Here is a 72,089-nt window from a genome sequence, read left to right as displayed (position 1 = left end):
TTTAGAAACAGCAGTCTGATCTGTTCCCATTTAGAAACAGCAGTCTGATCTGTTCCCATTTAGAAACAGCAGTGTGATCTGTTCCCATTTAGAAACAGCAGTCTGATCTGTTCCCATTTAGAAACAGCAGTCTGATCTGTTCCCATTTAGAAACAGCAGTGTGATCTGTTCCCATTTAGAAACAGCAGTGTGATCTGTTCCCATTTAGAAACAGCAGTCTGATCTGTTCCCATTTAGAAACAGCAGTCTGATCTGTTCCCATTTAGAAACAGCAGTCTGATCTGTTCCCATTTAGAAACAGCAGTCTGATCTGTTCCCATTTAGAAACAGTAGTGTGATCTGTTCCCATTTAGAAACAGTAGTGTGATCTGTTCCCATTTAGAAACAGCAGTCTGATCTGTTCCCATTTAGAAACAGCAGTCTGATCTGTTCCCATTTAGAAACAGCAGTGTGATCTGTTCCCATTTAGAAACAGCAGTCTGATCTGTTCCCATTTAGAAACAGCAGTCTGATCTGTTCCCATTTAGAAACAGTAGTGTGATCTGTTCCCATTTAGAAACAGTAGTGTGATCTGTTCCCATTTAGAAACAGTAGTGTGATCTGTTCCCATTTAGAAACAGCAGTCTGATCTGTTCCCATTTAGAAACAGCAGTCTGATCTGTTCCCATTTAGAAACAGCAGTCTGATCTGTTCCCATTTAGAAACAGCAGTCTGATCTGTTCCCATTTAGAAACAGTAGTGTGATCTGTTCCCATTTAGAAACAGTAGTGTGATCTGTTCCCATTTAGAAACAGTAGTGTGATCTGTTCCCATTTAGAAACAGCAGTCTGATCTGTTCCCATTTAGAAACAGCAGTGTGATCTGTTCCCATTTAGAAACAGCAGTCTGATCTGTTCCCATTTAGAAACAGTAGTGTGATCTGTTCCCATTTAGAAACAGTAGTGTGATCTGTTCCCATTTAGAAACAGCAGTCTGATCTGTTCCCATTTAGAAACAGCAGTCTGATCTGTTCCCATTTAGAAACAGTAGTGTGATCTGTTCCCATTTAGAAACAGCAGTCTGATCTGTTCCCATTTAGAAACAGCAGTCTGATCTGTTCCCATTTAGAAACAGTAGTGTGATCTGTTCCCATTTAGAAACAGCAGTCTGATCTGTTCCCATTTAGAAACAGCAGTCTGATCTGTTCCCATTTAGAAACAGTAGTGTGATCTGTTCCCATTTAGAAACAGCAGTCTGATCTGTTCCCATTTAGAAACAGCAGTCTGATCTGTTCCCATTTAGAAACAGCAGTCTGATCTGTTCCCATTTAGAAACAGTAGTGTGATCTGTTCCCATTTAGAAACAGCAGTCTGATCTGTTCCCATTTAGAAACAGTAGTGTGATCTGTTCCCATTTAGAAACAGCAGTGTGATCTGTTCCCATTTAGAAACAGCAGTGTGATCTGTTCCCATTTAGAAACAGTAGTGTGATCTGTTCCCATTTAGAAACAGCAGTCTGATCTGTTCCCATTTAGAAACAGCAGTCTGATCTGTTCCCATTTAGAAACAGTAGTGTGATCTGTTCCCATTTAGAAACAGCAGTCTGATCTGTTCCCATTTAGAAACAGCAGTCTGATCTGTTCCCATTTAGAAACAGTAGTGTGATCTGTTCCCATTTAGAAACAGCAGTCTGATCTGTTCCCATTTAGAAACAGCAGTCTGATCTGTTCCCATTTAGAAACAGCAGTCTGATCTGTTCCCATTTAGAAACAGCAGTCTGATCTGTTCCCATTTAGAAACAGCAGTCTGATCTGTTCCCATTTAGAAACAGCAGTCTGATCTGTTCCCATTTAGAAACAGCAGTCTGATCTGTTCCCATTTAGAAACAGTAGTGTGATCTGTTCCCATTTAGAAACAGCAGTCTGATCTGTTCCCATTTAGAAACAGCAGTGTGATCTGTTCCCATTTAGAAACAGCAGGCTGATCTGTTCCCATTTAGAAACAGCAGTCTGATCTGTTCCCATTTAGAAACAGCAGTCTGATCTGTTCCCATTTAGAAACAGCAGTGCTGATCTGTTCCCATTTAGAAACAGCAGTCTGATCTGTTCCCATTTAGAAACAGCAGTGCTGATCTGTTCCCATTTAGAAACAGCAGTCTGATCTGTTCCCATTTAGAAACAGCAGTCTGATCTGTTCCCATTTAGAAACAGTAGTGTGATCTGTTCCCATTTAGAAACAGCAGTCTGATCTGTTCCCATTTAGAAACAGCAGTCTGATCTGTTCCCATTTAGAAACAGTAGTCTGATCTGTTCCCATTTAGAAACAGTAGTGTGATCTGTTCCCATTTAGAAACAGCAGTCTGATCTGTTCCCATTTAGAAACAGTAGTGTGATCTGTTCCCATTTAGAAACAGCAGTGTGATCTGTTCCCATTTAGAAACAGCAGTGTGATCTGTTCCCATTTAGAAACAGTAGTGTGATCTGTTCCCATTTAGAAACAGCAGTCTGATCTGTTCCCATTTAGAAACAGCAGTCTGATCTGTTCCCATTTAGAAACAGCAGTGTGATCTGTTCCCATTTAGAAACAGCAGTCTGATCTGTTCCCATTTAGAAACAGCAGTCTGATCTGTTCCCATTTAGAAACAGTAGTGTGATCTGTTCCCATTTAGAAACAGCAGTCTGATCTGTTCCCATTTAGAAACAGCAGTCTGATCTGTTCCCATTTAGAAACAGCAGTCTGATCTGTTCCCATTTAGAAACAGCAGTCTGATCTGTTCCCATTTAGAAACAGCAGTCTGATCTGTTCCCATTTAGAAACAGCAGTCTGATCTGTTCCCATTTAGAAACAGCAGTCTGATCTGTTCCCATTTAGAAACAGCAGTCTGATCTGTTCCCATTTAGAAACAGCAGTGTGATCTGTTCCCATTTAGAAACAGCAGTGTGATCTGTTCCCATTTAGAAACAGCAGTGTGATCTGTTCCCATTTAGAAACAGCAGTGTGATCTGTTCCCATTTAGAAACAGCAGTCTGATCTGTTCCCATTTAGAAACAGCAGTCTGATCTGTTCCCATTTAGAAACAGCAGTCTGATCTGTTCCCATTTAGAAACAGCAGTCTGATCTGTTCCCATTTAGAAACAGCAGTGTGATCTGTTCCCATTTAGAAACAGCAGTGTGATCTGTTCCCATTTAGAAACAGCAGTGTGATCTGTTCCCATTTAGAAACAGCAGTGCTGATCTGTTCCCATTTAGAAACAGCAGTCTGATCTGTTCCCATTTAGAAACAGCAGTCTGATCTGTTCCCATTTAGAAACAGCAGTGTGATCTGTTCCCATTTAGAAACAGCAGTGTGATCTGTTCCCATTTAGAAACAGCAGTCTGATCTGTTCCCATTTAGAAACAGCAGTGTGATCTGTTCCCATTTAGAAACAGCAGTCTGATCTGTTCCCATTTAGAAACAGCAGTCTGATCTGTTCCCATTTAGAAACAGTAGTGTGATCTGTTCCCATTTAGAAACAGTAGTGTGATCTGTTCCCATTTAGAAACAGCAGTCTGATCTGTTCCCATTTAGAAACAGTAGTGTGATCTGTTCCCATTTAGAAACAGCAGTCTGATCTGTTCCCATTTAGAAACAGCAGTCTGATCTGTTCCCATTTAGAAACAGCAGTGTGATCTGTTCCCATTTAGAAACAGCAGTCTGATCTGTTCCCATTTAGAAACAGCAGTCTGATCTGTTCCCATTTAGAAACAGTAGTGTGATCTGTTCCCATTTAGAAACAGTAGTGTGATCTGTTCCCATTTAGAAACAGTAGTGTGATCTGTTCCCATTTAGAAACAGCAGTCTGATCTGTTCCCATTTAGAAACAGCAGTCTGATCTGTTCCCATTTAGAAACAGCAGTCTGATCTGTTCCCATTTAGAAACAGCAGTCTGATCTGTTCCCATTTAGAAACAGCAGTCTGATCTGTTCCCATTTAGAAACAGCAGTCTGATCTGTTCCCATTTAGAAACAGCAGTCTGATCTGTTCCCATTTAGAAACAGCAGTCTGATCTGTTCCCATTTAGAAACAGTAGTCTGATCTGTTCCCATTTAGAAACAGTAGTCTGATCTGTTCCCATTTAGAAACAGCAGTGTGATCTGTTCCCATTTAGAAACAGCAGTGTGATCTGTTCCCATTTAGAAACAGCAGTCTGATCTGTTCCCATTTAGAAACAGCAGTCTGATCTGTTCCCATTTAGAAACAGCAGTCTGATCTGTTCCCATTTAGAAACAGCAGTCTGATCTGTTCCCATTTAGAAACAGCAGTCTGATCTGTTCCCATTTAGAAACAGCAGTCTGATCTGTTCCCATTTAGAAACAGCAGTCTGATCTGTTCCCATTTAGAAACAGCAGTCTGATCTGTTCCCATTTAGAAACAGCAGTGTGATCTGTTCCCATTTAGAAACAGCAGTGTGATCTGTTCCCATTTAGAAACAGCAGTCTGATCTGTTCCCATTTAGAAACAGCAGTCTGATCTGTTCCCATTTAGAAACAGCAGTCTGATCTGTTCCCATTTAGAAACAGCAGTCTGATCTGTTCCCATTTAGAAACAGCAGTGTGATCTGTTCCCATTTAGAAACAGCAGTGTGATCTGTTCCCATTTAGAAACAGCAGTGTGATCTGTTCCCATTTAGAAACAGCAGTCTGATCTGTTCCCATTTAGAAACAGCAGTGTGATCTGTTCCCATTTAGAAACAGCAGTCTGATCTGTTCCCATTTAGAAACAGTAGTGTGATCTGTTCCCATTTAGAAACAGTAGTGTGATCTGTTCCCATTTAGAAACAGCAGTCTGATCTGTTCCCATTTAGAAACAGCAGTCTGATCTGTTCCCATTTAGAAACAGCAGTCTGATCTGTTCCCATTTAGAAACAGCAGTCTGATCTGTTCCCATTTAGAAACAGCAGTGTGATCTTTTCCCATTTAGAAACAGTAGTGTGATCTGTTCCCATTTAGAAACAGCAGTCTGATCTGTTCCCATTTAGAAACAGTAGTGTGATCTGTTCCCATTTAGAAACAGCAGTCTGATCTGTTCCCATTTAGAAACAGCAGTCTGATCTGTTCTCATTTAGAAACAGCAGTGTGATCTGTTCCCATTTAGAAACAGCAGTCTGATCTGTTCCCATTTAGAAACAGCAGTCTGATCTGTTCCCATTTAGAAACAGTAGTGTGATCTGTTCCCATTTAGAAACAGTAGTGTGATCTGTTCCCATTTAGAAACAGTAGTGTGATCTGTTCCCATTTAGAAACAGCAGTCTGATCTGTTCCCATTTAGAAACAGCAGTCTGATCTGTTCCCATTTAGAAACAGCAGTCTGATCTGTTCCCATTTAGAAACAGCAGTCTGATCTGTTCCCATTTAGAAACAGCAGTCTGATCTGTTCCCATTTAGAAACAGCAGTCTGATCTGTTCCCATTTAGAAACAGTAGTCTGATCTGTTCCCATTTAGAAACAGCAGTCTGATCTGTTCCCATTTAGAAACAGCAGTGTGATCTGTTCCCATTTAGAAACAGCAGTGTGATCTGTTCCCATTTAGAAACAGCAGTGTGATCTGTTCCCATTTAGAAACAGCAGTCTGATCTGTTCCCATTTAGAAACAGCAGTGTGATCTGTTCCCATTTAGAAACAGCAGTCTGATCTGTTCCCATTTAGAAACAGTAGTGTGATCTGTTCCCATTTAGAAACAGTAGTGTGATCTGTTCCCATTTAGAAACAGCAGTCTGATCTGTTCCCATTTAGAAACAGCAGTCTGATCTGTTCCCATTTAGAAACAGCAGTCTGATCTGTTCCCATTTAGAAACAGCAGTCTGATCTGTTCCCATTTAGAAACAGTAGTGTGATCTGTTCCCATTTAGAAACAGTAGTGTGATCTGTTCCCATTTAGAAACAGCAGTCTGATCTGTTCCCATTTAGAAACAGTAGTGTGATCTGTTCCCATTTAGAAACAGCAGTCTGATCTGTTCCCATTTAGAAACAGCAGTGTGATCTGTTCCCATTTAGAAACAGCAGTCTGATCTGTTCCCATTTAGAAACAGCAGTCTGATCTGTTCCCATTTAGAAACAGTAGTGTGATCTGTTCCCATTTAGAAACAGTAGTGTGATCTGTTCCCATTTAGAAACAGCAGTCTGATCTGTTCCCATTTAGAAACAGTAGTGTGATCTGTTCCCATTTAGAAACAGCAGTCTGATCTGTTCCCATTTAGAAACAGCAGTCTGATCTGTTCCCATTTAGAAACAGCAGTCTGATCTGTTCCCATTTAGAAACAGCAGTCTGATCTGTTCCCATTTAGAAACAGCAGTCTGATCTGTTCCCATTTAGAAACAGCAGTCTGATCTGTTCCCATTTAGAAACAGTAGTCTGATCTGTTCCCATTTAGAAACAGCAGTCTGATCTGTTCCCATTTAGAAACAGTAGTCTGATCTGTTCCCATTTAGAAACAGCAGTCTGATCTGTTCCCATTTAGAAACAGCAGTGTGATCTGTTCCCATTTAGAAACAGCAGTGTGATCTGTTCCCATTTAGAAACAGCAGTCTGATCTGTTCCCATTTAGAAACAGCAGTCTGATCTGTTCCCATTTAGAAACAGCAGTCTGATCTGTTCCCATTTAGAAACAGCAGTCTGATCTGTTCCCATTTAGAAACAGCAGTGTGATCTGTTCCCATTTAGAAACAGCAGTCTGATCTGTTCCCATTTAGAAACAGCAGTGTGATCTGTTCCCATTTAGAAACAGCAGTCTGATCTGTTCCCATTTAGAAACAGCAGTCTGATCTGTTCCCATTTAGAAACAGCAGTGTGATCTGTTCCCATTTAGAAACAGCAGTCTGATCTGTTCCCATTTAGAAACAGCAGTCTGATCTGTTCCCATTTAGAAACAGCAGTGTGATCTGTTCCCATTTAGAAACAGTAGTGTGATCTGTTCCCATTTAGAAACAGCAGTCTGATCTGTTCCCATTTAGAAACAGCAGTGTGATCTGTTCCCATTTAGAAACAGCAGTCTGATCTGTTCCCATTTAGAAACAGCAGTCTGATCTGTTCCCATTTAGAAACAGCAGTCTGATCTGTTCCCATTTAGAAACAGCAGTCTGATCTGTTCCCATTTAGAAACAGCAGTCTGATCTGTTCCCATTTAGAAACAGCAGTCTGATCTGTTCCCATTTAGAAACAGCAGTCTGATCTGTTCCCATTTAGAAACAGCAGTGTGATCTGTTCCCATTTAGAAACAGCAGTGTGATCTGTTCCCATTTAGAAACAGCAGTCTGATCTGTTCCCATTTAGAAACAGCAGTCTGATCTGTTCCCATTTAGAAACAGCAGTGTGATCTGTTCCCATTTAGAAACAGCAGTCTGATCTGTTCCCATTTAGAAACAGCAGTCTGATCTGTTCCCATTTAGAAACAGTAGTGTGATCTGTTCCCATTTAGAAACAGTAGTGTGATCTGTTCCCATTTAGAAACAGCAGTGTGATCTGTTCCCATTTAGAAACAGTAGTCTGATCTGTTCCCATTTAGAAACAGCAGTCTGATCTGTTCCCATTTAGAAACAGCAGTGTGATCTGTTCCCATTTAGAAACAGCAGTCTGATCTGTTCCCATTTAGAAACAGCAGTCTGATCTGTTCCCATTTAGAAACAGCAGTCTGATCTGTTCCCATTTAGAAACAGCAGTCTGATCTGTTCCCATTTAGAAACAGCAGTCTGATCTGTTCCCATTTAGAAACAGCAGTGTGATCTGTTCCCATTTAGAAACAGCAGTCTGATCTGTTCCCATTTAGAAACAGCAGTGTGATCTGTTCCCATTTAGAAACAGCAGTCTGATCTGTTCCCATTTAGAAACAGCAGTCTGATCTGTTCCCATTTAGAAACAGCAGTGTGATCTTTTCCCATTTAGAAACAGTAGTGTGATCTGTTCCCATTTAGAAACAGCAGTCTGATCTGTTCCCATTTAGAAACAGCAGTGTGATCTGTTCCCATTTAGAAACAGCAGTCTGATCTGTTCCCATTTAGAAAAAGTAGTCTGATCTGTTCCCATTTAGAAACAGCAGTCTGATCTGTTCCCATTTAGAAACAGCAGTCTGATCTGTTCCCATTTAGAAACAGCAGTCTGATCTGTTCCCATTTAGAAACAGCAGTCTGATCTGTTCCCATTTAGAAACAGCAGTGTGATCTGTTCCCATTTAGAAACAGCAGTCTGATCTGTTCCCATTTAGAAACAGTAGTGTGATCTGTTCCCATTTAGAAACAGTAGTGTGATCTGTTCCCATTTAGAAACAGCAGTCTGATCTGTTCCCATTTAGAAACAGCAGTCTGATCTGTTCCCATTTAGAAACAGCAGTCTGATCTGTTCCCATTTAGAAACAGCAGTGTGATCTGTTCCCATTTAGAAACAGCAGTCTGATCTGTTCCCATTTAGAAACAGTAGTCTGATCTGTTCCCATTTAGAAACAGTAGTCTGATCTGTTCCCATTTAGAAACAGCAGTGTGATCTGTTCCCATTTAGAAACAGCAGTGTGATCTGTTCCCATTTAGAAACAGCAGTCTGATCTGTTCCCATTTAGAAACAGCAGTCTGATCTGTTCCCATTTAGAAACAGTAGTCTGATCTGTTCCCATTTAGAAACAGCAGTCTGATCTGTTCCCATTTAGAAACAGCAGTCTGATCTGTTCCCATTTAGAAACAGCAGTCTGATCTGTTCCCATTTAGAAACAGCAGTCTGATCTGTTCCCATTTAGAAACAGCAGTGTGATCTTTTCCCATTTAGAAACAGCAGTCTGATCTGTTCCCATTTAGAAACAGCAGTCTGATCTGTTCCCATTTAGAAACAGCAGTGTGATCTGTTCCCATTTAGAAACAGCAGTCTGATCTGTTCCCATTTAGAAACAGCAGTCTGATCTGTTCCCATTTAGAAACAGCAGTGTGATCTGTTCCCATTTAGAAACAGCAGTCTGATCTGTTCCCATTTAGAAACAGCAGTCTGATCTGTTCCCATTTAGAAACAGTAGTGTGATCTGTTCCCATTTAGAAACAGTAGTGTGATCTGTTCCCATTTAGAAACAGCAGTGTGATCTGTTCCCATTTAGAAACAGCAGTCTGATCTGTTCCCATTTAGAAACAGCAGTCTGATCTGTTCCCATTTAGAAACAGCAGTGTGATCTGTTCCCATTTAGAAACAGCAGTCTGATCTGTTCCCATTTAGAAACAGTAGTGTGATCTGTTCCCATTTAGAAACAGTAGTGTGATCTGTTCCCATTTAGAAACAGCATTCTGATCTGTTCCCATTTAGAAACAGCAGTCTGATCTGTTCCCATTTAGAAACAGTAGTGTGATCTGTTCCCATTTAGAAACAGCAGTCTGATCTGTTCCCATTTAGAAACAGCAGTCTGATCTGTTCCCATTTAGAAACAGCAGTCTGATCTGTTCCCATTTAGAAACAGTAGTGTGATCTGTTCCCATTTAGAAACAGCAGTCTGATCTGTTCCCATTTAGAAACAGCAGTCTGATCTGTTCCCATTTAGAAACAGCAGTGTGATCTGTTCCCATTTAGAAACAGCAGTCTGATCTGTTCCCATTTAGAAACAGCAGTCTGATCTGTTCCCATTTAGAAACAGCAGTGTGATCTGTTCCCATTTAGAAACAGCAGTCTGATCTGTTCCCATTTAGAAACAGCAGTCTGATCTGTTCCCATTTAGAAACAGCAGTGTGATCTGTTCCCATTTAGAAACAGTAGTGTGATCTGTTCCCATTTAGAAACAGCAGTCTGATCTGTTCCCATTTAGAAACAGCAGTGTGATCTGTTCCCATTTAGAAACAGCAGTCTGATCTGTTCCCATTTAGAAACAGCAGTCTGATCTGTTCCCATTTAGAAACAGCAGTCTGATCTGTTCCCATTTAGAAACAGCAGTCTGATCTGTTCCCATTTAGAAACAGCAGTCTGATCTGTTCCCATTTAGAAACAGCAGTCTGATCTGTTCCCATTTAGAAACAGCAGTCTGATCTGTTCCCATTTAGAAACAGCAGTGTGATCTGTTCCCATTTAGAAACAGCAGTCTGATCTGTTCCCATTTAGAAACAGTAGTGTGATCTGTTCCCATTTAGAAACAGTAGTGTGATCTGTTCCCATTTAGAAACAGCAGTGTGATCTGTTCCCATTTAGAAACAGCAGTCTGATCTGTTCCCATTTAGAAACAGCAGTCTGATCTGTTCCCATTTAGAAACAGCAGTGTGATCTGTTCCCATTTAGAAACAGCAGTCTGATCTGTTCCCATTTAGAAACAGTAGTGTGATCTGTTCCCATTTAGAAACAGTAGTGTGATCTGTTCCCATTTAGAAACAGCAGTCTGATCTGTTCCCATTTAGAAACAGTAGTCTGATCTGTTCCCATTTAGAATCAGTAGTGTGATCTGTTCCCATTTAGAAACAGCAGTCTGATCTGTTCCCATTTAGAAACAGCAGTCTGATCTGTTCCCATTTAGAAACAGCAGTCTGATCTGTTCCCATTTAGAAACAGTAGTGTGATCTGTTCCCATTTAGAAACAGCAGTCTGATCTGTTCCCATTTAGAAACAGCAGTCTGATCTGTTCCCATTTAGAAACAGCAGTGTGATCTGTTCCCATTTAGAAACAGCAGTCTGATCTGTTCCCATTTAGAAACAGCAGTCTGATCTGTTCCCATTTAGAAACAGCAGTCTGATCTGTTCCCATTTAGAAACAGCAGTCTGATCTGTTCCCATTTAGAAACAGCAGTCTGATCTGTTCCCATTTAGAAACAGCAGTCTGATCTGTTCCCATTTAGAAACAGCAGTGTGATCTGTTCCCATTTAGAAACAGCAGTCTGATCTGTTCCCATTTAGAAACAGTAGTGTGATCTGTTCCCATTTAGAAACAGTAGTGTGATCTGTTCCCATTTAGAAACAGCAGTGTGATCTGTTCCCATTTAGAAACAGCAGTCTGATCTGTTCCCATTTAGAAACAGCAGTCTGATCTGTTCTCATTTAGAAACAGCAGTGTGATCTGTTCCCATTTAGAAACAGCAGTCTGATCTGTTCCCATTTAGAAACAGTAGTCTGATCTGTTCCCATTTAGAAACAGCAGTCTGATCTGTTCCCATTTAGAAACAGCAGTGTGATCTGTTCCCATTTAGAAACAGCAGTGTGATCTGTTCCCATTTAGAAACAGCAGTCTGATCTGTTCCCATTTAGAAACAGCAGTCTGATCTGTTCCCATTTAGAAACAGTAGTGTGATCTGTTCCCATTTAGAAACAGCAGTCTGATCTGTTCCCATTTAGAAACAGCAGTCTGATCTGTTCCCATTTAGAAACAGCAGTCTGATCTGTTCCCATTTAGAAACAGCAGTCTGATCTGTTCCCATTTAGAAACAGCAGTGTGATCTGTTCCCATTTAGAAACAGCAGTCTGATCTGTTCCCATTTAGAAACAGCAGTCTGATCTGTTCCCATTTAGAAACAGCAGTGTGATCTGTTCCCATTTAGAAACAGCAGTCTGATCTGTTCCCATTTAGAAACAGCAGTCTGATCTGTTCCCATTTAGAAACAGCAGTGTGATCTGTTCCCATTTAGAAACAGCAGTCTGATCTGTTCCCATTTAGAAACAGCAGTCTGATCTGTTCCCATTTAGAAACAGTAGTGTGATCTGTTCCCATTTAGAAACAGTAGTGTGATCTGTTCCCATTTAGAAACAGCAGTGTGATCTGTTCCCATTTAGAAACAGTAGTCTGATCTGTTCCCATTTAGAAACAGTAGTCTGATCTGTTCCCATTTAGAAACAGCAGTGTGATCTGTTCCCATTTAGAAACAGCAGTCTGATCTGTTCCCATTTAGAAACAGTAGTGTGATCTGTTCCCATTTAGAAACAGCAGTGTGATCTGTTCCCATTTAGAAACAGCAGTCTGATCTGTTCTCATTTAGAAAAAGTAGTCTGATCTGTTCCCATTTAGAAACAGCAGTCTGATCTGTTCCCATTTAGAAACAGCAGTCTGATCTGTTCCCATTTAGAAACAGCAGTCTGATCTGTTCCCATTTAGAAACAGCAGTCTGATCTGTTCCCATTTAGAAACAGTAGTGTGATCTGTTCCCATTTAGAAACAGCAGTCTGATCTGTTCCCATTTAGAAACAGCAGTCTGATCTGTTCCCATTTAGAAACAGCAGTGTGATCTGTTCCCATTTAGAAACAGCAGTCTGATCTGTTCCCATTTAGAAACAGCAGTGTGATCTGTTCCCATTTAGAAACAGCAGTCTGATCTGTTCCCATTTAGAAACAGCAGTCTGATCTGTTCCCATTTAGAAACAGCAGTCTGATCTGTTCCCATTTAGAAACAGCAGTGTGATCTGTTCCCATTTAGAAACAGCAGTGTGATCTGTTCCCATTTAGAAACAGCAGTCTGATCTGTTCCCATTTAGAAACAGCAGTGTGATCTGTTCCCATTTAGAAACAGCAGTCTGATCTGTTCCCATTTAGAAACAGCAGTCTGATCTGTTCCCATTTAGAAACAGCAGTCTGATCTGTTCCCATTTAGAAACAGCAGTCTGATCTGTTCCCATTTAGAAACAGCAGTCTGATCTGTTCCCATTTAGAAACAGCAGTCTGATCTGTTCCCATTTAGAAACAGCAGTCTGATCTGTTCCCATTTAGAAACAGCAGTGTGATCTGTTCCCATTTAGAAACAGCAGTCTGATCTGTTCCCATTTAGAAACAGTAGTGTGATCTGTTCCCATTTAGAAACAGTAGTGTGATCTGTTCCCATTTAGAAACAGCAGTGTGATCTGTTCCCATTTAGAAACAGCAGTCTGATCTGTTCCCATTTAGAAACAGTAGTCTGATCTGTTCCCATTTAGAAACAGCAGTGTGATCTGTTCCCATTTAGAAACAGCAGTCTGATCTGTTCCCATTTAGAAACAGTAGTGTGATCTGTTCCCATTTAGAAACAGCAGTCTGATCTGTTCCCATTTAGAAACAGCAGTCTGATCTGTTCTCATTTAGAAACAGTAGTCTGATCTGTTCCCATTTAGAAACAGTAGTGTGATCTGTTCCCATTTAGAAACAGCAGTCTGATCTGTTCCCATTTAGAAACAGCAGTCTGATCTGTTCCCATTTAGAAACAGCAGTCTGATCTGTTCCCATTTAGAAACAGTAGTGTGATCTGTTCCCATTTAGAAACAGCAGTCTGATCTGTTCCCATTTAGAAACAGCAGTCTGATCTGTTCCCATTTAGAAACAGCAGTCTGATCTGTTCCCATTTAGAAACAGCAGTCTGATCTGTTCCCATTTAGAAACAGCAGTCTGATCTGTTCCCATTTAGAAACAGCAGTCTGATCTGTTCCCATTTAGAAACAGCAGTCTGATCTGTTCCCATTTAGAAACAGCAGTCTGATCTGTTCCCATTTAGAAACAGCAGTCTGATCTGTTCCCATTTAGAAACAGCAGTCTGATCTGTTCCCATTTAGAAACAGCAGTGTGATCTGTTCCCATTTAGAAACAGCAGTGTGATCTGTTCCCATTTAGAAACAGCAGTCTGATCTGTTCCCATTTAGAAACAGCAGTCTGATCTGTTCCCATTTAGAAACAGTAGTCTGATCTGTTCCCATTTAGAAACAGCAGTCTGATCTGTTCCCATTTAGAAACAGCAGTCTGATCTGTTCCCATTTAGAAACAGCAGTCTGATCTGTTCCCATTTAGAAACAGCAGTCTGATCTGTTCCCATTTAGAAACAGCAGTGTGATCTGTTCCCATTTAGAAACAGCAGTCTGATCTGTTCCCATTTAGAAACAGCAGTCTGATCTGTTCCCATTTAGAAACAGCAGTCTGATCTGTTCCCATTTAGAAACAGCAGTGTGATCTGTTCCCATTTAGAAACAGCAGTCTGATCTGTTCCCATTTAGAAACAGCAGTCTGATCTGTTCCCATTTAGAAACAGCAGTCTGATCTGTTCCCATTTAGAAACAGCAGTGTGATCTGTTCCCATTTAGAAACAGCAGTCTGATCTGTTCCCATTTAGAAACAGCAGTGTGATCTGTTCCCATTTAGAAACAGCAGTCTGATCTGTTCCCATTTAGAAACAGCAGTCTGATCTGTTCCCATTTAGAAACAGCAGTCTGATCTGTTCCCATTTAGAAACAGCAGTCTGATCTGTTCCCATTTAGAAACAGCAGTCTGATCTGTTCCCATTTAGAAACAGCAGTGTGATCTGTTCCCATTTAGAAACAGCAGTCTGATCTGTTCCCATTTAGAAACAGTAGTGTGATCTGTTCCCATTTAGAAACAGTAGTGTGATCTGTTCCCATTTAGAAACAGCAGTCTGATCTGTTCCCATTTAGAAACAGTAGTCTGATCTGTTCCCATTTAGAAACAGTAGTCTGATCTGTTCCCATTTAGAAACAGCAGTGTGATCTGTTCCCATTTAGAAACAGCAGTCTGATCTGTTCCCATTTAGAAACAGTAGTGTGATCTGTTCCCATTTAGAAACAGTAGTGTGATCTGTTCCCATTTAGAAACAGCAGTCTGATCTGTTCCCATTTAGAAACAGTAGTCTGATCTGTTCCCATTTAGAAACAGTAGTGTGATCTGTTCCCATTTAGAAACAGCAGTCTGATCTGTTCCCATTTAGAAACAGCAGTCTGATCTGTTCCCATTTAGAAACAGCAGTCTGATCTGTTCCCATTTAGAAACAGTAGTGTGATCTGTTCCCATTTAGAAACAGCAGTCTGATCTGTTCCCATTTAGAAACAGCAGTCTGATCTGTTCCCATTTAGAAACAGCAGTGTGATCTGTTCCCATTTAGAAACAGCAGTCTGATCTGTTCCCATTTAGAAACAGCAGTCTGATCTGTTCCCATTTAGAAACAGCAGTGTGATCTGTTCCCATTTAGAAACAGCAGTCTGATCTGTTCCCATTTAGAAACAGCAGTCTGATCTGTTCCCATTTAGAAACAGCAGTGTGATCTGTTCCCATTTAGAAACAGTAGTGTGATCTGTTCCCATTTAGAAACAGCAGTCTGATCTGTTCCCATTTAGAAACAGCAGTGTGATCTGTTCCCATTTAGAAACAGCAGTCTGATCTGTTCCCATTTAGAAACAGCAGTCTGATCTGTTCCCATTTAGAAACAGCAGTCTGATCTGTTCCCATTTAGAAACAGCAGTCTGATCTGTTCCCATTTAGAAACAGCAGTCTGATCTGTTCCCATTTAGAAACAGCAGTCTGATCTGTTCCCATTTAGAAACAGCAGTCTGATCTGTTCCCATTTAGAAACAGCAGTGTGATCTGTTCCCATTTAGAAACAGCAGTCTGATCTGTTCCCATTTAGAAACAGCAGTGTGATCTGTTCCCATTTAGAAACAGTAGTGTGATCTGTTCCCATTTAGAAACAGCAGTCTGATCTGTTCCCATTTAGAAACAGCAGTCTGATCTGTTCCCATTTAGAAACAGTAGTGTGATCTGTTCCCATTTAGAAACAGCAGTCTGATCTGTTCCCATTTAGAAACAGCAGTCTGATCTGTTCCCATTTAGAAACAGCAGTCTGATCTGTTCCCATTTAGAAACAGCAGTCTGATCTGTTCCCATTTAGAAACAGTAGTGTGATCTGTTCCCATTTAGAAACAGCAGTGTGATCTGTTCCCATTTAGAAACAGCAGTCTGATCTGTTCCCATTTAGAAACAGCAGTCTGATCTGTTCCCATTTAGAAACAGCAGTGTGATCTGTTCCCATTTAGAAACAGCAGTCTGATCTGTTCCCATTTAGAAACAGTAGTGTGATCTGTTCCCATTTAGAAACAGTAGTGTGATCTGTTCCCATTTAGAAACAGCAGTCTGATCTGTTCCCATTTAGAAACAGCAGTCTGATCTGTTCCCATTTAGAAACAGTAGTGTGATCTGTTCCCATTTAGAAACAGCAGTCTGATCTGTTCCCATTTAGAAACAGCAGTCTGATCTGTTCCCATTTAGAAACAGCAGTCTGATCTGTTCCCATTTAGAAACAGTAGTGTGATCTGTTCCCATTTAGAAACAGCAGTCTGATCTGTTCCCATTTAGAAACAGCAGTCTGATCTGTTCCCATTTAGAAACAGCAGTGTGATCTGTTCCCATTTAGAAACAGCAGTCTGATCTGTTCCCATTTAGAAACAGCAGTCTGATCTGTTCCCATTTAGAAACAGCAGTGTGATCTGTTCCCATTTAGAAACAGCAGTCTGATCTGTTCCCATTTAGAAACAGCAGTCTGATCTGTTCCCATTTAGAAACAGCAGTGTGATCTGTTCCCATTTAGAAACAGTAGTGTGATCTGTTCCCATTTAGAAACAGCAGTCTGATCTGTTCCCATTTAGAAACAGCAGTGTGATCTGTTCCCATTTAGAAACAGCAGTCTGATCTGTTCCCATTTAGAAACAGCAGTCTGATCTGTTCCCATTTAGAAACAGCAGTCTGATCTGTTCCCATTTAGAAACAGCAGTCTGATCTGTTCCCATTTAGAAACAGCAGTCTGATCTGTTCCCATTTAGAAACAGCAGTCTGATCTGTTCCCATTTAGAAACAGCAGTCTGATCTGTTCCCATTTAGAAACAGCAGTGTGATCTGTTCCCATTTAGAAACAGCAGTCTGATCTGTTCCCATTTAGAAACAGTAGTGTGATCTGTTCCCATTTAGAAACAGTAGTGTGATCTGTTCCCATTTAGAAACAGCAGTCTGATCTGTTCCCATTTAGAAACAGTAGTCTGATCTGTTCCCATTTAGAAACAGTAGTCTGATCTGTTCCCATTTAGAAACAGCAGTGTGATCTGTTCCCATTTAGAAACAGCAGTCTGATCTGTTCCCATTTAGAAACAGTAGTGTGATCTGTTCCCATTTAGAAACAGTAGTGTGATCTGTTCCCATTTAGAAACAGCAGTCTGATCTGTTCCCATTTAGAAACAGCAGTCTGATCTGTTCCCATTTAGAAACAGCAGTCTGATCTGTTCCCATTTAGAAACAGCAGTCTGATCTGTTCCCATTTAGAAACAGTAGTGTGATCTGTTCCCATTTAGAAACAGCAGTCTGATCTGTTCCCATTTAGAAACAGCAGTCTGATCTGTTCCCATTTAGAAACAGCAGTCTGATCTGTTCCCATTTAGAAACAGCAGTCTGATCTGTTCCCATTTAGAAACAGCAGTCTGATCTGTTCCCATTTAGAAACAGCAGTCTGATCTGTTCCCATTTAGAAACAGTAGTCTGATCTGTTCCCATTTAGAAACAGCAGTCTGATCTGTTCCCATTTAGAAACAGTAGTCTGATCTGTTCCCATTTAGAAACAGCAGTCTGATCTGTTCCCATTTAGAAACAGCAGTGTGATCTGTTCCCATTTAGAAACAGCAGTGTGATCTGTTCCCATTTAGAAACAGCAGTCTGATCTGTTCCCATTTAGAAACAGCAGTCTGATCTGTTCCCATTTAGAAACAGTAGTCTGATCTGTTCCCATTTAGAAACAGCAGTCTGATCTGTTCCCATTTAGAAACAGCAGTCTGATCTGTTCCCATTTAGAAACAGCAGTCTGATCTGTTCCCATTTAGAAACAGCAGTCTGATCTGTTCCCATTTAGAAACAGCAGTGTGATCTGTTCCCATTTAGAAACAGCAGTCTGATCTGTTCCCATTTAGAAACAGCAGTCTGATCTGTTCCCATTTAGAAACAGCAGTCTGATCTGTTCCCATTTAGAAACAGCAGTGTGATCTGTTCCCATTTAGAAACAGCAGTCTGATCTGTTCCCATTTAGAAACAGCAGTCTGATCTGTTCCCATTTAGAAACAGCAGTCTGATCTGTTCCCATTTAGAAACAGCAGTGTGATCTGTTCCCATTTAGAAACAGCAGTCTGATCTGTTCCCATTTAGAAACAGCAGTGTGATCTGTTCCCATTTAGAAACAGCAGTCTGATCTGTTCCCATTTAGAAACAGCAGTCTGATCTGTTCCCATTTAGAAACAGCAGTCTGATCTGTTCCCATTTAGAAACAGCAGTCTGATCTGTTCCCATTTAGAAACAGCAGTGTGATCTGTTCCCATTTAGAAACAGCAGTCTGATCTGTTCCCATTTAGAAACAGCAGTGTGATCTGTTCCCATTTAGAAACAGTAGTGTGATCTGTTCCCATTTAGAAACAGCAGTGTGATCTGTTCCCATTTAGAAACAGCAGTCTGATCTGTTCCCATTTAGAAACAGCAGTCTGATCTGTTCCCATTTAGAAACAGCAGTCTGATCTGTTCCCATTTAGAAACAGCAGTCTGATCTGTTCCCATTTAGAAACAGCAGTCTGATCTGTTCCCATTTAGAAACAGCAGTCTGATCTGTTCCCATTTAGAAACAGCAGTCTGATCTGTTCCCATTTAGAAACAGCAGTCTGATCTGTTCCCATTTAGAAACAGCAGTCTGATCTGTTCCCATTTAGAAACAGCAGTGTGATCTGTTCCCATTTAGAAACAGCAGTCTGATCTGTTCCCATTTAGAAACAGCAGTCTGATCTGTTCCCATTTAGAAACAGCAGTCTGATCTGTTCCCATTTAGAAACAGCAGTGTGATCTGTTCCCATTTAGAAACAGCAGTCTGATCTGTTCCCATTTAGAAACAGCAGTCTGATCTGTTCCCATTTAGAAACAGCAGTGTGATCTGTTCCCATTTAGAAACAGCAGTCTGATCTGTTCCCATTTAGAAACAGCAGTCTGATCTGTTCCCATTTAGAAACAGCAGTGTGATCTGTTCCCATTTAGAAACAGCAGTCTGATCTGTTCCCATTTAGAAACAGCAGTCTGATCTGTTCCCATTTAGAAACAGCAGTGTGATCTGTTCCCATTTAGAAACAGCAGTCTGATCTGTTCCCATTTAGAAACAGTAGTGTGATCTGTTCCCATTTAGAAACAGTAGTGTGATCTGTTCCCATTTAGAAACAGCAGTCTGATCTGTTCTCATTTAGAAACAGTAGTCTGATCTGTTCCCATTTAGAAACAGTAGTGTGATCTGTTCCCATTTAGAAACAGCAGTCTGATCTGTTCCCATTTAGAAACAGCAGTCTGATCTGTTCCCATTTAGAAACAGCAGTCTGATCTGTTCCCATTTAGAAACAGTAGTGTGATCTGTTCCCATTTAGAAACAGCAGTCTGATCTGTTCCCATTTAGAAACAGCAGTCTGATCTGTTCCCATTTAGAAACAGCAGTGTGATCTGTTCCCATTTAGAAACAGTAGTGTGATCTGTTCCCATTTAGAAACAGCAGTCTGATCTGTTCCCATTTAGAAACAGCAGTCTGATCTGTTCCCATTTAGAAACAGTAGTGTGATCTGTTCCCATTTAGAAACAGTAGTGTGATCTGTTCCCATTTAGAAACAGCAGTCTGATCTGTTCCCATTTAGAAACAGTAGTGTGATCTGTTCCCATTTAGAAACAGCAGTCTGATCTGTTCCCATTTAGAAACAGCAGTCTGATCTGTTCCCATTTAGAAACAGCAGTCTGATCTGTTCCCATTTAGAAACAGCAGTCTGATCTGTTCCCATTTAGAAACAGCAGTCTGATCTGTTCCCATTTAGAAACAGTAGTGTGATCTGTTCCCATTTAGAAACAGTAGTGTGATCTGTTCCCATTTAGAAACAGTAGTGTGATCTGTTCCCATTTAGAAACAGCAGTCTGATCTGTTCCCATTTAGAAACAGCAGTCTGATCTGTTCCCATTTAGAAACAGCAGTCTGATCTGTTCCCATTTAGAAACAGCAGTCTGATCTGTTCCCATTTAGAAACAGCAGTCTGATCTGTTCCCATTTAGAAACAGCAGTCTGATCTGTTCCCATTTAGAAACAGCAGTCTGATCTGTTCCCATTTAGAAACAGTAGTCTGATCTGTTCCCATTTAGAAACAGCAGTCTGATCTGTTCCCATTTAGAAACAGCAGTGTGATCTGTTCCCATTTAGAAACAGCAGTGTGATCTGTTCCCATTTAGAAACAGCAGTCTGATCTGTTCCCATTTAGAAACAGCAGTCTGATCTGTTCCCATTTAGAAACAGCAGTCTGATCTGTTCCCATTTAGAAACAGTAGTCTGATCTGTTCCCATTTAGAAACAGCAGTCTGATCTGTTCCCATTTAGAAACAGCAGTCTGATCTGTTCCCATTTAGAAACAGCAGTCTGATCTGTTCCCATTTAGAAACAGCAGTCTGATCTGTTCCCATTTAGAAACAGCAGTGTGATCTGTTCCCATTTAGAAACAGCAGTGTGATCTGTTCCCATTTAGAAACAGCAGTCTGATCTGTTCCCATTTAGAAACAGCAGTCTGATCTGTTCCCATTTAGAAACAGTAGTGTGATCTGTTCCCATTTAGAAACAGTAGTGTGATCTGTTCCCATTTAGAAACAGCAGTCTGATCTGTTCCCATTTAGAAACAGCAGTCTGATCTGTTCCCATTTAGAAACAGCAGTCTGATCTGTTCCCATTTAGAAACAGCAGTCTGATCTGTTCCCATTTAGAAACAGCAGTCTGATCTGTTCCCATTTAGAAACAGTAGTCTGATCTGTTCCCATTTAGAAACAGCAGTCTGATCTGTTCCCATTTAGAAACAGCAGTCTGATCTGTTCCCATTTAGAAACAGCAGTCTGATCTGTTCCCATTTAGAAACAGCAGTCTGATCTGTTCCCATTTAGAAACAGCAGTGTGATCTGTTCCCATTTAGAAACAGCAGTCTGATCTGTTCCCATTTAGAAACAGCAGTCTGATCTGTTCCCATTTAGAAACAGCAGTCTGATCTGTTCCCATTTAGAAACAGTAGTGTGATCTGTTCCCATTTAGAAACAGCAGTCTGATCTGTTCCCATTTAGAAACAGCAGTCTGATCTGTTCCCATTTAGAAACAGTAGTCTGATCTGTTCCCATTTAGAAACAGTAGTGTGATCTGTTCCCATTTAGAAACAGCAGTCTGATCTGTTCCCATTTAGAAACAGCAGTCTGATCTGTTCCCATTTAGAAACAGTAGTGTGATCTGTTCCCATTTAGAAACAGCAGTCTGATCTGTTCCCATTTAGAAACAGTAGTGTGATCTGTTCCCATTTAGAAACAGCAGTCTGATCTGTTCCCATTTAGAAACAGCAGTCTGATCTGTTCCCATTTAGAAACAGCAGTCTGATCTGTTCCCATTTAGAAACAGTAGTGTGATCTGTTCCCATTTAGAAACAGCAGTCTGATCTGTTCCCATTTAGAAACAGCAGTCTGATCTGTTCCCATTTAGAAACAGCAGTCTGATCTGTTCCCATTTAGAAACAGTAGTGTGATCTGTTCCCATTTAGAAACAGTAGTGTGATCTGTTCCCATTTAGAAACAGCAGTCTGATCTGTTCCCATTTAGAAACAGCAGTCTGATCTGTTCCCATTTAGAAACAGCAGTCTGATCTGTTCCCATTTAGAAACAGTAGTGTGATCTGTTCCCATTTAGAAACAGCAGTCTGATCTGTTCCCATTTAGAAACAGCAGTCTGATCTGTTCCCATTTAGAAACAGCAGTCTGATCTGTTCCCATTTAGAAACAGCAGTCTGATCTGTTCCCATTTAGAAACAGCAGTCTGATCTGTTCCCATTTAGAAACAGCAGTGTGATCTGTTCCCATTTAGAAACAGCAGTCTGATCTGTTCCCATTTAGAAACAGTAGTGTGATCTGTTCCCATTTAGAAACAGTAGTGTGATCTGTTCCCATTTAGAAACAGCAGTCTGATCTGTTCCCATTTAGAAACAGTAGTCTGATCTGTTCCCATTTAGAAACAGTAGTCTGATCTGTTCCCATTTAGAAACAGCAGTGTGATCTGTTCCCATTTAGAAACAGCAGTCTGATCTGTTCCCATTTAGAAACAGTAGTGTGATCTGTTCCCATTTAGAAACAGTAGTGTGATCTGTTCCCATTTAGAAACAGCAGTCTGATCTGTTCTCATTTAGAAACAGTAGTCTGATCTGTTCCCATTTAGAAACAGTAGTGTGATCTGTTCCCATTTAGAAACAGCAGTCTGATCTGTTCCCATTTAGAAACAGCAGTCTGATCTGTTCCCATTTAGAAACAGCAGTCTGATCTGTTCCCATTTAGAAACAGTAGTGTGATCTGTTCCCATTTAGAAACAGCAGTCTGATCTGTTCCCATTTAGAAACAGCAGTCTGATCTGTTCCCATTTAGAAACAGCAGTCTGATCTGTTCCCATTTAGAAACAGCAGTCTGATCTGTTCCCATTTAGAAACAGTAGTCTGATCTGTTCCCATTTAGAAACAGCAGTCTGATCTGTTCCCATTTAGAAACAGTAGTCTGATCTGTTCCCATTTAGAAACAGCAGTCTGATCTGTTCCCATTTAGAAACAGCAGTGTGATCTGTTCCCATTTAGAAACAGCAGTCTGATCTGTTCCCATTTAGAAACAGCAGTCTGATCTGTTCCCATTTAGAAACAGCAGTCTGATCTGTTCCCATTTAGAAACAGTAGTCTGATCTGTTCCCATTTAGAAACAGCAGTCTGATCTGTTCCCATTTAGAAACAGCAGTCTGATCTGTTCCCATTTAGAAACAGCAGTCTGATCTGTTCCCATTTAGAAACAGCAGTCTGATCTGTTCCCATTTAGAAACAGCAGTGTGATCTGTTCCCATTTAGAAACAGCAGTCTGATCTGTTCCCATTTAGAAACAGCAGTCTGATCTGTTCCCATTTAGAAACAGCAGTCTGATCTGTTCCCATTTAGAAACAGCAGTGTGATCTGTTCCCATTTAGAAACAGCAGTCTGATCTGTTCCCATTTAGAAACAGCAGTCTGATCTGTTCCCATTTAGAAACAGCAGTGTGATCTGTTCCCATTTAGAAACAGTAGTGTGATCTGTTCCCATTTAGAAACAGCAGTCTGATCTGTTCCCATTTAGAAACAGCAGTGTGATCTGTTCCCATTTAGAAACAGCAGTCTGATCTGTTCCCATTTAGAAACAGCAGTCTGATCTGTTCCCATTTAGAAACAGCAGTCTGATCTGTTCCCATTTAGAAACAGCAGTCTGATCTGTTCCCATTTAGAAACAGCAGTCTGATCTGTTCCCATTTAGAAACAGCAGTCTGATCTGTTCCCATTTAGAAACAGCAGTCTGATCTGTTCCCATTTAGAAACAGCAGTATGATCTGTTCCCATTTAGAAACAGCAGTCTGATCTGTTCCCATTTAGAAACAGTAGTGTGATCTGTTCCCATTTAGAAACAGTAGTGTGATCTGTTCCCATTTAGAAACAGCAGTCTGATCTGTTCCCATTTAGAAACAGTAGTCTGATCTGTTCCCATTTAGAAACAGTAGTCTGATCTGTTCCCATTTAGAAACAGCAGTCTGATCTGTTCCCATTTAGAAACAGCAGTCTGATCTGTTCCCATTTAGAAACAGTAGTGTGATCTGTTCCCATTTAGAAACAGTAGTGTGATCTGTTCCCATTTAGAAACAGCAGTCTGATCTGTTCCCATTTAGAAACAGTAGTGTGATCTGTTCCCATTTAGAAACAGCAGTCTGATCTGTTCCCATTTAGAAACAGTAGTGTGATCTGTTCCCATTTAGAAACAGCAGTCTGATCTGTTCCCATTTAGAAACAGCAGTCTGATCTGTTCCCATTTAGAAACAGCAGTCTGATCTGTTCCCATTTAGAAACAGTAGTGTGATCTGTTCCCATTTAGAAACAGCAGTGTGATCTGTTCCCATTTAGAAACAGCAGTCTGATCTGTTCCCATTTAGAAACAGTAGTCTGATCTGTTCCCATTTAGAAACAGTAGTGTGATCTGTTCCCATTTAGAAACAGCAGTCTGATCTGTTCCCATTTAGAAACAGCAGTGTGATCTGTTCCCATTTAGAAACAGCAGTCTGATCTGTTCCCATTTAGAAACAGTAGTGTGATCTGTTCCCATTTAGAAACAGCAGTCTGATCTGTTCCCATTTAGAAACAGCAGTCTGATCAGTTCCCATTTAGAAACAGCAGTCTGATCTGTTCCCATTTAGAAACAGCAGTCTGATCTGTTCCCATTTAGAAACAGCAGTCTGATCTGTTCCCATTTAGAAACAGCAGTCTGATCTGTTCCCATTTAGAAACAGCAGTCTGATCTGTTCCCATTTAGAAACAGCAGTCTGATCTGTTCCCATTTAGAAACAGCAGTCTGATCTGTTCCCATTTAGAAACAGCAGTCTGATCTGTTCCCATTTAGAAACAGCAGTGTGATCTGTTCCCATTTAGAAACAGCAGTGTGATCTGTTCCCATTTAGAAACAGCAGTCTGATCTGTTCCCATTTAGAAACAGCAGTCTGATCTGTTCCCATTTAGAAACAGCAGTCTGATCTGTTCCCATTTAGAAACAGTAGTCTGATCTGTTCCCATTTAGAAACAGCAGTCTGATCTGTTCCCATTTAGAAACAGCAGTCTGATCTGTTCCCATTTAGAAACAGCAGTGTGATCTGTTCCCATTTAGAAACAGCAGTGTGATCTGTTCCCATTTAGAAACAGCAGTCTGATCTGTTCCCATTTAGAAACAGCAGTCTGATCTGTTCGCATTTAGAAACAGCAGTGTGATCTTCTCCCATTTAGAAACAGTAGTGTGATCTGTTCCCATTTAGAAACAGCAGTCTGATCTGTTCCCATTTAGAAACAGCAGTCTGATCTGTTCCCATTTAGAAACAGCAGTCTGATCTGTTCCCATTTAGAAACAGCAGTGTGATCTGTTCCCATTTAGAAACAGCAGTCTGATCTGTTCCCATTTAGAAACAGTAGTCTGATCTGTTCCCATTTAGAAACAGCAGTCTGATCTGTTCCCATTTAGAAACAGCAGTCTGATCTGTTCCCATTTAGAAACAGCAGTCTGATCTGTTCCCATTTAGAAACAGCAGTCTGATCTGTTCCCATTTAGAAACAGCAGTGTGATCTGTTCCCATTTAGAAACAGCAGTCTGATCTGTTCCCATTTAGAAACAGCAGTCTGATCTGTTCCCATTTAGAAACAGCAGTCTGATCTGTTCCCATTTAGAAACAGTAGTGTGATCTGTTCCCATTTAGAAACAGCAGTCTGATCTGTTCCCATTTAGAAACAGCAGTCTGATCTGTTCCCATTTAGAAACAGTAGTCTGATCTGTTCCCATTTAGAAACAGTAGTGTGATCTGTTCCCATTTAGAAACAGTAGTGTGATCTGTTCCCATTTAGAAACAGCAGTCTGATCTGTTCCCATTTAGAAACAGCAGTGTGATCTGTTCCCATTTAGAAACAGCAGTCTGATCTGTTCCCATTTAGAAACAGTAGTGTGATCTGTTCCCATTTAGAAACAGCAGTCTGATCTGTTCCCATTTAGAAACAGCAGTCTGATCTGTTCCCATTTAGAAACAGCAGTCTGATCTGTTCCCATTTAGAAACAGCAGTGTGATCTGTTCCCATTTAGAAACAGCAGTCTGATCTGTTCCCATTTAGAAACAGCAGTGTGATCTGTTCCCATTTAGAAACAGCAGTCTGATCTGTTCCCATTTAGAAACAGTAGTGTGATCTGTTCCCATTTAGAAACAGTAGTGTGATCTGTTCCCATTTAGAAACAGCAGTCTGATCTGTTCCCATTTAGAAACAGCAGTCTGATCTGTTCCCATTTAGAAACAGCAGTCTGATCTGTTCCCATTTAGAAACAGTAGTGTGATCTGTTCCCATTTAGAAACAGCAGTCTGATCTGTTCCCATTTAGAAACAGCAGTCTGATCTGTTCCCATTTAGAAACAGCAGTCTGATCTGTTCCCATTTAGAAACAGCAGTCTGATCTGTTCCCATTTAGAAACAGCAGTCTGATCTGTTCCCATTTAGAAACAGCAGTCTGATCTGTTCCCATTTAGAAACAGCAGTCTGATCTGTTCCCATTTAGAAACAGCAGTGTGATCTGTTCCCATTTAGAAACAGCAGTCTGATCTGTTCCCATTTAGAAACAGCAGTCTGATCTGTTCCCATTTAGAAACAGCAGTCTGATCTGTTCCCATTTAGAAACAGTAGTGTGATCTGTTCCCATTTAGAAACAGCAGTCTGATCTGTTCCCATTTAGAAACAGCAGTCTGATCTGTTCCCATTTAGAAACAGCAGTCTGATCTGTTCCCATTTAGAAACAGCAGTGTGATCTGTTCCCATTTAGAAACAGCAGTCTGATCTGTTCCCATTTAGAAACAGCAGTCTGATCTGTTCCCATTTAGAAACAGTAGTGTGATCTGTTCCCATTTAGAAACAGCAGTCTGATCTGTTCCCATTTAGAAACAGCAGTCTGATCTGTTCCCATTTAGAAACAGCAGTGTGATCTGTTCCCATTTAGAAACAGCAGTCTGATCTGTTCCCATTTAGAAACAGTAGTGTGATCTGTTCCCATTTAGAAACAGCAGTGTGATCTGTTCCCATTTAGAAACAGCAGTCTGATCTGTTCCCATTTAGAAACAGCAGTCTGATCTGTTCCCATTTAGAAACAGTAGTGTGATCTGTTCCCATTTAGAAACAGCAGTCTGATCTGTTCCCATTTAGAAACAGCAGTCTGATCTGTTCCCATTTAGAAACAGCAGTCTGATCTGTTCCCATTTAGAAACAGCAGTCTGATCTGTTCCCATTTAGAAACAGTAGTGTGATCTGTTCCCATTTAGAAACAGCAGTCTGATCTGTTCCCATTTAGAAACAGCAGTCTGATCTGTTCCCATTTAGAAACAGCAGTGTGATCTGTTCCCATTTAGAAACAGCAGTCTGATCTGTTCCCATTTAGAAACAGCAGTCTGATCTGTTCCCATTTAGAAACAGCAGTGTGATCTGTTCCCATTTAGAAACAGCAGTCTGATCTGTTCCCATTTAGAAACAGCAGTCTGATCTGTTCCCATTTAGAAACAGCAGTGTGATCTGTTCCCATTTAGAAACAGTAGTGTGATCTGTTCCCATTTAGAAACAGCAGTCTGATCTGTTCCCATTTAGAAACAGCAGTGTGATCTGTTCCCATTTAGAAACAGCAGTCTGATCTGTTCCCATTTAGAAACAGCAGTCTGATCTGTTCCCATTTAGAAACAGCAGTCTGATCTGTTCCCATTTAGAAACAGCAGTCTGATCTGTTCCCATTTAGAAACAGCAGTCTGATCTGTTCCCATTTAGAAACAGCAGTCTGATCTGTTCCCATTTAGAAACAGCAGTGTGATCTGTTCCCATTTAGAAACAGCAGTCTGATCTGTTCCCATTTAGAAACAGTAGTGTGATCTGTTCCCATTTAGAAACAGTAGTGTGATCTGTTCCCATTTAGAAACAGCAGTGTGATCTGTTCCCATTTAGAAACAGCAGTCTGATCTGTTCCCATTTAGAAACAGCAGTCTGATCTGTTCCCATTTAGAAACAGCAGTGTGATCTGTTCCCATTTAGAAACAGCAGTCTGATCTGTTCCCATTTAGAAACAGTAGTGTGATCTGTTCCCATTTAGAAACAGTAGTGTGATCTGTTCCCATTTAGAAACAGCAGTCTGATCTGTTCCCATTTAGAAACAGCAGTCTGATCTGTTCCCATTTAGAAACAGTAGTGTGATCTGTTCCCATTTAGAAACAGCAGTCTGATCTGTTCCCATTTAGAAACAGTAGTGTGATCTGTTCCCATTTAGAAACAGTAGTGTGATCTGTTCCCATTTAGAAACAGCAGTCTGATCTGTTCCCATTTAGAAACAGTAGTGTGATCTGTTCCCATTTAGAAACAGCAGTCTGATCTGTTCCCATTTAGAAACAGTAGTGTGATCTGTTCCCATTTAGAAACAGTAGTCTGATCTGTTCCCATTTAGAAACAGCAGTCTGATCTGTTCCCATTTAGAAACAGCAGTCTGATCTGTTCCCATTTAGAAACAGTAGTGTGATCTGTTCCCATTTAGAAACAGCAGTCTGATCTGTTCCCATTTAGAAACAGCAGTCTGATCTGTTCCCATTTAGAAACAGTAGTCTGATCTGTTCCCATTTAGAAACAGTAGTGTGATCTGTTCCCATTTAGAAACAGCAGTCTGATCTGTTCCCATTTAGAAACAGTAGTGTGATCTGTTCCCATTTAGAAACAGCAGTCTGATCTGTTCCCATTTAGAAACAGTAGTGTGATCTGTTCCCATTTAGAAACAGCAGTCTGATCTGTTCCCATTTAGAAACAGCAGTCTGATCTGTTCCCATTTAGAAACAGCAGTCTGATCTGTTCCCATTTAGAAACAGTAGTGTGATCTGTTCCCATTTAGAAACAGCAGTCTGATCTGTTCCCATTTAGAAACAGCAGTCTGATCTGTTCCCATTTAGAAACAGCAGTCTGATCTGTTCCCATTTAGAAACAGTAGTGTGATCTGTTCCCATTTAGAAACAGTAGTGTGATCTGTTCCCATTTAGAAACAGCAGTGTGATCTGTTCCCATTTAGAAACAGCAGTGTGATCTGTTCCCATTTAGAAACAGTAGTGTGATCTGTTCCCATTTAGAAACAGCAGTCTGATCTGTTCCCATTTAGAAACAGCAGTCTGATCTGTTCCCATTTAGAAACAGTAGTGTGATCTGTTCCCATTTAGAAACAGCAGTCTGATCTGTTCCCATTTAGAAACAGCAGTCTGATCTGTTCCCATTTAGAAACAGTAGTGTGATCTGTTCCCATTTAGAAACAGCAGTCTGATCTGTTCCCATTTAGAAACAGCAGTCTGATCTGTTCCCATTTAGAAACAGCAGTCTGATCTGTTCCCATTTAGAAACAGCAGTCTGATCTGTTCCCATTTAGAAACAGCAGTCTGATCTGTTCCCATTTAGAAACAGCAGTCTGATCTGTTCTCATTTAGAAACAGCAGTCTGATCTGTTCTCATTTAGAAACAGCAGTCTGATCTGTTCCCATTTAGAAACAGCAGTCTGATCTGTTCCCATTTAGAAACAGTAGTGTGATCTGTTCCCATTTAGAAACAGTAGTGTGATCTGTTCCCATTTAGAAACAGCAGTCTGATCTGTTCTCATTTAGAAACAGTAGTCTGATCTGTTCCCATTTAGAAACAGTAGTGTGATCTGTTCCCATTTAGAAACAGCAGTCTGATCTGTTCCCATTTAGAAACAGCAGTCTGATCTGTTCCCATTTAGAAACAGTAGTGTGATCTGTTCCCATTTAGAAACAGTAGTGTGATCTGTTCCCATTTAGAAACAGCAGTCTGATCTGTTCCCATTTAGAAACAGTAGTGTGATCTGTTCCCATTTAGAAACAGCAGTCTGATCTGTTCCCATTTAGAAACAGCAGTCTGATCTGTTCCCATTTAGAAACAGCAGTGTGATCTGTTCCCATTTAGAAACAGCAGTCTGATCTGTTCCCATTTAGAAACAGCAGTCTGATCTGTTCCCATTTAGAAACAGTAGTGTGATCTGTTCCCATTTAGAAACAGTAGTGTGATCTGTTCCCATTTAGAAACAGTAGTGTGATCTGTTCCCATTTAGAAACAGCAGTCTGATCTGTTCCCATTTAGAAACAGCAGTCTGATCTGTTCCCATTTAGAAACAGCAGTCTGATCTGTTCCCATTTAGAAACAGTAGTCTGATCTGTTCCCATTTAGAAACAGCAGTCTGATCTGTTCCCATTTAGAAACAGCAGTCTGATCTGTTCCCATTTAGAAACAGCAGTCTGATCTGTTCCCATTTAGAAACAGTAGTCTGATCTGTTCCCATTTAGAAACAGTAGTCTGATCTGTTCCCATTTAGAAACAGCAGTGTGATCTGTTCCCATTTAGAAACAGCAGTGTGATCTGTTCCCATTTAGAAACAGCAGTCTGATCTGTTCCCATTTAGAAACAGCAGTCTGATCTGTTCCCATTTAGAAACAGCAGTCTGATCTGTTCCCATTTAGAAACAGCAGTCTGATCTGTTCCCATTTAGAAACAGCAGTCTGATCTGTTCCCATTTAGAAACAGCAGTCTGATCTGTTCCCATTTAGAAACAGCAGTCTGATCTGTTCCCATTTAGAAACAGCAGTCTGATCTGTTCCCATTTAGAAACAGCAGTGTGATCTGTTCCCATTTAGAAACAGCAGTGTGATCTGTTCCCATTTAGAAACAGCAGTCTGATCTGTTCCCATTTAGAAACAGCAGTCTGATCTGTTCCCATTTAGAAACAGTAGTGTGATCTGTTCCCATTTAGAAACAGTAGTGTGATCTGTTCCCATTTAGAAACAGCAGTCTGATCTGTTCCCATTTAGAAACAGCAGTCTGATCTGTTCCCATTTAGAAACAGCAGTCTGATCTGTTCCCATTTAGAAACAGCAGTCTGATCTGTTCCCATTTAGAAACAGCAGTCTGATCTGTTCCCATTTAGAAACAGTAGTCTGATCTGTTCCCATTTAGAAACAGCAGTCTGATCTGTTCCCATTTAGAAACAGCAGTCTGATCTGTTCCCATTTAGAAACAGCAGTCTGATCTGTTCCCATTTAGAAACAGCAGTCTGATCTGTTCCCATTTAGAAACAGCAGTGTGATCTGTTCCCATTTAGAAACAGCAGTCTGATCTGTTCCCATTTAGAAACAGCAGTCTGATCTGTTCCCATTTAGAAACAGCAGTCTGATCTGTTCCCATTTAGAAACAGCAGTGTGATCTGTTCCCATTTAGAAACAGCAGTCTGATCTGTTCCCATTTAGAAACAGCAGTCTGATCTGTTCCCATTTAGAAACAGCAGTGTGATCTGTTCCCATTTAGAAACAGCAGTCTGATCTGTTCCCATTTAGAAACAGCAGTCTGATCTGTTCCCATTTAGAAACAGCAGTGTGATCTGTTCCCATTTAGAAACAGCAGTCTGATCTGTTCCCATTTAGAAACAGCAGTCTGATCTGTTCCCATTTAGAAACAGCAGTGTGATCTGTTCCCATTTAGAAACAGTAGTGTGATCTGTTCCCATTTAGAAACAGCAGTCTGATCTGTTCCCATTTAGAAACAGCAGTCTGATCTGTTCCCATTTAGAAACAGCAGTCTGATCTGTTCCCATTTAGAAACAGCAGTCTGATCTGTTCCCATTTAGAAACAGCAGTCTGATCTGTTCCCATTTAGAAACAGCAGTCTGATCTGTTCCCATTTAGAAACAGTAGTGTGATCTGTTCCCATTTAGAAACAGCAGTCTGATCTGTTCCCATTTAGAAACAGCAGTGTGATCTGTTCCCATTTAGAAACAGCAGTCTGATCTGTTCCCATTTAGAAACAGCAGTCTGATCTGTTCCCATTTAGAAACAGTAGTGTGATCTGTTCCCATTTAGAAACAGTAGTGTGATCTGTTCCCATTTAGAAACAGCAGTCTGATCTGTTCCCATTTAGAAACAGCAGTCTGATCTGTTCCCATTTAGAAACAGTAGTGTGATCTGTTCCCATTTAGAAACAGTAGTGTGATCTGTTCCCATTTAGAAACAGCAGTCTGATCTGTTCCCATTTAGAAACAGCAGTCTGATCTGTTCCCATTTAGAAACAGCAGTCTGATCTGTTCCCATTTAGAAACAGCAGTCTGATCTGTTCCCATTTAGAAACAGCAGTCTGATCTGTTCCCATTTAGAAACAGCAGTCTGATCTGTTCCCATTTAGAAACAGCAGTGTGATCTGTTCCCATTTAGAAACAGCAGTGTGATCTGTTCCCATTTAGAAACAGCAGTCTGATCTGTTCCCATTTAGAAACAGCAGTCTGATCTGTTCCCATTTAGAAACAGCAGTCTGATCTGTTCCCATTTAGAAACAGTAGTCTGATCTGTTCCCATTTAGAAACAGCAGTCTGATCTGTTCCCATTTAGAAACAGCAGTCTGATCTGTTCCCATTTAGAAACAGCAGTCTGATCTGTTCCCATTTAGAAACAGCAGTCTGATCTGTTCCCATTTAGAAACAGCAGTGTGATCTGTTCCCATTTAGAAACAGCAGTGTGATCTGTTCCCATTTAGAAACAGCAGTCTGATCTGTTCCCATTTAGAAACAGCAGTCTGATCTGTTCCCATTTAGAAACAGTAGTGTGATCTGTTCCCATTTAGAAACAGTAGTGTGATCTGTTCCCATTTAGAAACAGCAGTCTGATCTGTTCCCATTTAGAAACAGCAGTCTGATCTGTTCCCATTTAGAAACAGCAGTCTGATCTGTTCCCATTTAGAAACAGCAGTCTGATCTGTTCCCATTTAGAAACAGCAGTCTGATCTGTTCCCATTTAGAAACAGCAGTCTGATCTGTTCCCATTTAGAAACAGCAGTCTGATCTGTTCCCATTTAGAAACAGCAGTCTGATCTGTTCCCATTTAGAAACAGCAGTCTGATCTGTTCCCATTTAGAAACAGCAGTCTGATCTGTTCCCATTTAGAAACAGCAGTGTGATCTGTTCCCATTTAGAAACAGCAGTCTGATCTGTTCCCATTTAGAAACAGCAGTCTGATCTGTTCCCATTTAGAAACAGCAGTCTGATCTGTTCCCATTTAGAAACAGCAGTGTGATCTGTTCCCATTTAGAAACAGCAGTCTGATCTGTTCCCATTTAGAAACAGCAGTCTGATCTGTTCCCATTTAGAAACAGCAGTGTGATCTGTTCCCATTTAGAAACAGCAGTCTGATCTGTTCCCATTTAGAAACAGCAGTCTGATCTGTTCCCATTTAGAAACAGCAGTGTGATCTGTTCCCATTTAGAAACAGCAGTCTGATCTGTTCCCATTTAGAAACAGCAGTCTGATCTGTTCCCATTTAGAAACAGCAGTGTGATCTGTTCCCATTTAGAAACAGTAGTGTGATCTGTTCCCATTTAGAAACAGCAGTCTGATCTGTTCCCATTTAGAAACAGCAGTCTGATCTGTTCCCATTTAGAAACAGCAGTCTGATCTGTTCCCATTTAGAAACAGCAGTCTGATCTGTTCCCATTTAGAAACAGCAGTCTGATCTGTTCCCATTTAGAAACAGCAGTCTGATCTGTTCCCATTTAGAAACAGCAGTCTGATCTGTTCCCATTTAGAAACAGCAGTCTGATCTGTTCCCATTTAGAAACAGCAGTGTGATCTGTTCCCATTTAGAAACAGCAGTCTGATCTGTTCCCATTTAGAAACAGCAGTCTGATCTGTTCCCATTTAGAAACAGTAGTGTGATCTGTTCCCATTTAGAAACAGTAGTGTGATCTGTTCCCATTTAGAAACAGCAGTCTGATCTGTTCCCATTTAGAAACAGTAGTCTGATCTGTTCCCATTTAGAAACAGTAGTGTGATCTGTTCCCATTTAGAAACAGTAGTGTGATCTGTTCCCATTTAGAAACAGCAGTCTGATCTGTTCCCATTTAGAAACAGTAGTGTGATCTGTTCCCATTTAGAAACAGCAGTCTGATCTGTTCCCATTTAGAAACAGCAGTCTGATCTGTTCCCATTTAGAAACAGCAGTCTGATCTGTTCCCATTTAGAAACAGTAGTGTGATCTGTTCCCATTTAGAAACAGCAGTCTGATCTGTTCCCATTTAGAAACAGTAGTGTGATCTGTTCCCATTTAGAAACAGCAGTCTGATCTGTTCCCATTTAGAAACAGCAGTCTGATCTGTTCCCATTTAGAAACAGTAGTGTGATCTGTTCCCATTTAGAAACAGCAGTCTGATCTGTTCCCATTTAGAAACAGTAGTGTGATCTGTTCCCATTTAGAAACAGTAGTGTGATCTGTTCCCATTTAGAAACAGTAGTGTGATCTGTTCCCATTTAGAAACAGTAGTGTGATCTGTTCCCATTTAGAAACAGCAGTCTGATCTGTTCCCATTTAGAAACAGCAGTGTGATCTGTTCCCATTTAGAAACAGCAGTGTGATCTGTTCCCATTTAGAAACAGCAGTCTGATCTGTTCCCATTTAGAAACAGTAGTGTGATCTGTTCCCATTTAGAAACAGTAGTGTGATCTGTTCCCATTTAGAAACAGCAGTCTGATCTGTTCTCATTTAGAAACAGTAGTGTGATCTGTTCCCATTTAGAAACAGCAGTCTGATCTGTTCCCATTTAGAAACAGCAGTCTGATCTGTTCCCATTTAGAAACAGCAGTCTGATCTGTTCCCATTTAGAAACAGTAGTGTGATCTGTTCCCATTTAGAAACAGCAGTCTGATCTGTTCCCATTTAGAAACAGCAGTCTGATCTGTTCCCATTTAGAAACAGCAGTCTGATCTGTTCCCATTTAGAAACAGCAGTCTGATCTGTTCCCATTTAGAAACAGCAGTCTGATCTGTTCCCATTTAGAAACAGCAGTCTGATCTGTTCCCATTTAGAAACAGCAGTGTGATCTGTTCCCAGTTAGAAACAGTAGTGTGATCTGTTCCCATTTAGAAACAGCAGTCTGATCTGTTCCCATTTAGAAACAGCAGTCTGATCTGTTCCCATTTAGAAACAGCAGTCTGATCTGTTCCCATTTAGAAACAGCAGTCTGATCTGTTCCCATTTAGAAACAGCAGTCTGATCTGTTCCCATTTAGAAACAGCAGTCTGATCTGTTCCCATTTAGAAACAGCAGTCTGATCTGTTCCCATTTAGAAACAGCAGTCTGATCTGTTCCCATTTAGAAACAGCAGTCTGATCTGTTCCCATTTAGAAACAGCAGTCTGATCTGTTCCCATTTAGAAACAGTAGTGTGATCTGTTCCCATTTAGAAACAGCAGTCTGATCTGTTCCCATTTAGAAACAGCAGTCTGATCTGTTCCCATTTAGAAACAGCAGTCTGATCTGTTCCCATTTAGAAACAGCAGTGTGATCTGTTCCCATTTAGAAACAGCAGTCTGATCTGTTCCCATTTAGAAACAGCAGTCTGATCTGTTCCCATTTAGAAACAGCAGTCTGATCTGTTCCCATTTAGAAACAGCAGTCTGATCTGTTCCCATTTAGAAACAGCAGTCTGATCTGTTCCCATTTAGAAACAGCAGTCTGATCTGTTCCCATTTAGAAACAGCAGTCTGATCTGTTCCCATTTAGAAACAGCAGTGTGATCTGTTCCCATTTAGAAACAGTAGTGTGATCTGTTCCCTGTCTCCCAGTCTCCTTCTCTTGGGAAAACAGGAGGGGTAAGAATGGGCAGAAAACTCACATAGATGACGTCTGCTTGCCTGTGAGGAGAAACCTGATAGAGAAACTGAGATGGTGAGGTGATGAGGTCCTTTGCTTCCAAAGAGTATCATCTCTTTCATAAGTTCTCTAACCAATAAAAGCTAATTTGCCAACATTTATTAAAATTGATATATGGAGTTTGGAATGAATGTCCAGGTTTTGCAGAACTGTACTATACTGCAAGTCAGTCACAATGCCAGAGAGGGGAACAACATTAGGGGTGTTTCTCGATATGCACACTACCGTCTTCCACTACCATGCTCCTCCACTACCGTCTTCCACTATCGTGCTCCTCCACTACCATGCTCCTCCACTACCGTCTTCCACTACCGTGCTCCTCCACTACCGTGCTCCTCCACTACCGTGCTCCTCCACTACAGTGCTCCTCCACTACCGTGCTCCTCCACTACCGTGCTCCTCCAGTACAGTGCTCCTCCACTACAGTGCTCCTCCACTACCGTGCTCCTCCACTACCGTGCTCCTCCACTACCGTGCTCCTCCACTACCGTGCTCCACTACCATGCTCCTCCACTACCGTGCTCCTCCACTACAGTGCTCCTCCACTACCGTGCTCCACTACCGTGCTCCTCCACTACAGTCCTCCACTACAGTGCACAATTTCAATGATTTGCCCTAACAAAAAAATGTATCAACCCCTGCAAATGTTTCCATTAATTATAATCCATATAATTGTAACGATTGTCGTCTGGAGAAGGAGAGGAGGACCAAGGTGCAGCGTGGTAAGTGTTCATATTCTTTAACAAAAATACGCAACACTAGACAAAACAACAAACGAACAGTCCTGAAAGGTGAAACAAACACTAAACAGGAAACAGAAATGAATCACCCACAACACACAATGGAAAACAGGCTACCTAAATATGGCTCCCAATCAGAGACAACGATAGACAGCTGCCTCTGATTGGGAACCACACCAGGCCAAACACATAGAAAACCAATAACCTAGAAAAAAGACCATAGACTGCCCACCCTAGTCACACCCTGGCCTAACCAAAATAGAGAATAAAAACCCTCTCTATAGCCAGGGCGTTACAGTAGCCCCCCCCCCCCAAAGGTGCGGACTCCGGACGCAAAACCTGACTCTAAAGGGGAGGGTCGGGGTGGGCCTTCCTTACGGTTGCGGGACGTGGACCCTGGCAGCGGGCCCCGGACTGAAGACCCTCGTAGAGGGCACCACTGGACTGAGGGGCGCCTCTGGACTGACGGGCGGCTCTGGTAGCTCCGGACTAGAGGGCGTCGCTGGAGGCTCCGGACTAGAGGGCGACGCTGGAGGCTCCGGACTAGAGGGCGTCGCTGGAGGCTCCGGACTAGAGGGCGTCGCTGGAGGCTCCGGACTAGAGGGCGTCGCTGGAGGCTCCGGACTAGAGGGCGACGCTGGAGGCTCCGGACTAGAGGGCGACGCTGGAGGCTCCGGACTAGAGGGCGACGCTGGAGGCTCCGGACTAGAGGGTGACGCTGGAGGCTCCGGACTAGAGGGCGACGCTGGAGGCCTCATGCCATGGATCCTCACCGGAGGCTTCATGCCATGGATCATCACCGGAGGCTTCGTGCCATGGATCATCGCCGGAGGCTTCGTGCCATGGATCATCACCGGAGGCTTCGTGCCATGGATCATCACCGGAGGCTTCGTGCCATGGATCATCACCGGAGGCTTCGTGCCATGGATCATCACCGGAGGCTTCGTGCCATGGATCATCACCGGAGGCTTCGTGCCATGGATCATCACCGGAGGCTTCGTGCCATGGATCATCACTGGAGGCTTCGTGCCATGGATCATCACTGGAGGCTTTGTGCCATGGATCATCACTGGAGGCTTCGTGCCATGGACCATCACTGGAGGCCTCTTGCCATGGATCATCACTGGAGGCTTCTTGCCATGGATTATCACAGGAGGCTTTGCTCTGGGAGAAGGCACAGGACTCACCAGGCTGGGGAGACATGCAGGAGGGTTAGAGTTTAGCACAGGCACATGACTCACCAGGCTGGGGAGACATGCAGGAGGCCTTGTCCTTGGCCTTGTCCTTGGCCGAGGCACCGGATACACTGGGCCGTGGAGGCGCACTGGCAGTCTCGAGCGCAGAGCTAGCACCACTCGTACTGGCTGGATCCCCTCTGTAGCCCGGCAAGTGTGGGGAGTTGGAACAGGCCGCACTGGGCTGTGCTGGCGAACTGGAGACACCGTGCGTAGGGCTGGTGCAGTATACCCCGGGCCGAGGAGACGCACTGGAGACTAGATGCGTTGAGCCGGCATCATCCCTCCTGGCTCGATGCCCACTCTAGCCCGGCCGATTCGAGGAGCTGCGATGTAGCGCACCGGGCTATGCGTGCGCACTGGGGACACCTTGCGCTTCCCCGCATAACACGGTGCCTGCCCAGTCACTCTTTCGCCACGGTAAGCACAGGGAGTTGGCTCAGGTCTCCTACCTGAGTCCGCCAATCTACCCGTGTGCCACCCCCCCCAAAAAAAAATCTGGGGCTGCCTCTCGTGCCCGTTACCTCACGCCAATTCCTCGTAGTGGCGCCGCTCCGCTCTAGCTGCCTCCAGCTCCTCTTTCGGACGGCGATACTCCCCCGGCTGTGCCCAGGGTCCTTTGCCGTCCAAAATTTCCTCCCATGTCCAGGAGTCCAGAACCCTCTACTCCTGGTTACCACGCTGCTTGGTCCTTTTCTGGTGGATGGTTCTGTAATGATTGTCGTCTGGAGAAGGAGAGGAGGCCCAAGGTGCAGCGTGGTAAGTGTTCATATTCTTTAATAAAACTACGCAACACTAGACAAAACAACAAAACAACAAACGAACAGTCCTGAAAGGTGAAACAAACACTAAACAGGAAACAGAAATGAATCACCCACAACACACAATGGAAAACAGGCTACCTAAATATGGCTCCCAATCAGAGACAACGATAGACAGCTGCCTCTGATTGGGAACCACACCAGGCCAAACACATAGAAAACCAATAACCTAGAAAAAAGACCATAGACTGCCCACCCTAGTCACACCCTGGCCTAACCAAAATAGAGAATAAAAACCCTCTCTATAGCCAGGTTATGACAATAATAATGTTTCCTTTTGCTGCAGGATTATTTTCCTTCTGTAGCAAACTGGCTCAAAATAAGATCCTACATCTGTAGTAGTTATGCTAAATTATGCTGAGAAGTTGTATTTTTGTGTGCATCTTACTGATGTTACAGTATTTGGCTGGATGTGGTATGGTAGTGCATCTGCATCCTCCCAAACACAGTCACAGTCACAGGTCAATTTTATCACCAGCTTCAGATGGGCTGCCGCCGCTGAAACACATCCACAGAACGTACAATGAAGAGAGAGATGGAGAATGGAGAGAGAGAGAGAAACAGAGAGAGAAAATGGAGAACGACTGTAGGCAGGTTTCCATTGACCCAGGTTCAATAGACAAAAGCAATGTCGCAAATAAAAAAACATTACGACATTTATAGGAAATGGCAGATACAGAAGAAATGTTCTAAAGATTGACAAAATGTATCCGTTCTATAGGGGTGGATTTTCTTTTGTCAAACTTTCTTTATTGCGAAAAAATGATGATGGAAATTATTATTAGCAAATAATTTTGAAGGCACGCCTGGCACATGATCATCACATAGCCTAACTATAAAACTCCATTCCACATGTCACTCTTTTTGAATTGAACCTTTATTTAACTATACAAGTCAGTTAAGAACAAATTCTTATTTACAGTGACGGCCTACTGGGGAACAGTGGGTTAACTGCCTTGTTCAGGGACAGAATGACAGATTAGCAGCAGTAGATGTGCTCATGTTCTTTATGTTAGTGCAGGGTGAGCTGCTGACAGTGGAGAGATAAACAGAGAGAGAGAGAGAACGGAGAGAGAGATACTCTAGGGAGAGATAAACATAGAGAGAGAGAAGGGAGAGAGATATACTATAAGGAGAGAGAGAATGGAGAGAGAGATACTCTAGGGAGAGAAACAGAGAGAGAGAGAGAACGGAGAGAGATATACTATAGGGAGAGATAAACATAGAGAGAGAGAATGTAGGGAGAGATAAACAGAGAGAACGGAGAGAGAGACACTACAGGGAGAGAAACAGAGAGAGAGAATGTAGGGAGAGATAAACATAGAGAGAACGGAGAGAGAGATACTACAGGGAGAGAAACAGAGAGAGAGAGAATGTAGGGAGAGATAAACATAGAGAGAACGGAGAGAGAGACACTACAGGGAGAGAAACAGAGAGAGAGAATGTAGGGAGAGATAAACATAGAGAGAACGGAGAGAGAGATACTACAGACGTGGTGTGATCATCATAACAACACACAGGAACTCAAGTCATTCTGTTCACCTGATCTAGAACTCCTCACAATCAAATGTCGACCGCATTATCTAACAAGGGAATTCTCTTCAATCATAATCACAGCCGTATATATTCCCCCCCAAGCAGACACATCGATGGCCCTGAACGAACTTTATCTGACTCTTTGTAAACTGGAAACCACACACCCTGAGGCTGCATTCATCGTAGCTGGGGATTTTAACAAGGCTAATCTAAAAACAAAACTCCCTAAATTCTATCAGCATATCGATTGTGCTACCAGGGCTGGAAAAACCCTAGATCATTGTTATACTAATTTCCGCGACGCATATAAGGCCCTCCCCCGCCCCCCTTTCGGAAAAGCTGACCACGACTCCATTTTGTTGATTCCAGCCTACAAACAGAAACTAAAACAACAAGCTCCCGCGCTCAGGTCTGTTCAACGCTGGTCCGACCAATCTGAATCCACGCTTCAAGACTGCTTCGATCACGCGGATTGGAATATGTTCCGCATTGCGTCCAACAACAATATTGACGAATATGCTGATTCGGTGAGCGAGTTCATTAGGAAGTGCATTGACGATGTCGTACCCACAGCAACGATTAAAACATTCCCAAACCAGAAACCGTGGATTGACGGCAGCATTCGCGTGAAACTGAAAGCGCGAACCACTGCTTTTAACCAGGGCAAGGTGACCGGAAGCATGACCGAATACAAACAGTGTAGCTATTCTCTCCGCAAGGCAATCAAACAGGCTAAGTCCCAGTACAGAGACAAAATCGAGTCGCAATTCAACAGCTCAGACACAAGAGGTATGTGGCAGGGTCTACAGTCAATCACGGATTACAAAAAGAAAACCAGCCCCGTCGCGGACCAGGATGTCTTGCTCCCAGACAGGCTAAACAACTTTTTTGCCCGCTTTGAGGACAATACAGTGCCACTGACACGGCCCCCTACCAAAACCTGCGGGCTCTCCTTCACTGCAGCCGAGGTGAGTAAAACATTTAAACGTGTTAACCCTCGCAAGGCTGCAGGCCCAGACGGCATTCCCAGCCGCGTCCTCAGAGCATGCGCAGACCAGCTGGCTGGTGTGTTTACGGACATATTCAATCAATCCTTATCCCAGTCTGCTGTTCCCACATGCTTCAAGAGGGCCACCATTGTTCCTGTTCCCAAGAAAGCTAAGGTAACTGAGCTAAACGACTACCGCCCCGTAGCACTCACTTCCGTCATCATGAAGTGCTTTGAGAGACTAGTCAAGGACCATATCACCTCCACCCTACCGGACACCCTAGACCCACTCCAATTTGCTTACCGACCCAATAGGTCCACAGACGACGCAATCGCAACCACACTGCACACTGCCCTAACCCATCTGGACAAGAGGAATACCCATGTGAGAATGCTGTTCATCGATTACAGCTCAGCATTTAACACCATAGTACCCTCCAAACTCGTCATCAAGCTCGAGACCCTGGGTCTCGACCCCGCCCTGTGCAACTGGGTCCTGGACTTCCTGACGGGCCGCCCCCAGGTGGTGAGGGTAGGTAACAACATCTCCACCCCGCTGATCCTCAACACTGGGGCCCCACAAGGGTGCGTTCTGAGCCCTCTCCTGTACTCCCTGTTCACCCACGACTGCGTGGCCATGCACGCCTCCAACTCAATCATCAAGTTTGCGGATGACACTACAGTGGTAGGCTTGATTACCAACAACGACGAGACGGCCTACAGGGAGGAGGTGAGGGCCCTCGGAGTGTGGTGTCAGGAAAATAACCTCACACTCAACGTCAACAAAACAAAGGAGATGATTGTGGACTTCAGGAAACAGCAGAGGGAGCACCCCCCTATCCACATTGACGGGTCAGTAGTGGAGAAGGTGGAAAGTTTTAAGTTCCTCGGTGTACACATCACGGACAAACTGAATTGGTCCACCCACACAGACAGCGTTGTGAAGAAGGCGCAGCAGCGCCTCTTCAACCTCAGGAGGCTGAAGAAATTCGGCTTGTCACCAAAAGCACTCACAAACTTCTACAGATGCACAATCGAGAGCATCCTGTCGGGCTGTATCACCGCCTGGTACGGCAACTGCTCCGCCCACAACCGTAAGGCTCTCCAGAGGGTAGTGAGGTCTGCAGAACGCATCACCGGGGGCAAACTACCTGCCCTCCAGGACACCTACACCACCCGATGTCACAGGAAGGCCATAAAGATCATCAAGGACAACAACCACCCAAGCCACTGCCTGTTCACCCCGCTATCATCCAGAAGGCGAGGTCAGTACAGGTGCATCAAAGCAGGGACCGAGAGACTGAAAAACAGCTTCTATCTCAAGGCCATCAGACTGTTAAACAGCCACCACTAACATTTAGCGGCCGCTGCCAACATACTGACTCAACTCCAGCCACTTTAAAAATGGGAATTGATGGAAATTATGTAAAAATGTACCACTAGCCACTTTAAACAATGCCACTTAATATAATGTTTACATACCCTACATTACCCATCTCATATGTATATACTGTACTCTATATCATCTACTGCATCTTGCCATCTTTATGTAATACATGTACCACTAGCCACTTTAAACTATGCCACTTTATGTTTACATACCCTACAGTACTCATCTCATATGTATATACCGTACTCTATACCATCTACTGCATCTTGCCATGCCGTTCTGTACCACCACTCATTCATATATCTTTATGTACATATTCTTTATCCCTTTACACTTGTGTGTGTGTATAAGGTAGTAGTTGTGGAATTGTTAGGTTAGATTACTTGTTGGTTATTACTGCATTGTCGGAACTAGAAGCACAAGCATTTCGCTACACTCGCATTAACATCTGCTAACCATGTGTATGTGACTAATAAAATTTGATTTGATTTGATTACAGGGAGAGAAACAGAGAGAGAGAGAATGTAGGGAGAGATAAACAGAGAGAACGGAGAGAGAGACACTACAGGGAGAGAAACAGAGAGAGAGAATGTAGGGAGAGATAAACATAGAGAGAACGGAGAGAGAGATACTACAGGGAGAGAAACAGAGAGAGAGAGAATGTAAGGAGAGATAAACATAGAGAGAACGGAGAGAGAGATACTACAGGGAGAGAGAAACTGAGAAAGCACATGCTTTCTCTGTTTATCAGAATTCATGTTTTTTTCTGTAATATGTGACTCCTTTTTTGTTTTAGTATAGGTTTAGAGTTTTTAATTACATAACAATTAAAAGTACAATCATTGGTATAAATGTGCAACAATATGGAGACATAGGGAGGGACATGGACCAAGGTGTGGAATGATGATGATGATGATGAGAACAGGGAGGCAACTTATCTAAAGATGGATCACAGGCGCAACATACCTGACAACTGACTGGAAAGCGCATGCATCCTAACTTCCACTGAAGTAAAATGATCACCTATTCATTTATTCATGTCAATGGGAGACTGGGTGACAATTTGGCTTGAGGATTCACCCCTTAGTTTATACATGGTCTAACCAGAGGTGGCATTAGTTTTACATGACACTAAGTTCCTTGACTGACAGTCAGTGCAGATGGAGCCAAACTATCTGACCTAAGACCATTCAAACGAATATATTTGAAATCGGAGACTCAAGTACTATTCCACATTTCAAATGAGTCATTGTATTTGTGACTAAAGCTTTGGGTTGGTGATCAGCAGAGCTCCTTACCCTGTGGATGCAGAAAAACAAGCGTTAGATCAATGACTTGTTCTAACAGCCCTGCTGACTAGTAGAGCAAACAAGCATCACTCTGCTGGAGTTCTTACTTAGAGTCAGTATCACCAATGGCACACTATTCTCTATATAATGCACTACTTTTGACCAGAGCCTCGGTTTAGTCTGGTATAAAGGGAATAGGGTATCATTTGGGAGTCACCCAGTGACTCAGCTGTTACAGTCACCGCTGACAGACTAATTTAAACAACCCGTTGCGAGTCTAAAACGGCACATATAGACCTTTTGGGTAACCCTTTACTTAAAGCCTTTAGGTAAAACTCATAACAAGTTGTTCTCAGCATGTAAGAGCCATTATAAGGTCTTATAATAATGTCTTATGTCTTTCAAATGGACTTTGTTCAGGAACATCCAACAGTCACAGAGAAAAGACCAGTTGATGACAGTTATGTTACACACACAGCTTGCTTAGAAATTAAATAATGTGTGTGTGTGTGTCTGTCATGATTGAGGGAGCCTCACTGTTATTTAACAAAATATATGACTATCATATAAACTGACTGACCAAATGATAATTACACTGCTGGACCATTAAACATGAATCCCCCTCTGCTTTTTATTACCAACACAAACTGTCAACAAAACTGTTGGAGGGGCGCTTCTCAATCTCTCTTGACAGACTTAACATGCCAGATGTGGTTCCGGTTTCAAGATTAGGTTGAGCTAAAAAGCCAAGTTTTAGCCAATACTCTTGAATCCCTTAGAAAGAAGACCAGTCTTTGTTAACAGCCCTGTAAGACTGCAGTATAAGTCACAGGGTTTATGGTCATTATCACTGATGTGTGGCTGCTTCTCATGTTATTCCCTTTATACCGTAGCTTCCTATATTTATGGGCCTTTGAGAAGTGTGGAAGATATGGGTTGTGTCTCAAATGGCACTCTATTCCCTACATAGTGCACTTCTTTTGACCAGAGCCCTCAGAGTCCTGGTCAAAATAAGTAGTGCACTATATAGGCAATAGGGTGCCATTTGAGACACAAACAGTAATTTCTTTGATTTATTTAATTGAACCTTTATTGAACTAGGCAAGTCAGTTAAGAACAAATTCTTATTTACAATGGCGGCCTACCCCGGCCAAACTTGGACGACGCTTGGCCAATTGTGCGCCGCCCTATGGGACTCCCAATCACGGCCGGATGTGGTACAGCCTGGATGATTGATCCTATAGGATCCTTAAGTTAATGAGCCCAGTGTCACAGACTGGTCAATTACACTGTGATGATCTTTGTTCCACTCCTGCATTTTGTTATGGTCATCCCAGTCATATTACATTACACTGATCCATCACTGTGTTTTGTTATGGTCATCCCAGTCATATTACATTACACTGATTCATCACTGTGTTTTGTTATGGTCATCCCAGTCATAGTACATTACACTGATCCACCACTGCGTTTTGTTATGGTCATCCCAGTTATATTACATTACACTGATCCACCACTGTGTTTTGTTATGGTCATCCCAATCATATTACATTACACTGATCCACCACTGTGTTTTGTTATGGTCATCCCAGTTATATTACATTACACTGATCCACCACTGTGTTTTGTTATGGTCATCCCAGTTATATTACATTACACTGATCCACCACTGTGTTTTGTTATGGTCATCCCAGTTATATTACATTACACTGATCCACCACTGTGTTTTGTTATGGTCATCCCAGTCATATTACATTACACTGATCCACCACTGTGTTTTGTTATGGTCATCCCAGTCATATTACATAACAATGATCCATAGAACAGTATGTACAAACAGTGTCATCTTGAAAAATGTGGCTACATTAGTAATCATTTCTTTGACAACTTTAATAAATATCTCAGACTGGTTTGGTTTTTATATTGTGGAACAGATGATCACATGAGAATAAATCACTTCCTTTAAAGTACTGATATAAAACTAATAGATATGTCACCTTTCAGTAAGCATTGATGATGCTGTTGACAAGCAATATATGTGTGTCCCTAACGGCACCCTATTCCCTATAGAGTGCACTACTTTTGGTCTTATGGGCCCTGGTCAAAAGTAGTGCAATAAATAACAAATGGGGTGCCATTTGGGATGCAGACTACATTTCCCTAGACAGACCTCCTGTCTCGTGTCTCCCGTCTCCTCTCAGAAGATACCGAGTGCATCAGGACAGATAGATCCAATGACATCAAAGGAGTTTCATTTTGCAAAATGCAAAAGGATTGTGTTGTATAATATAGAAGCTGTACATACATTGGGAGATGTAATGTTTTAATATGCAAGGACAAAGGTAAGGCAGTTGAATTCATGCATACATTTGTAAGTGAGCAAACCTTACTCTAAATATAATATTTATTTATGTCTCTAATGTTGTACCTTACTCTAAATATATTTATCTATATATTATTTATATCTCTAATGTTGTAAAAGCTTGATGCATCATCACTCAGCCTCGTGTAAAATACATGTTATTATTGGATGTTTGATCTAATTCTAATCTAGAGGCATCTGCAGGATCAATACTAGCAGATGTAATTCATTTAAAGACTCGCAATACGTTTGCATGCAAATGCAAACACACACACAAACGCTCACACGCAAACACAAATACACACACATACAGGTTTCCTGCTCCTGGAGAGGTAAAGATAATTCATTTAATGTCCTTCTCCCCTAGCCCCTATGTCCCAAAGGGGAAGCAGTCAGTCAGTAAGTGCGATGTCTCCAGCAGTTCTGTACCCAGGCTACACCCCTCTTCTTCCAGAGGGACCAGGACAGATTGATATTATACTGTAGGAGAGACTGCATCAAAGGAATTCTAGAATGTATATAATTCACTTCTAGAATGTATGTCATAAGTTTCTAGAATGTCCTGTACATAGTGTCCCTCTCTGGTGGAATGTGTTGTTTTGAACACTGTTTGAAATGGCTCGGGGAGACACACTACACACCTTCACATTGCTACAATGAGTTGCTATTCCTATTAGCTGAGACATTACAATCTAGGTGTTTAATTTGCTCTGTGTTCTGTTGGGTAATAGAATCATGTGCTATTGAAATGCTACACTCCATAGTCCAAACTTCTAATTTTTACCAATCCATTATGGCCGGCCACAAATGAATATCCAACCCTGAGCACTTTCTTTGTCATGGAAATATAGTGTATTGTAGCAGTTGCTTGTGCTCACTACATTTGCCATTCAGTGTCAATTGTGTCATTATAAAGCAGCTCAGGAAAGAGATGGTCCTGGATACAACCATTCGTCTTCTATTTGATCTGTTATGTTACAGCTATAGAAAAATATATTTCAAAGAGTAATCTATGTTTTATATACAACGATCTCATATGGCTTCACCATAATGGCATGCAGTTAACTACAACAAGCCTGAAGTCTCAACTACCTGAGTAATTTTGTCTAGTTCTTTTTTAACCCGAGGACAGAGCAATGGAAACATTCCAACTTATAGATACTGTATCTATCTGTAAAAAGCATATTTATTCCCTATATAGTGCACTACTTAGGACCAGAGCTCTATGAGCCTGGGTTCAAAGTTGTGCATCTAGGGATTAGGGATTCTACATTGTAGAATAAGAGTGAAGACATCAAAACTATGAAATCAAAACACATGGAATCATGTAGTAACCCACATTCTTTCAGCAAATCAAAATATATTTTAGATTTGAGAGTTTTCAAAGTAGCCACCCTTTGCCTTGATGATAGCTTTGCACACGCTTGGCATTCTCTCAACCAGCTTCATGATGTAGTCACCTGGAATGCATTTCAATTAATTTGTGGGATTTCTTTCCTTCTAAATACGTTTGAGCCAATCAGTTGTGTTGTGACAAGGTCGTGGTGGTATACAGAAGATAGCCCTATTTAGTAAAAGACCAAGTCCATATTATGGCAAGAACGGCTAAAATAAGCAAAGAGAAACGACAGTCCATCATTACTTTAAGTTAAGACATTTAAGTTAAATCAGTCAATCCAGAAAATTTCAAGAACTTTGAAAGTTTCTTCAAGTGCAGTTGCAAAAACTATGTAGCTTCACGATGAAACTGGCTCTCATAAGGATCGCCACAAGAAAGGATGACCCAGAGTTACCTCTGCTGCAGAGGATACGTTCATTAGAGTTACCAGCCTCAGAAATTGCAGCCCAAATAAATGCTTCACAGAGTTCAAGTAACAGACACATCTCAAAATCAACGGCTCAGAGGAGACTGCATGAATCAGGCCTTCATACATTTACATTTACATTTAAGTCATTTAGCAGACGCTCTTATCCAGAGCGACTTACAAATTGGAAAGTTCATACATATTCATCCTGGTACCCCCGTGGGGAATGAACCCACAACCCTGGCGTTGCAAGCGCCATGCTCTACCAACTGAGCCACACGGGACCAATTCATGGTCGAATTGCTGCAAAGAACCCACTACTAAAGGACACCAATAATAATAAGAGACTTGCTTGTGCCAAGAAACACGAGCAATGGACATTAGACAGGTGGAAATCTGACCTTAGGTCTGATGAATCCAAATATGCAATTTTTGGTTCCAACCGCCGTGCCTTTGTGAGACGCAGAGTAGGTAAGGGGATGATTTCCGCATGTTTGTTTTCCACCGTGAAGCATGGAGGAGGAGGTGTGATGGTGTGGGGTGCTTTTCTGGTGAAATTGTCAGTGATTTATTTTGAATTCAAGGAACACTTAACCAGCATGGCTACCACAGCATTCAGCATCGATACACCATCCCATCTGGTTTGCGCTTAGTGAGACTATCATTTGTTTTTCAACAGGACAATGACCCAACACACCTCCAGGCTGTGTAAGGGCTATTTCACGAAGAAGGAGAGTGATGGAGTGCTGTGTCAGATGACCTGGCCTCCACAATCACCTGACCTCAACCCAGTTGAGATGATTTGGAATGAGTTGGACTGCAGAGTGAAGGAAAAGAAGCCAACAAGTGCACAGCATATGTGGGAACTCCTTCAAGACCGTTGGAAAAGCATTCCAGGTGAAGCTGGTTGAGAGAATGCCAAGATTGTGTAAAGCTGCCATCAATGCAAAGGGTGGCTACTATTTTGAGTTGTTTTACACTTTTTTGGTTACTACATGTTTCCAAATGTGTTATTTTATGATTTTGATGTCTTCACCATTATTCTACAATGTAGAAAATAGCAAATATAAAGGGTACCAGCATTGAAGGTCCCCAAAAACACAGTGGCCTTCATCATTCTTAAATGGAAGAAGTTTGGAACCACCAAGGTTCTTCCTAGAGCTGGCCGCCCGGCCAAACTGAGCAATCGGGGGAGAGGGCCTTGGTCAGGGAGGTTTGCATCACCCCCTGGAACGGCAACTCAGCCACCCAAGTCATGGCCTGTTCACACCGCTGCCATCTAGAAGGAGGATACAGTACAGGTGCATCAAAGCTGGGACCAAGAGAGTGAAAAACAGCTTCTATCTCCAGGCCATCAGAATGTTATACAGCTTCTATCTCCAGGCCATCAGACTATTAAACAGCTTCTATCTCCAGACCATAAGACTGTTCAACAGCTTCTATCTCCAGACCATAAGACTGTTCAACAGCTTCTATCTCCAGACCATCAGACTGTTCAACAGCTTATATCTCCAGGCCATCAGACTGTTCAACAGCTTCTATCCCCAGACCATCAGACTGTTGGATAGTGTCACAGTTTCTGTGTTTGATTGTTGTTTCCGCAGGTTACCGCTGGAGGGCACCCTTTCTAGTTTCCAGCTTACCCTGATTATTGCTTATTGGATTCACTTGTGATTAATTACCTTCTATGTTGCCTTGTTATTTAGGTTCCTCAGTTGGTCTGTATCTTTGCTTGCTTATGTCTCATGTTTTATTAGTGTGCTCTTGTGCGGTTTCCGTGTTTCTGTTAAGACTCTAAGTAAAAGTTCTGGATTTACCCTTACCTCTGCTTGCTGTGTTTCTCTGCGCCTGGGTTCGAGTTCTTACTAGCATTATTGTTATAGTAGACCTAAGCCTACAATGGACCCAGCAGAGATTTCTCAGTTGTCCGAGGAATATTCAGGACTCCACCATTTACAGTCGGCTCTCACCCACCATGGAACTGTGATTGGTCGCCATGAGGCGCGGCTGCAGACATTGTCAGATGAATCAAGAACTCTTGTGTCCGCTCTGCAGACAGGACAGACGGGAGCAATGGCTGCTGCGCCTGTGGCTCTTCCTAATCCTCCACTCCCTTTCAGCTCAGCGTCTTCCTCCCATGGGGAGCCTCATCTCCCGGCACCAGAGCACTATGAGGGGCATCCTGGGAGGTGTTGTGGGTTCCTGCTCCAGTACTCGCTGGCCTTCGAGTTGCAGGCATCAACGTTTCCCACCAAGCGTTCCAGAGTGACATATGTTATCTCCTTGCTCTCAGGATGGGCTCTGGCCTGGGCCACAGCCATATGGGAGCAGCAATCAGACATTTGTTTTAATTGGCAAAGCTTCACCCAGGAGATGAAGAGGGTTTTTGATCACCCCATCAGTGGCAGGAACGCTGCTCAAAGACATATTGCGCTTCGGCAGGGCAGCTGGAGCGTAGCTGATTATGCCATTGACTTTCGGACGCTCGCCAGTGAGAGCGGTTGGAATACAGAGGCACTTCACTCAGCCTTTCTGAACGGATTCAGCAAGGTTCTCAAGGATGAACTGGCTTCCCCGGATAACCCTGACACTCTGGCTGAGCTTATCGTTCTGGTCATCCGGATTGACAACCGGCTTCGGGAACGTCGTCGTGAGAGGATGGAGGGGTTCCGAGTTGTTGCCAGTTTTTCGGGTTCCGCTGAGGGAGTCGATTCTTTGTTTGTTCCACATGCTGCGTTTGCTTGTCCGGTACCCCGTCAGAGTTCTCAATTCAGCTCTGGTTCTCCTTCATATCCTTCAGAGGAGACAAGGACATTGGGACGCACAAGAATTTCCGCTCTGGTGAAGCAACTCACCATGCCTATCCAGCTACGACTTCTGGATTATCATGTGGAGTTTATCCAGGTACATTTGGTGGACTCTCCTAAGCTTCCTTGGTTCTTGGACATCTTGGACTATCCTAATATTCAAATTGACTGGCCCTCAGGAAGAGTTCTGGGATGGAATCCTTCATGCCAGTCCACCTGCCAGCAACCCTCTCCACATCTTTCCGACCCTGCTCGTCTGGAGGCTTTTCCTGTTCCCCCGGCTGGGGAAGAATTTCCGCTCTGGTGAAGCAACTCACCATGCCTATCCAGCTACGACTTCTGGATTATCATGTGGAGTTTATCCAGGTACATTTGGTGGACTCTCCTAAGCTTCCTTGGTTCTTGGACATCTTGGACTATCCTAATATTCAAATTGACTGGCCCCCAGGAAGAGTTCTGGGATGGAATCCTTCATGCCAGTCCACCTGCCAGCAACCCTCTCCACATCTTTCCGACCCTGCTCGTCTGGAGGCTTTTCCTCTTCCCCCGGCTGGGGATGACAAGCCTGATCTTCCCCGCTTACCTCGGGATTACTGGGATCTGGGTCAGGTCTTCAGCAAACGAAGGGCCAGCAAACATCCTCCTTACAGGTCCTACGATTGTGCCATCGACCTCCTGCCTAGCACCACTCCTTCGAGAGGAGGGCTGTATTCTCTCTCAGGTCTGGAGACTGCAGCCATGAACAGTTCAATTAGACTGGTGGCTGGTTTTATTCGGCCATCCACTTCACCTGCAGGAGCGGGTTTTTTCTTTGTTGGAAAGAGAGATGGGGGATTTCGTCCGTGTATTGATACCGGGGTTAAAATAACTGGGGTTAAAATAATAAATAATTGTTCCTCACGGTCCAAGGTATGTCAGTGGGCTCACACGTCGCGTCTCCCCTCTCATACGGGAGGGAAGCGAACGCTAAAGTTTCTCAGGAGGTGGTTTTGGTGGCCCTCGGCGGAGGCGGACAGTCGGACCTTTGTGGCTGCTTGTCCGACATGCTCCCGGAACAAGACTCCTCGTCAGCAGCCTCTGGGGCTTCTTCATCCAACACCTTCTCGACCCTGGACTCATCTCTATGGATTTCATCATGGGTCTTCCATCCTCAGAGGGTCACACTGTCATCCTGGTCATAGTGGACCACTTTTCCAAGGCGGCACATTTCATTCCGCTGCCTAAGCTTCCATCTGCCCGTGAAACTGCTCAGCTAGTCATTCAGCATGTTTTCTGCCTTCATGGACTTCCTCTGGACATCGTCTCCGACCGGGGCCCCCAGTTTGCCTCCAGTATCTGGAGGGAGTTCTGTACTCTTCTGGGGTCATTGGCCAGTTTGTCCTCTGGCTATCACCCTCAGTCCAACGGTCAAACGGAGCAGGTGAAACAGGATCTGGAGACCGCCTTATGGTGCTGTGTGTCCCCCGCCACTTGGAGTCAGCATCTTCACTTGGTGGTGTAGTCATACAACACTCTCCAGTGTTCCTCCACCGGCCTGTCACCATTCCAGGTTTTGTACGAATACCAGCCTCCTCTGTTTCCAGATCAGGAGATTGAAGTGGCGGTTCCATCCCCTCAACGTCTCATCTCTCGTTGCCGTCAGACCTGGAAGAGGGTTCGGTCAGCACTCCTGAGGTCCTCAGCTCGGGTTCAGCGACAGGCCAACCGTCATTGCTGTTTGAGTCCTCTCCTGCGTTCCAGCCAGATGGACTGGTTGTCTACTAGGCATCTGCCTCTGCGCTTGGAATCAAGGAAGTCGGCACCCCGGTATGTTGGGCCATTCAAAGTTCTATGGCGCATTAATCCAGTGGCCTATCGTTTTCCCCGATCCATAAGGGTTCATCCCACGTTCCACATCTCCAGACTCAAGCCTGTGGTGTTCAGTCCTCTGGTTCCGGCCACTCGGCCTCCACCTCGCATGATAGCGGGACAGCCAGTCTACACTGTGTGACGCATCCTCTCCAGTCGCCAGTTCCGGCGTGGGACTCAGTATCTCGTGGACTGGGAAGGTTACGGTCCTGAGGAGCGATCCTGGGTTCCGGCTTGGGACATTCTGGATCCCGGACTCATTTGGGATTTCCGTCGCCGTTCAGCTACTCCTGGTGGAACATCAGGAGCTGTTCCTTGTTTCCTTAGGTCACCGCTGAAGGGCACCCTTACCCTGTTTTCTAGTGTCCAGGTTACCCTGATTATTACTTATTGGATTCACCTGTGTTTAATTACCTTCCATGTTCACCTGGTTGCCTTGTTATTTAGGTTCCTCAGGTGGCCTGTATCTTCGCTTAGGTCTCATGTTTTATTAGTGTGTGGTTGCCATGTTTCTGCTTGCTGTGTTTCTCTGCGCCTGGGTTCGAGTTCGTACTAGCATTATTGTTATAGATAGCGTCTATCTCCAGACCATCAGACTGTTAAACAGCTTCTATCTCCAGACCATCAGACTGTTAAACAGCGTCTATCTCCAGACCATCAGACTGTTAAACAGCTTCTATCTCCAGACCATCAGACTGTTAAACAGCGTCTATCTCCAGACCATCAGACTGTTGAACAGCTTCTATCTCCAGACCATCAGACTGTTGAACAGCTTCTATCTCCAGACCATCAGACTGTTGAACAGCTTCTATCTCCAGACCATCAGACTGTTAAACAGCTTCTATCTCCAGACCATCAGACTGTTAAACAGCTTCTATCTCCAGACCATCAGACTGTTAAACAGCGTCTATCTCCAGACCATCAGACTGTTGAACAGCTTCTATTACCATCAGACTGTTGAACAGCTTCTATCTCCAGACCATCAGACTGTTAAACAGCGTCTATCTCCAGACCATCAGACTGTTGAACAGCTTCTATTACCATCAGACTGTTGAACAGCGTCTATCTCCAGACCATTAGACTGTTAAACAGCTTCTATCTCCAGACCATCAGACTGTTGAACAGCGTCTATCTCCGGACCATCAGACTGTTGAACAGCTTCTATCTCCAGACCATCAGACTGATAAACAGCTTCTATCTCCAGACCATCAGACTGTTGAACAGCTTCTATCTCCAGACCATCAGGCTGTTGAACAGCTTCTATCTCCAGACCATCATACTGTTGAACAGCGTCTATCTTCAGACCATCAGACTGTTAAACAGCTTCTATCTCCAGACCATAAGACTGTTAAACAGCTTCTATCTCCAGACCATCAGACTGTTAAACAGCGTCTATCTCCAGACCATCAGACTGTTGAACAGCTTCTATTACCAGACCATCAGACTGTTGAACAGCTTCTATCTCCAGACCATCAGACTGTTGAACAGCTTCTATCTCCAGACCATCAGACTGTTAAACAGCGTCTATCTCCAGACCATCAGACTGTTAAACAGCTTCTATCTCCAGACCATCAGACTGTTGAACAGCTTCTATCTCCAGACCATCAGACTGTTGAACAGCTTCTATCTCCAGACCATCAGACTGTTAAACAGCTTCTATCTCCAGACCATCAGACTGTTGAACAGCTTCTATCTCCAGACCATCAGACTGTTGAACAGCGTCTATCTCCAGACCATCAGACTGTTAAACAGCTTCTATCTCCAGACCATCAGACTGTTGAACAGCTTCTATCTCCAAACCATCAGACTGTTGAACAGCTTCTATCTCCAGACCATCAGACTGTTAAACAGCTTCTATCTCCAGACCATCAGACTGTTAAACAGCTTCTATCTCCAGACCATCAGACTGTTGAACAGCTTCTATCTCCAGACCATCAGACTGTTAAACAGCTTCTATCTCCAGACCATCAGACTGTTGAACAGCTTCTATCTCCAGACCATCAGACTGTTAAACAGCGTCTATCTCCAGACCATCAGACTGTTAAACAGCTTCTATCTCCAGACCATCAGACTGTTGAACAGCGTCTATCTCCAGACCATCAGACTGTTGAACAGCTTCTATCTCCAGACCATCAGACTGTTGAACAGCTTCTATCTCCAGACCATCAGACTGTTGAACAGCGTCTATCTCCAGACCATCAGACTGTTGAACAGCTTCTATCTCCAGACCATCAGACTGTTGAACAGCTTCTATCTCCAGACCATCAGACTGTTGAACAGCTTCTATCTCCAGACCATCAGACTGTTAAACAGCTTCTATCTCCAGACCATCAGACTGTTGAACAGCGTCTATCTCCAGACCATCAGACTGTTAAACAGCTTCTATCTCCAGACCATCAGACTGTTGAACAGCTTCTATCTCCAGACCATCAGACTGTTAAACAGCTTCTATCTCCAGACCATCAGACTGTTAAACAGCTTCTATCTCCAGACCATCAGACTGTTGAACAGCTTCTATCTCCAGACCATCAGACTGTTGAACAGCTTCTATCTCCAGACCATCAGACTGTTGAACAGCTTCTATCTCCAGACCATCAGACTGTTGAACAGCTTCTATCTCCAGACCATCAGACTGTTAAACAGCTTCTATCTCCAGACCATCAGACTGTTGAACAGCTTCTATCTCCAGACCATCAGACTGTTAAACAGCGTCTATCTCCAGACCATCAGACTGTTAAACAGCTTCTATCTCCAGACCATCAGACTGTTGAACAGCTTCTATCTCCAGACCATCAGACTGTTGAACAGCTTCTATCTCCAGACCATCAGACTGTTAAACAGCTTCTATCTCCAGACCATCAGACTGTTGAACAGCTTCTATCTCCAGACCATCAGACTGTTGAACAGCGTCTATCTCCAGACCATCAGACTGTTAAACAGCTTCTATCTCCAGACCATCAGACTGTTGAACAGCTTCTATCTCCAGACCATCAGACTGTTGAACAGCTTCTATCTCCAGACCATCAGACTGTTAAACAGCTTCTATCTCCAGACCATCAGACTGTTAAACAGCTTCTATCTCCAGACCATCAGACTGTTGAACAGCTTCTATCTCCAGACCATCAGACTGTTAAACAGCTTCTATCTCCAGACCATCAGACTGTTGAACAGCTTCTATCTCCAGACCATCAGACTGTTAAACAGCTTCTATCTCCAGACCATCAGACTGTTAAACAGCTTCTATCTCCAGACCATCAGACTGTTAAACAGCTTCTATCTCCAGACCATACGACTGTTAAATGGCTTCTTTCTCCAGACCATCAGACTGTTAAACAGCGTCTATGTCCAGACCATCAGACTGTTGAACAGCTTCTATTACCAGACCATCAGACTGTTGAACAGCTTCTATCTCCAGACCATCAGACTGTTGAACAGCTTCTATCTCCAGACAATCAGACTGTTAAACAGCGTCTATCTCCAGACCATCAGACTGTTAAACAGCGTCTATCTCCAGACCATCAGACTGTTGAACAGCTTCTATTACCATCAGACTGTTGAACAGCTTCTATCTCCAGACCATCAGACTGTTAAACAGCTTCTATCTCCAGACCATCAGACTGTTGAACAGCTTCTATCTCCAGACCATCAGACTGTTAAACAGCTTCTATCTCCAGACCATCAGACTGTTAAACAGCTTCTATCTCCAGACCATCAGACTGTTAAACAGCTTCTATCTCCAGACCATCAGACTGTTAAACAGCTTCTATCTCCAGACCATCAGACTGTTAAACAGCTTCTATCTCCAGACCATCAGACTGTTAAACAGCTTCTATCTCCAGACCATCAGACTGTTAAACAGCTTCTATCTCCAGACCATCAGACTGTTGAACAGCTTCTATCTCCAGACCATCAGACTGTTAAACAGCTTCTATCTCCAGACCATCAGACTGTTGAACAGCTTCTATCTCCAGACCATCAGACTGTTAAACAGCTTCTATCTCCAGACCATCAGACTGTTAAACAGCTTCTATCTCCAGACCATCAGACTGTTAAACAGCTTCTATCTCCAGACCATCAGACTGTTGAACAGCTTCTATCTCCAGACCATCAGACTGTTAAACAGCTTCTATCTCCAGACCATCAGACTGTTAAACAGCTTCTATCTCCAGACCATCAGACTGTTAAACAGCTTCTATCTCCAGACCATCAGACTGTTAAACAGCTTCTATCTCCAGACCATCAGACTGTTGAACAGCTTCTATCTCCAGACCATCAGACTGTTGAACAGCTTCTATCTCCAGACCATCAGACTGTTGAACAGCTTCTATCTCCAGACCATCAGACTGTTGAACAGCTTCTATCTCCAGACCATCAGACTGTTGAACAGCTTCTATCTCCAGACCATCAGACTGTTAAACAGTCATCGCACCATCTTCTGTAATAAGAGACAAAGACTCACTCACACACCTCATACACACGCAAACTCCTGTACTCACATATACACTCACACACACGCATACTCCAATACTCACAAACACACGAACACACACGCACACACAAACACAACTCTGCTGTCCCATGTATATACTGTAGAGACATTAAACACGGGATAGTTTCTTAATGTTTTCTAACTGTGTATTCATGCACTGGATGCTCCACATGGCTCATTCTAATATATCTACCACTACAATGCATTTAGTTCCACTGTTAATTTATATGCTGAATTCTCAACATCGCTCACTGTAATATATCTACTGCTGTACATATCATTCTAAGTATATCTTGTTGGAGTATATAAAGAGATTGCATTTGGATTACTGATACAGTGATGTTTGGGTTGTTAACTGGACTCGTTCTGACATTCCTGATTTCTTGTTTTATTATTATTTGTGTACTTGTTTGACATTTTTGCTGCACTGTTAGGAGCTAGTAACATAAGCATTTCACTGCACCTGCTACAACATCTGATGAACTGTGTACGCAACCAAAAACTTTGATTTGCTATATTTCCAGTCATGGTGTTATATGCACAGTGTGCTGGCTGACTGATAAGAAAGACAAACCTAGCAGGATGGTCGGAGAGGGTGTGTGTGACTGAGCTGAATGCAGAGATGGCAGAGCCTCTAGCAGTAGTAGGCATTGGTGGACTAGAGAGAGAGATGCTAACGACGGATGCCAGACTGAGTTAAGCTCTTGGCTATTCTGTGTATCTGGGAGGGTGTCTCTCTCTTTCTCTCTCGCTCTCCCATTATATCCAAACAGCAGTGTTCCATTTTCCTTTCTGTTTCTCATAGTGCGTACTTCCTATGACCTTCTCTGCCCAAACAGTGCACTTATAGTAAGTAAAAGCTGTCTTTGAGACCATTAGCCTGAAAGATACAGGGTTTTATAATGACATCTGGGAGGTTTGACCTGTTGACTATGTCTATCTTTTCTCTATAATGGATCAGAGTGCTCCTTGTCTCCAGAACAAAGACCATCTGTGTCCCAAATGGAACCCTATTCCCAATGTAGTGCACTCTATGGGGCCTAGTCAAAAGTAGTGCACTATATAGGAAATAAGGTGTCATTTGGAATGAACACAAAGAGTAGCTACACCTTGCTCTGGCTATGAGTCTCTTCTTCATTAGTCCTTTTACAGAAATACATCTTATTTAATGTTCACTGTAATTATCAGGTTGCACACTTTTAGCCTTTGTTCTTTTTCCTGTCTTTTTTCTCTTTCTTACAGGCAAGAGGAGAGGAGGAGAAGAGGAAGGGAGAAGAGGAGGAGGAGAGGGGGAGGAGAGGAGGAGGAGAGGAGGAGGAGAGGGGGACAGGAGAAGGGGGGAAGAGAAGGGGAGACGAGGAGGAGAGGATGATAAGAGGGGAACAGGAGAAGAGGAGAAGAGAAGGGGAGACGAGGAGGAGAGGATGATAAGAGGGGAACAGGAGAAGAGGGGGGGATGAGGAGAAGAGAAGAGGGGAAGAGAAGGAGAGGAGAAGAGGGGAACAGGAGAAGAGGAGGGGAGAAGGGGAGAAGAACAGGAGAAGAGGGGGACAGGAGAAGAGGAGGAGAAGAGGAGTAGAAGAGAAGGGGAGAAGAGGGGAAGAGAAGGAGAAGGGAAGAGGGGAATAGGAGAAGAGGAGGGGAGAAGAGGAGGAGGAGGAGGAGGAGGAGGAGAGAAGGATAAGAGGGGAACAGGAGGGGAGGAGGAGAAGAGAAGAGGGGAAGAGAAGGAGAGGAGAAGAGGGGAACAGGAGGGGGGGAGAAGGGGAGAAGAGGAGAAGGAGAGGGGAACAGGAGAAGTGAAGAAGAGAAGGAGAAGGAGAGGGGAAGAGAAGAAGAGGGGAACAGGAGAAGAGGAGGGAAGAGGAGGAGAAGGAGAGGGGAACAGGAGAAGAGGAGGGAGGAGGAGGAGGAGAAGGAGAGGGGGAGAGGGGAACAGGAGGAGGAGATGAGGAGAGGAGTTCTAGCCTGCAGACATCCATAAAGTAAGTAGAATACTCTTTGACCTGAAACATGATCTGAGCTCCCTACCTCCCCTCTCCTCGCTGCACACATCCATCTTGAGAAAAGGAAATGACTGTTTGAAGACCTGCACTCAGGCTCAGTTGCGGAATATCTTACTAGGAGCTCACTGAACTGACTGACATAACAGAGCTGGTCTGTAGGCTACATCACAGTACAGCAGTAGCATGAACCCCATACGAAAACAGCAGCCAGTCTGAATGATTTGTTTTACCCTTCCCCTTGGCCCTAAATTGGCAGATCTGAAGGGTTTGGATAGGTATCAGCAGTGAAGTGTTGGAGCTTCCACCATATTGCTTCTACCTTACAGATTGTTAAACATCAAAGCGCTAGGGCCAGAGGGAAGGGTTGAGGGGCGATTAGGGGCGTGCTGAACCTGTCTCCTCTTCCCCAACAGAATCAGTCACCTGAGCTTAAGATTAGACTAGTATCAAGATGATTGCTTGAGACCATAGAAATATAATGATTTCTTGCTTGTACTTCCTGGCATGGGTACAATCAATATGGTCACCGGCCCACCCATCACAGAACATTGACCTGAATGGCTTGACTCTCCATTCAAGTAATTCTATTCATATAGTTGGGACTAGGTTTACCATCCCTACGGTTATTCTCTCTATGGTTCAGCTTCCATACTTCAGGACAGGTCTGTAAGGTTATTCTCTCTATGGTTCAGCTTCCATACTTCAGGACAGGTCTGTAAGGTTATTTATTCTCTACGGTTCAGCTTCCATACTTCAGGACAGGTCTGTAAGGTTAGTCTCTCTATGGTTCAGCTTCCATACTTCAGGACAGGTCTGTAAGGTTAGTCTCTCTATGGTTCAGCTTCCATACTTCAGGACAGGTCTGTAAGGTTCGTCTCTCTATGGTTCAGCTTCCATACTTCAGGACAGGTCTGTAAGGTTAGTCTCTCTATGGTTCAGCTTCCATACTTCAGGACAGGTCTGTAAGGTTAGTCTCTCTATGGTTCAGCTTCCATACTTCAGGACAGGTCTGTAAGGTTAGTCTCTCTATGGTTCAGCTTCCATACTTCAGGACAGGTCTGTAAGGTTAGTCTCTCTATGGTTCAGCTTCCATACTTCAGGACAGGTCTGTAAGGTTAGTCGCTCTATGGTTCAGCTTCCATACTTCAGGACAGGTCTGTAAGGTTAGTCTCTCTATGGTTCAGCATCCATACTTCAGGACAGGTCTGTAAGGTTCGTCTCTCTATGGTTCAGCTTCCATACTTCAGGACAGGTCTGTAAGGTTCGTCTCTCTATGGTTCAGCTTCCATACTTCAGGACAGGTCTGTAAGGTTAGTCGCTCTATGGTTCAGCTTCCATACTTCAGGACAGGTCTGTAAGGTTAGTCGCTCTATGGTTCAGCTTCCATACTTCAGGACAGGTCTGTAAGGTTCGTCTCTCTATGGTTCAGCTTCCATACTTCAGGACAGGTCTGTAAGGTTAGTCGCTCTATGGTTCAGCTTCCATACTTCAGGACAGGTCTGTAAGGTTAGTCTCTCTATGGTTCAGCTTCCATACTTCAGGGCAAGTCTGTAAGTGTATCTGATATGTAGATGAGTTCCTATTGTTCTTCACCATGAGACATGGAATGCATAGTTATACCATACAGAAATGACAGCTACAGTACCAACTCAACCTTTACATTCAAATCTACTTATAAATGCCATACTTATTGAAAAAGACCAGAAGCGATAATGATGTAGCCTAATAATGATCACACAGAGTTGCCTCTTCCAGTACAGTACACTGTAGAAGTCAAAATGTATCAAGTCTCAGAGTAGGAGTGCTGATCTAGGATCTATCTCGCTTTCTCTCTCTCTGTATCTTATCTAAGACGCATGATACATACAGCCTCAGAGATCTACTCAGCTATGGCTAACTAATTATTCTGAAGAATACCACTGCTATATCAGTGAAAATGTCCTCCGGTTGCTTTGAGTCAGAGAGCAAAATGTAAGGTTATAGCCTCATGGCATTCTCAAGTGTTTTGACCTTCCAAAGTTCATTTACAAGAAGGTTACTTTCCTTCCCACAGTATCATTACAACTGTACATCATCATCATCATCATCATCATCATCATCGCAGGATGTTGATTCCATCCCCAAAAATGTCATGCATATCATCATGCTCTTCCAACGAAGGACCAGACATAATCAAGCATGACAAGAGTGATAGCAAGTACAGTTCATCACATGAAACCTTGCATAATCTTAAAGCGCCTCTGTTTCTCTCCATCAGTATGTCTTCTTAAGCACATTCTCCTGCAGGGTTCTTCCAGTGTCTCAACCTTTTCATTAAGACAAGCAGTCTATGGTCTTTACTCCTTGAGGGAGCTCTTAAATTAAGTCAGCTACTCATCTCTCGGACTGAACGTCCCATCCCACAGACCAGTGCCTGTCCACGGACTAGAAGTCGAGAAACACTGCTCAGTTCTACCTGGAGTTGCTGGTCTCTGCCAGCCTGTTGTTCATGATCCCCAGAGCACCCACTCCTCCAGAGAACCCGTTATGTCTCGAGCCCCCACACACCGTCCTGGGATAACCGTTAGCGGACTCTGATAACTGCTTCTGCATGAGTGCCAGTGAGACCTTATTCGAGGCCGTCAGGTCCTTCATTGATATCATCTCTCCCGAGAGTCTGCGTCCTCCTCCCTCCATGTCTCTTTCGTAGGGTCCCGAATCCCCCGAGTCCAGCGTGCGTTTGATTCGGAAGCGACCTTTACGGATTCTCGAACCAGGCCGGATGGCGTTGCGGCGACCCAATGGGAAAGAGTTGGACTTGATTTTACACCGCTGGCAGCATAGGTTCTGAAGCATCCAGTTGAGCACCTGAATGAAGGAAGTATTAAGGGAATTTGATTAGACATTTAAAATACAGATAGAGTTGCCTCAGCCATTTGAGTACAACAATGCATACATACAAAATGATGGAGGATTAAAAATACAATATTGTCGACAGACTCATTTCCATTGTTCAACATCTACCTGTTTGATGACGATGGAGATGACGTTGAACAGAGAGTAGATGCAGCACACGCCCATGAGGATGAACAGGCAGTTGGCCAGACGGTACAGCGGCTGGTACTCATAGTCCGCTCTCTGGCTCGACACCAGATCCCCAAAGCCGATGGTACTGGAGGAGGAGGAGGCGGAAGAAAAAGAAGAAGAGTATGACTTTATTGCCTGTATTTATCCCCTTCGAGACTAGGGTTCAGAATCCCAGTAACTTTCCCCAAATTCCCCAGTTTTCCAGAAATCCGGTTGGAGGATATCTTACTTATTACCTCCCAATTCCAGGAATCGGTAGCACTTTATGACAACTCCACTTAATAAAGCATCGATAATGGATTATTAAAGAGTTTATTATTAATTGATGAATCATTACACCATTCATAAGATGTTTAATATATGTCTTTATTAAACCATTTCCTAATCATTAGTTAAGTATTTTTGCGTGGCCTCATCTAAAGTGTGGGCTCTTTATACTTTATAAATACTTTATAAATGTTTTGTGTGACCAATGTAATTTTTCACTAAAAGATGGACATGCTCCTTAAGGTTTCAAAATAGACCCGAGAACATATCAATGGTTAAAGAATAATCACAATGCACAGGATGTTAAACTAAAAATATTGTCTAATAAAAGCATGAGCTGGCACACCCAGAGAAAATTATTTTCATTTAGAGGTGCTGACTAAAGTTTTTTTTACCCCAAAAATTACTGGGAGGTTATACATATGGAGTGTGCACCAGCTCCTGCTTTTTATTAGACAATATAAAGTGCCTTGCAAAAGTATTCATTCCCCTTGGCATTTTTCCTATTTTGTTGCATTACAAGCTGTAATTTAAATGGAATTTTATTTGGATGTCATGTAATGGATATGCACAGAATAGTCCAAATTGGTGAAGTGAAATAATTTTTTTTTAATTAAAAATAAAAACCGCAAAAGTGGTGCGTGCATATGTATTCACCTCCTTTGCTATGAAGCCCCTAAATAAGATCTGGTGCAACCAATTACCTTCAGAAGTCACATTATTAGTTAAATAAAGTCCACCTGTGTGCAATCTAAGTGTCACATGATCTGTGACATGATCAAAGTATATATACACCTGTTCTGAAAGGCCCCAGAGTCTGCAACACCACTAAGCAAGGGGCACTACCAAGCAAGCGGCACCATAAAGACCAAGGAGCTCTCCAAACAGGTCAGGGACAAAGTTGTGGAGAAGTACAGATCAGGGTTGGGTTATAAAAAACTATCAGAACATTTGAACATCCCACAGAGCACCATTAAATCCATTATTAAAGAATTGAAAGAATATGGCACCACAACAAACCTGCCAAGAGAGGGCCGCCCACCAAAACTCACAGACCAGGCAAGGAGGGCATTAATCAGAGAGGCAACAAAGACACCAAAGATACCCTGAAGAAGCTGCAAAGCTCCACAGCTGAGTTTGGAGTATCTGTCCATAAGACCATTTTAAGCCGTACACTCCACAGAACAGGGCTTTACGGAAGAGTGGCCAGAAAAAAAGCCATTGCTTAAAAAAAAATAAGCAAACACGTTTGGTGTTCGCCAAAAGGCATGTGGGAGACTCCCCAAACATATGGAAGAAGGTACTCTGGTCAGATGAGACAGAAATGTAGCTTTTTGGCCATCAAGGAAAACGCTATGTCTGGCGCAAACCCACACATCTCATCACCCAGAGAATACCATCCCCACAGTGAAGCATGGTGGTGGCAGCATCATGCTGTGGGGATGTTTTTCATCGGCAGGGACTGGGAGACTGGTCAGAATTGAAGGAATGATGGATGGCGCTAAATACAAAGAAATTCTTGAGGGAAACCTGTTTCAATCTTCCAGAGATTTGACACTGGGACGGAGGTTCACCTTCCAGCAGGACAATGACCCTAAGCATAATGCTAAAGCAACACTTGAGTGGTTTATTAAGGTGAAACGTCTTGGAATGTCTTGGAATGGCCTAGTCAAAGCCCAGACCTCAATCCAATTGAGAATCTGTGGTATGACTTAGCGGAATACCTGTCGACAACATCCAGTGAAATTGGAGGGCGCGCAATTCAAATAAATAATCGTAATATTAAACATTCATTAACATACAAGTATCTTGTATCATTTAAAAGCTTAAATTCTTGTTAATATAACTGCATTGTCCGATTTACAATAGGCTTTACAGCGAAAGCATACCATGCGATTGTCTGAGGACGGCGCCCCACATCAACATATTTTTCAACCAGCACAGGCTTCACAAAATCACAAATAGCGATTAAATAAATCACTTATTGTTGAAAATCTTCCTCTGTTTGCAATCCCAAGGGTCCCAGCTACAACATGAATGGTCGTTTTGTTAGATAAAATCCTTCTTTATATCCCAAAAAGTCTGTTTAGTTGGCGCCATCGATTTCAGTAATCCACTTGTTCAACATGCAGACAAAGGAATCCAAAAAGCTACTGCTAAACTTCGTCCAAAGAAGTCAAACGTTTCTATTTAATCCTTAGGTACCCTAAATGTAAATAAACTATAATATTTAATACGGAAAGTAGTATGTTCAATAGGAAAGTAAAATTAGTAAGCTCACGCCCTCTTCCTCGCACGCCGAAAGACTGATATTGTTTCCGGTGGTCTCTTCCCAAAAACGTCAAATTCTTACTTGTTTTTGAAGAAACAAGCCTGAAACCTTGAATAAAGACTGTTGACATCTAGTGGAAGCCATAGGAATTGCAATCTGGAAGCCAGAATTACATAGGACTCATAGCTTTCCATTATAAGAGCCTGGGACTTTAGAACAAAAACGGGTTTTTCTTCGGATTTTCACCTGCCATATCAATTCTGTTATAGTCTCAGACATTACTTTTTTATTTTTTTTAGAAACTTCAAAGTGTTTCCTATGCAATGCTACCATTATATGCATATCCTGGCTTCTGGGTCTGAGTAACAGGCAGTTTACTTTGGGCATGTTAGTCAGGTGGAAATTCAGGAAAATAGACCCTAGCTCTAAGAATTGCTGTACACCAGCAGAACCTATCCAACTTGAAGGAGCTGGAGCAGTTTTGCCTTGAAGAATTGGCTAAAATCCCAGTGGCTAAATGTGCCAAGCTTATAAAGATATACCCCAAGAGACTTGCAGCTGTAATTGCTGCAAAAGGTGGCTCTACAAAGCATTGACTTTGGGGGGTGAATAGTTATGCACGCTCAAGTTTTTTTGTTGTCTTATTACTTGTTTGTTTCACAATCTTCAAAGTGGTAGGCATGTTGTGTAAATCAAATGATACAAACCCCTCAAATTTCCATTTTAATTCCAGGTTGTAAGGCAACAAAATAGGAAAAATGCCAAGGGGGTGAATACTTTCACAAGCCACTGTATTTCCATATGAAACAACTGTTGCAAAGACTTGAGGAAGAGTTATAACGTGAATGTTTTGCTAATGTTGTCAACCTCGCAAATGCAAACTAATCCTAAAACAGGGAGATGTAACCTACACACAACAGCTGGCCGGACCGACAGTTTTTTGCTGGTGGGTTTTTATTCCTTCAGTACTACTGATAAGTCATTGAGGTAGAAATGTAGGATTTGCAGGTAAAAATGTTACAGGTGTAGGATCTAAATTTGATCATCAATGTTGCAGGAAATTTCCTGCTTGTAGTGTGTTCATTGGCTGAGAGTTGGGTGATCAAATTTGGAGACTTCGCAAACCGGATCTCCCAATTTCTAACAGTTCTGGGTTTACCGAGATTATACAGATTTTTTATGATTTTTATTAGGATCCCCTTCCTGGGGTGCGACATGACGAAAAAATATATTATAGAAAAAACACATCTCTAAGGAGACTGCAATCCACACACTGGTTTTGGTAGAAAAGTCACTGCCAAGAAACACTTCTGTTAGCATTTTCAGACTAAGAACTACTCAGTCTAGAGTGTCTGAAGGTACTAGTAAAAAAGTGTCACTGTCTACATTCACTTTAGTTTTGGTAGAAAACTCACTTCCAATAAACACACATTTTCTATATATTTTCTTAACTCTGTGTTGTGTTCTCATAGTTTAACTATTGATATGTTCTAGGGGACATTTTGAGATCTAGTGCGTAATGGGACAAGGACATCCCTGCCGGCCTAACCTTCCCCTACACCCGGACGACGCTGGGCCAATTGTGCACCGCCCCATGGGTCTCCCGGTCGGGCCCGGCTACGACAGAGCCTGGACTCGAACCCAGAATCTCTAGTGGCACAGTTAGCACTGCGATGCAGTGCCTTACATGCTGCCCAGACCGGACACGCCGCGTGCGCGAGCGTCGCAAAATACATTTAGAAATCCATGTTATTCAATTATTGCACCCACACTGCTCGCACGCGCCATCGAGCGTCTGCGATGCCATGGGCTAAAATAGAAGTAATTCCTATTTCTGACGCAGATCGCACTGCAAGTCCTGCCTCTCCCATCTCCTCATTGGTTTATAGAAGCAGGTACCCACGTGCCATCTCCTCATTGGTTATACCCATGTGGGTGATTGAAAGACGAAATGTTTTGCTGGGTTGTCGTGGTAAAAGTGTAGATGCCAATCACCATATAAGTTCAAATATGAAAAAGCCTGGAAGGAGGAGAGATGACTAGAAACGATTCGGTTGGCCGTTTTATGTGTGGATTAATTGTCGGAGTAGAAGACCTTGTGCATTTCAGGTAAAATAACCACTCAATGTTTATATCCCAGGACAAATTAGCTAGCAACAGCAAGCTAGCTAAATAGGACAAATTAGCTAGCAAATGTAAGCTAACTAGCTAAATTGCCATACATGTTTAATGCTTTTCGACCTGTTCCAAAATTAATGTCATTGGTTCAGAGTTTGTTTTGATATTTTAACCTGCGTGTCGTGATCGCGTTTGGTTAAGGGGGACAAAATAAATTTATGCACGATAGCGCATGATTTCGTGCAGCCGGTTTGGGTTCCGTGTAGGAACACTACGCCACATGGGAGGCGCATTTGAAGGAGCATTAGGTACTGCTGGAATGTCCATCTTTTGGTGAGAAATTACACTGTTCACTCAAAACATTTATATTTATAAAGTAAAAAGAGCCCACACTTTAGATGAGGCTACGCAAAAATACTTGAATAATGATTAGGAAATGGTTTATAAGGACCTATATTAAATATCTTATGAATGATCTTATAAATCATTATTAAATACTTTAAAAGTGGTTTATACATGTGTGAATAACTAGGTTACTAACACTTAAAAATGTGAAAGTAATGATTAATAACAATTTACTAATCCATTTTAAATCCTTGTGGAGTGTGGAGTTATTATAAAGTTCTACCCAGGAATCTTCCAACCGGGATTTATGGAAAACCAGATCAGTTTAGGAAAGAGACATACACACACACACACACACACACACACACACACACACACACACACACACACACACACACACACACACACACACCAAAGAAGAGGTTGAAGAACAGGGCCAGCCACAGTGCAGTGCCTTGATCAAGGGCAAAACGACAGGATATTTACTCTACCCATTAGATTTCCCCTTCAGTCAGACTCAAGATTCCTAAAGAGAACCCTCCATCCAGTTACTGTCTGGCCCACCTCTTCGAGCTCCGACCTTACCTGAATGTGACGAAGCAGAAGTAGAGTGAGTCCAGGTAGGCCCATCCCTCCACGGGGGTGTACATGGCCGAGGCGCAGCAGGAGATGATGATGGCGGATAGCCCCAGGATCAACATGACGTGGTAGACCGACGGCTTCCACCCCGGGAAAGAACACGCTGAGAAGTCATGGCGAATACCCGGCGGGAGGAGGCCAGAGTTACGAATGCGCCGTTCCCTCACGGCCTTCATGACCACGGCCAGGAGGGTGATAATGCGTTCCAGGAAGAGGTTAAAGAACAAGATGGTGGCGGCGCAGCCGAGGAGACCGTAGAAGATCAGGAACACCTTCCCTGCTACCGTCACTGGAGTGGACATCCCAAAACCTACAGGTGGCAACAGAGAGATGGGGTTAGAGTAATGGATTGCTTAATTGATTGAGTGGTTGATTGATTGACTGGATGATTGGTTGATTGATTGATGAAAGAAGATTAGACTACTAAAGGCCCAGAGGAAGGCGTCTAACACACCACAATGTAAGTCTGTTTGTCTGTTCCTAATAATCCTCAGGTCATTGCAGGTATCTGAATGCCTCATTTCCTTCTTCTCGGGTAGACACTAAGGCTGCGTTTACACAATCAGCCCAATTCTGATATTTTTTTCAGTAATTGGTCTTTTGACCAATCAGATCAGCTCAAAAAAATCTGATGTGTAAAGATAGGATTTGGGCTCCATGTGTAAACGCAATCCAAGTGAGTCCTGACCTGGGGTAAGATGTTTTAGACTACACCGTACATACCAGCATGTCTATTAACCAGCGCTGTACCAGCATTGGATGAGTTAAATAAAGTGAGTGATATTTTGCAACTGAAATATCTGGCAACATTCTGTTAGCATTAGACGTGGCACGTCTTTCGACTTCCTCTGGACTTCCTCTGGACTTCCTCAGAAGACAAGGCCATCAGTATTTGGGAGGGTGTGTGAGTAACTCAGTAATGAAGCTAAGCTCTGTAAATGATTGACATTTCTGCTGGAGATGCATGATCTGGCCCTTTATTCCGTCAGAGGTCAGAGACAGACTCTGCAGCTGACACACATCTATGCTCACCAGCCAAAGTGTCTAGTAGTTGTGGCCACTCAATTTTACCTGTCAGTACATACTGTAACTGATTGGATAAGTGATCGTTGTGGTGTATTCTGTCAAGCAATAAACAAAGTGCAGGGAGATCATCGAGTGAGATTCTGTTTCAAGGTGAAATTATTTTTTAATCGTTGTCTTTTTTTGGCTGCGTTCCAAATGGCACCCTATTTTCTAAATCATCTCTGGTCAAAAGTAGTGCAATATATAGGCAATAGGGTAACATTTTCGGGTACTATTTCTTTCCACCCAGGGCTTTTTTAAATGTTTTTTTTTATTTCACCTTTATTTAACCAGGTAGGCTAGTTGAGAACAAGTTCTCATTTGCAACTGCGACCTGGCCAAGATAAAGCAAAGCAATGTGACACAGACAACAACACAGAGTTACACATGGAGTAAACAAAAAACAAGACAATAACATAATAAACAAGTCAATGACACAGTAGAAAAAAGAAAGTCTATATACAATGTGTGCAAAAGGCAATAAATAGGCCATAGGAGCAAATAATTACAATTTAGCAGATTAACACTGCAGTGATAAATTAGCAGATGATGATGTGCAAGTAGAGATACTGGTGTGCAAAAGAGCAGAAAAGTAAATAAAATAAAAACAGTATGGGGATGAGGTAGGTAGATTGGGTGGGCTATTTACAGATGGACTATGTACAGCTGCAGCGATCGGTTAGCTGCTCAGATAGTTGATGTTTAAAGTTGGTGAGGGAAATAAAAGTCTCCAACTTCAGCGATTTTTGCAATTCGTTCCAGTCACTGGCAGCAGAGAACTGGAAGGCGGCCAAATGAGGTGTTGGCTTTGGGGATGATCAGCGAGATATACCTGCTGGAGCGTGTGCAATTGGTGGGTGCTGTTATCGTGACCAGTGAACTGAGATAAGGCGGAGCTTTACCTAGCATAGACTTATAGATGACCTGGAGCCAGCGGTTCTGGCGACGAATATGTAGCGAGGGCCAGCCGACTAGAGCATACAGGTCGCAGTGGTGGGTGGTATAAGGTGATTTGGTAACAAACGGATGGCACTGTGATAGACTGCATCCAGTTTGCTGAGTAGAGTGTTGGAAGCTATTTTGTAGACGACATCGCCGAAGTCGAGGATCGGTAGGATAGTCAGTTTTACGAGGGTATGTTTGGCTGCGTGAGTGAAGGAGGCTTTGTTGCGAAATAGAAAGCCGATTCTAGATTTGATTTTGGATTGGAGATGTTTAATATGAGTCTGGAAGGAGAGTTTACAGTCTAGCCAGACACCTAGGTATTTATAGTTGTCCACATATTCTAGGTCGGAACTGTCCAGGGTGGTGATGCTAGTCGAGTGGGCGGGTGCGGGCAGCGAACGGGTGAAAAGCATGCATTTGGGTTTACTAGCGTTTAAGAGCAGTTGGAGGCCACGGAAGGAGTGTTGTATGGCATTGAAGTTCGTTTGGAGGTTAGATAGCACAGTGTCCAAGGAAGGGCCAGAAGTATATAGAATGGTGTCGTCTGCGTAGAGGTGGATCAGGGAATCGCCCGCAGCAAGAGCAACATCATTGATGTATACAGAGAAAAGAGTCGGCCCGAGAATTGAACCCTGTGGTACCCCCATAGAGACTGCCAGAGGACCGGACAACATGCCCTCCGATTTGTCACACTGAACTCTGTCTGCAAAGTAGTTGGTGAACCAGGCGAGGCAGTCATTGGAAAAGCCAAGGCTATTGAGTGTGCCGATAAGAATACGGTGATTGACAGAGTCGAAAGCCTTGGCCAGGTCGATGAAGACGGCTGCACAGTACTGTCTTTTATCGATGGCGGCTATGATATCGTTCAGTACCTTGAGCGTGGCTGAGGTGCACCCGAGACCGGCTCGGAAGCCGGACTGCACAGCGGAGAAGGTCTGTTTATTAACTTGGCTTTAGATAGGCAGACTTTAGATAGGCAGGGCAGGATGGATATAGGTCTGTAACAGTTTAGTAGCTGTTCTCTGTTCCATCCCTCTAATAACTACAGTAATAAATTATACTAATGTGATGAGCTCCCTTTATGACTCCCTTTATGACTCTGTCGGCGCCGACAGAGATGGCCGCCTCGCTTCGCATTCCTAGGAAACTATGCAGTATTTAGTTTTTTTATGTGTTATTTCTTACATTGGTACCCCAGGTAATCTTAGGTTTTATTACATACAGTCGGGAGGAACTACTGAATATAAGAGCAACGTCAACTCCAGGAATATGACTTTCCCGAAGCGGATCCTGTGTTTTGCCTTCCACCCAGGACAATGGAGCTGATCCCAGCCGGCGAACCTAAACAACGTCGCCGTAAAAGGGGCAAACGCAGCGGTCTTCTGGTCAGGCTCCGGAGACGGGCACATCGCGCACCACTCCCTAGCATACTACTCGCCAAATGTCCAGTCTCTTGACAACAAGGTTGATGAAATCCGAGCAAGGGTTGCCTTCCAGAGAGACATCAGAGACTGTAACGTTCTTTGCGTCACGGAAACATGGCTCACTCGAGAGACGCTATCGGAGTCGGTGCAGCCAGCTGGTTTCTTCACGCATCGGGCCAACAGAAACAAGCATCTTTCTGGTAAGAAGAGGGACGGGGGGGTATGCCTTATGATTAACGAGACGTGGTGTGATCATAACAACATACAGGAACTCAAGTCCTTCTGCTCACCTGATTTAGAATTCCTCACAATCAAATGTTGACCGCATTATCTACCAAGGGAATTCTCTTCGATTATAATCACAGCCGTATATATTCCCCCCCAAGCGGACACATCGATGTCCCTGAACGAACTTTATTTGACTCTACATAAACTGGAAACCACATATCCTGAGGCTGCATTCATTGTAGCTGGGGATTTTAACAAGGCTAATCTGAAAACAAGACTCCCTAAATTCTATCAGCATATCAACTGCGCAACCAGGGCTGGTAAAACCCTGGATCATTGTTATTCTAACTTCCGCGAAGCATATAAGGCCCTCCCCCGCCCTCCTTTCGGAAAAGCTGACCACGACTCCATTTTGTTGCTTCCAGCCTACAGACAGAAACTAAAACAAGAAGCTCCCTCGCTCAGGTCTGTTCAACGCTGGTCCGACCAATCTGATTCCACGCTTCAAGACTGCTTCGATCACGTGGATTGGGATATGTTCCGCATTGCGTCCAATACGCTGATTCGGTGAGCGAGTTCATTAGAAAGTGCATCGGCGATTTCGTACACACAACAACTATTAAACTTTTATACTATTAAAACATTCCCAAACCAGAAACCGTGGATTGATGGCAGCACTCGCACGAAACTGAAAGCGTGAACCACTGCTTTTAACCAGGGCAAGGTGACCGGAAACATGACCGAATACAAACAGTGTAGCTACTCCCTCCGCAAGGCAATCAAACAAGCTAAGCGTCAGTATAGAGACAAAGTAGAGTTGCAATTCAACGGCTCAGACACGAGGTATGTGGCAGGGTCTACAGGCAATCACAGATTACAAAAAGAAAACCAGCCCCGTCGCGGACCGGGATGTCTTGCTCCCAGACAGACTAAATAACTTCTTTGCTCGCTTTGAGGACAATACAGTGCCACTGACACGGCCCGCTACCAAAACCTGCGGACTCTCCTTCACTGCAGCCGACGTGAGTAAAACATTTAAACGTGTTAACCCTCGCAAGGCTGCAGGCCCAGACGGCATCCCCAGCCGCGTCCTCAGAGCATGCGCAGACCAGCTGGCTGGTGTGTTTACGGACATATTCAATCAATCCTCATCCCAGTCTGCTGTTCCCACATGCTTCAAGAGGGCCACCATTGTTCCTGTTCCCAAGAAAGCTAAGGTAACTGAACTAAACGACTACCGCCCCGTAGCACTCACTTCCATCATCATGAAGTGCTTTGAGAGACTAGTCAAGGACCATATCACCTCCACCCTACCTGACACCCTAGACCC

At 43.0% G+C, this 72,089-nt stretch overlaps 1 protein-coding gene across 1 annotated transcript; it reads right to left on the bottom strand.

Moving 5' to 3' along the window:
- Positions 1 to 59,784: 59,784 nt before the first annotated feature.
- On the bottom strand, positions 59,785 to 67,399 carry LOC139569765 (potassium channel subfamily K member 12-like). Its single transcript, XM_071391137.1, has 3 exons — positions 67,044 to 67,399; positions 61,394 to 61,541; positions 59,785 to 61,237 (listed from the first exon to the last, which is right to left on the bottom strand). The coding sequence occupies exons 1-3, from the start codon at positions 67,397 to 67,399 to the stop codon at positions 60,842 to 60,844; spliced, it is 900 nt and encodes a 299-aa protein (XP_071247238.1). The 3' UTR covers positions 59,785 to 60,841.
- Positions 67,400 to 72,089: the final 4,690 nt, after the last annotated feature.

This window comes from Salvelinus alpinus, chromosome 3 (genome assembly GCF_045679555.1).
Source record: "Salvelinus alpinus chromosome 3, SLU_Salpinus.1, whole genome shotgun sequence".
Classification (NCBI taxonomy): Eukaryota; Metazoa; Chordata; class Actinopteri; order Salmoniformes; family Salmonidae; genus Salvelinus; species Salvelinus alpinus.
The sequence above is the reverse complement of the archived record's forward strand: the minus strand, read 5'-3'. Positions and strand labels throughout refer to the sequence as shown.

What these genes read in the sequence shown, in the direction of transcription:
- LOC139569765 (XM_071391137.1), bottom strand. Translation starts at nt 67,399, where the DNA reads ATGTCCACTCCAGTGACGGTAGCAGGGAAGGTGTTCCTGATCTTCTAC. An exon ending in TTCTGCTTCGTCACATTCAG is followed by an intron (nt 61,542 to 67,043) that starts GTAAGGTCGGAG and finishes CTCCTCCTCCAG; the next exon opens with TACCATCGGCTTTGGGGATC. An exon ending in TCTCCATCGTCATCAAACAG is followed by an intron (nt 61,238 to 61,393) that starts GTAGATGTTGAA and finishes TCCTTCATTCAG; the next exon opens with GTGCTCAACTGGATGCTTCA.